This window comes from Poecilia reticulata, chromosome 3 (genome assembly GCF_904066995.2).
Source record: "Poecilia reticulata chromosome 3, P_reticulata-male-v2, whole genome shotgun sequence".
Lineage (NCBI taxonomy): Eukaryota > Metazoa > Chordata > Actinopteri > Cyprinodontiformes > Poeciliidae > Poecilia > Poecilia reticulata.
Window position 1 is genome coordinate 6,977,984 of NC_088832.1, and position 53,702 is coordinate 7,031,685.

The following is a 53,702-nucleotide window of genomic DNA, read 5'->3' on the forward strand; positions in this document are numbered from 1 at the left end:
AACTCGGTGGAAACGACTTAATTGTAAGAAGTCTTGACCATTAATTTTTCCCCCCATATTCGAGCCTTCAAACGTTTCTTCAGAAATGTTTTTCCTACCTTGGAGGATTCCTGCGAACATGCTTTTGAGCCCCTTGTTTTGCTTCTTATTGACCAGCAGGTGGCAGTAATTGTCCCAAATTGGAACCCACGCTTTAGCTACTTCAGCCCAGAAAGAAGTAAAAAGTAAAAGTTACATCACACACACATCAAACAAGAAAATCCTCATACATTGTTTTATTCTTAATCTATCTACTGTTCAGATGATTAAAAATGAAAAGAAATGTATTATAATACATGTTTATTCTTTGGATTGCAGCATAAAATTATTACATAAAAATTAAATTAATCAAAACCCAAACTTGTGCTCAGATTTCTCTCCTTTATAAGTCTTACTATGCGCATATGTACACACACACACACACACACACACACACACACACACATCCAGAGAACAAACACAGAAATGACGCAGGCAGACATTCCTGCTCCACACAATCAACAGCAGCAGTGACTGATCATGATTTCTTACAATGATAATAGTAATAATACTGTTGACAGGGCCAAGGCCACATTAAAAACAAACAGCTGAGCATTACAGTTCATCCTCAGCTATGAGGGGAAAGTAACCTTCACACTCTTATGAACCTTCATCATTATGCAGCCCAGGTAAATATGGTTGGAGTAACATGGAGGAGAAAAAAACCCAAACAGGAGATGGAGCTGAAATTTATTGAAATGGTTGGACGCTGCACCTGGCAGCTCTGTATTGCTTGTTTTTGTGGTTCTTTTTGATGTTGGAGAACACACTGAAGCCGGTAGGAACACACTGGAGCAAGGACTGAGGTAGTTCAAAGGTTAAAATAAACTTCCAATTCTGTTATTGCCACAAAAAAAAAAAAAAAAAAGTAAAAAAAAAAATCCTGAAACTAGATCTTATCTGATATGATCCTGGGTAGTTGCGACTCCCAATTTATTTTTTCTGTAATTTTTTTTTTTTCTGATTGCAGTTAAAATTCCCAACATGGAAGACAAACCCCTCCATTTTCTGGCTGAGGTGTTCAAAGCAGCCACTAGGGGGCGAATCTAGGCAAACTCTTTCAGTGGGAAACAGGCAGTGATAAACCTGACAGCTCCTGAGACCAAAAGACTTTATTTTACGACAGGAAACCAAAGTGGGCTCTTATTATTTTGTAAACAGCCTGCAAAGATAGACAGTTTGCTGAAAGTTTAACGTAATAAACCGCACCTTTAGAGAGAGAGAAAGAGAGAGAGAGAGAGAGAGAAAGAGAGAGAGAGAGAGAGAAAAAACTGACTGCTCAGCTGGAAATTGCTCTGCATCCAGGCTGAAGGCCACATTAGAGGCAGGGGGCTACACTTGGAACAGCACGATGAACAAAAAAAGGAAACAGTGTGAAGGTCTGAAGGCTCAAAGACTCAAGATCCAAATGGGAATAAAAATAGAACAAAGTGCCTCTAATGGCTGATACGGATCCATAAATAACGCTGGCTTGGCACCAGTGTAAAAACAACCGTTTTATTGTGTTCAAACGTCTTTTTGTTGCTCTAAATCCACTCAGAGGTCAGAGTTCATCCATACTTTGGGATCCTACAAGCCTTGTTTATACAGAGGACTGCTTGCTGTAGCTGAGCTTAGCTCTGCTTTTAGGTAAAACAAGAACATGAAGTGTTAAGTGTTTCTTTTTTTTAAACTTAAATAGAAGAGCTCGTAGCTCGAGAACACTGAACAGAAAAACAAAAATCCCAAACAGGTGTTTTTGTCGATGGAAACGACTCTTGGAGGTCATTTCCATCCAAGAGTTGCACATTGTTTTCCCCTCTGTGCAAAGTGTAGTTGATATAACACGACATTTGAAAGAAACGTGGTTTCTGAGGCACAGCAACAAAAAGAAACAACCGGAAGTCTGAAGTGATCTCAGCCCCCCGCCCCCAAGCTCCTTCTCCGTCCCCACGGCAACCATCTCTGAGGCTGGACTGGAAAAGGAAGGTCCAGCAGCCTCGCAGGAAGCAGCTGGTGATCGTTTTCCATCAGAGCGGAGCTACACAACATTCCTTCACACACCACACACACACAAGCATCAGAAAACTTACTGCCTTTCCTTCAGAACCACCTGTTAGAACCAGAAAGTTACAAAACAGTCAAATCTCCCGACCAATCAGAGAACTCCAATACATCAGGCCAAATAACAGCTGCTTTAGTTATGGGCCTGTTGACAGTCTTGTTGTGTGATACAGTTAGAAATAAAGTGTGCCATATTGTGGTATTAACATTAAAAAAAACTTCAAAGCACTGGTTACAACAGTAGTACTGTTAGTTGTAACTTATTATTTTTGACAGAGTTAAAACTAGCTGGTAGTTTTTCAAATGCTTGTTGTGCATAATATTATTGCTTTTCTATCACTTTAGTCCCAAGTAATACTTGGAGTATACATAGTTCAGAAGTCTGAACTGGAAGGGATCTGCACCACTGAACCGCCATCTTGGCAGGCAAGCGCAGCACCAAGCACAGATGAACCATGGCTTTGAGGACAACAAAAAGAAAGTCTATGGAGAAAAAATTTATGGCTTAATAGTTGTAATGTACTTATAGTGTTTATAAGTTAGATAGGAATGAGGTGAGAGCTAGTTCTGGGCTTGTGGCTTGTTTATTGTTGTCATAGCAACACCATAGCACCTGTTATGACAGTTAGCTACGCATACCTACCAAGATGGCTGTCAGTTACAAAGTTCCCGAAAGCGTGATGTCACATGAGAACTATGTATTAGAAGCTAAAGGTAATATTAGCCTCTTTAGTTTAGCTATCTGCTAAGGTAACTGCTGTTAGCTTGCTAACTGTAGTCTTAAAAAAGTGTTTCATAAATAAAAGCGATAAGTATTACTTCTTCAGGCTCTACACGATTATCCATATTTGTTATAACCATCTTTCCAAACAGCTTAACGTTTGCATGAGGGATGAACAATATGTCGACATCAACATTGGTGTCGGCCAATCTTAGTCATTTTTTAACAGATAAAATAAGTAAAACTGGGTTGATATTAACAAGCGATGACTATTTTCATCTTGTTCCTGTTTGTGTACGATGTTCAGGGCTTCAATATTACTCATAAGTGATATAGGGAGAAAGTGGAGAAGCGTAGTTATGTTAGTCAAAAGCTCCAGTAGTTACTGCCCATTTATTTTCCAGTATCTCACTAGAAGGACATTAAACCAAACAGAAAAAAAACTTGATTCGCTTTCAAACCGCAAGTGTTCAAAACCTTTCTGTACCTCGTTAATTGTAACCGGCCCACGACTAAAATGCACACATAATACACTCAACTCTGGTGGCAAACAAGATTCCAACGTTATTGCAGATTCAACATTAAAAATGTCTCTTTCCTTATAAGGACACAGGTGTGCTCGTTCTCACCACCTTCACTTCCCTGCTCACAAGACAAAGTGCCTCAACATTACCTAAAGAATACGAACCACCCAAAGCACCAACCCTTAGCTTTTTCAAAACAATTAAAATCCATTTAAGCGCACAGCAAGAAATGCAGAAAAACAAAAATCAATTGATTCATTTACAAGTCTATTTACAACGCCCATAGCAGCAATTCTCATTAAATCATTGTGCAATAATCATTCCAATAAAACAACTTCATCAGCTCCCGTGCGATAAAAGCAAGTGTACAAGCAACCCCGATATAAATATGTATTGCTTACCTCTCAAGTAAAGAACATGCAATTATAAAACAAATTAAATCCCAATGGACTCCTGAGGGTCAGGGGTCTATACGCACACAGTATAACTGATAACTTACAAAACATCTTCACACTATCAATGTTAGAGATTCTTAGAGTCCTGAGTGTGCAGGGCAAGTCACAGATTTATATGCACTATTCATCAGCATGGAGATCATTTTAAACTGAGGGGTTTATTGATGCATTTACATGTTTTGCATCAATGATGCAAAACAGTTGGATGATGATGCTGGATGGTTGATACGTAGACTACGCAGAATATCAAACTTCTGGAATGGCCCCAAATGTCAATCCTACAGAAACTTCTTAACTGCATAATTGAAACAAATTAGTTCTATTATTTCTGATAAACAGCAGTGATGAAATATCCAGCTGGAATTAAATCAAATAATAGTTATGGTTTCACAAGCACAAGATTCCAAGAAAATCCTGCTCGACGACGATGGCTACCATTGGTTTTAGCTGTCAAGATCTCAACGTACCGCGCTAAATCTTAGATGTACAAATGACACATAAAAGAAAAATGGATGCAATGTTTTGATGCCAATTGTCAACAGTATGATAACTAGATAATGTATCACGTCTTAAAAGGTCAGAAAAAGGTTTTAATTGAAAGAAAAAAAACGCGTCAGAAGGAAGTAGGTCAGTTATGCTAGCTTGACTTTGACAACCTTTACATGTAGATGGGCTGCAGAACTTGGTGTGTTTCAGTTCAGTTGAAGAAAAAAGGGGGATGTGATGATCTCGGACAGAACATCACATCATTACAGCAGGTGTTTAAATTAGCTGGTCAACCATTGCTGTTTTCAGACGATTTCCTATTAATAATCACAAAATAAAGATCAAACTTGAAAACATAAAACTGTACTAACAGACTTAAGGTTCTTTTCTTTGTGTGGGAAATGTTTGCATGTTTTTTGGGGGTTGAATCCTCATAAATCAAAGAGCGAGAAAAAGGAATACAAGTGGTTTTGGGTTATAGTTCAACATTTTTTCTACATTATTTTTCCCTTAGTTGTGTCGCACTGCACCAAATTAATCATTGGTTTTATTTTGTACATAAAACTGCTCTACATCATAAAGAGCATCTTTATGATGATTCATCTTTATGAATCATCATAAAGATGAGTCTTTATGGATGCCATAGAGAATCATCTTTTTGCCCTCCAGCATCAGGCACATGCTCAAAATTTCTTGAGGTAAACGACACCAGGTAAGATGTTTGTCTACAAATGGGGCCAAATTCATTGAAGTTGTTCTACCATGGAAAAATAATTAAATGCTTCACTTCAAGTCCAGCAGAAAAATGAAATTTGCACTGATGAAGAGTGTATATAAAACTCTGACCGGCAGTGATCACCACAGGAACAGACAGTGAGAACATACTACACGTCCAGAATCATAACCCCAGCCGTCATCAGCAGAAACATAGCCGGCAGCTGTAGTAACGGAACGACAAAACGCCCCAGGACAGAAAAAACATTCCTCTTCCATCTTTTTATCAACTCATCCAATCAGCCCCCTCTTGGTGACACAACAATGCTCCAATGCTTTACGTGTTGCCCTCTGACCTCAGTAGAGAAGAAACGCTTGGTTTAAAGGTGGAGTTGCTCTTTATCTAGCTGCACAGCAAATGGATGCCATCTAGTAGAGTCCTAAAAAAAATATCTTGGAAACATCTCTACAGGTCAATGTTCAGGTTAAAATGCCTCTGGAATGTTTCATGAAATCATAAAAACTCATTTAAAACCTCCCAACATTGAGTTTTCTTCACCGGGTGTGTCTGGAATGTAAAAACACGCAGACGCTCTCCCAAATACACCCATTTTCCCATTTGTGTTAGATTCTTTTAAAAATCACATGCATAGAATAAAATCAGCTTTTTCTCAAGCAGAAACTCTCCCAACTCGTCCTAAACACATCCTCTTTCGTCTATCCGTCGACACTTGCATTAAAATGACAGTAGCCATCATCGGAAATCTCCATGCTCACGTACAGAAGCTTTTTCCTCTAACGTGTCCAGTGCAAAAGAAAATAAAAAATAAAAAATCAACCTCTAGTGGCTTTTTCCACACGGCTTCATCTTTTGACACAATATATTTTACGTACACTACGTTTCACAAACACACACACACACACACACACACACACACACACACACACACAGCCCCACCCCCTCTGCAGTCCCTGAGATCACCTCACACTTTGCACAAGGCTTTCTCGTCAACACATGACACGGCAAACGGAACACGAATAAGACAAAACACAGAAAGCAAACACAAACCAGACCATGGCGAAAGGCACGTTCTGGAGACTTTAAAGAAGAAAAAAAAAGTCCAGGAAGGGAGCGACAAGGCTCAGTTCAGGAGGGCGGCAGTCATTGTTGTTGTGGTGAGTTCGGGAACTCCGGGGGAAAGTCGATATGCAGGGATGCAAACATTTCTCGTCAAAAATCTTTCAGTCAAAGTGTTTTTTCCTCTCTTTCCTTATTTATAAATAAAACAAACCAAAATAATCCTATAAGTTCCATCTTTTTCAGCATGGATCTGATTATTTTTTAAATAGTGTTTTAAAAAGAAGTGACAAGTTTGCACTGCTGCGTATCGACTCAGAGAGAATCTCTGAATGGCTCCCACTGGCTCTCAGCGTACTAGCCACTAGCTTCCCACAGAAGGCATCATTTCCCCCGTGTGGTAACTTCATTGGACTGAATAGTCATTCTCCTACACAGGCTCTTCACTCTCTGCTCTGGTTTTTTCTTTGACTTGTAGTCGCATATGTGGAGCTTCCAGTAACATGTTACCAGGAAGTAGACAGAGCCTGATGTGTTTTTAGGAGTCAAGGAAGAGCAGATGCACCGTGGGGAGTTTGTCTCCCTCCCATCTCAGTTGCTCCAGGACTTGCGGTTCTCTCCTCTGCGAGCTACGATGGCTTCCCCTCGCAGGACGGGGACGTGGGCCGGCAGAGCGAAGTCCGTGGTTCGCCGAGTGGCTCGGTCGCGGCGTGACAGCCGGTCTGGGCGGACCAGTACCCCATAGCCTGGTTTGCAGAGGAAGTATCGGTGGCCTCCGACTGACCCGTCGTTCTTACCTGCAGGAAGGAAAACAATCCAGGTCATCAGGGTTCGTAGATTTACCCCCCCAGTGAAATTCAAGTGCGTTTCAAGGTAAGTTTTCAAACGTTTCCAGCGCCACAAGCTGGAGTTAAAATTTTGTTATCTATTACTACTATTAAGGTCTTGTTCTAGTAATCTACATTCTTTAGTAGGGACAAGGTAAATTAAAATATAACAAAATTGAAAGTTTTGAAATGTTTCTCACACACTTTATACACCTGACTGAGATCAAAACACTGACTTAACTAAATAATCCCCCAATTTTAATGACTTATCAATAAGTTGTTGAGCCATTAGGAATAATAAATATTCATTACACTGAAACAATTCAAACAAATAGTGTTAATATTCAAATTAAAAGCTTGAAAACAATATATGAGTGTTGCAAAAAAATCTGTAAAAAAAAAGTCCTCGCTTAGGTTTCTTGACATTTAGCAAATAGAAATAATTTTGGAAACTCTAATTAACCTAAAACAAGAAAATTTTGGACTGATTTAACTTCAGACAGCAAGAAAAGAATGGATGCATCTTTTCGTTAGATGTATGAAAATATCTGGTGTGAATTGTAAACAACGTTTTCCAAGTTTATGCTTTTAATCAAACGATAAATTGCACTTTATTACAAAACTGTGCAGTTTGAATGTCGGACACTTTCCAAACCTTAAAAACAGCTAATTGAAACTGAAGGATTTTCAAGGATTTCAAGAACCCGGACAAACCGTAGAAATCGTTGGCATTTTGAGCGATCCGGCCCTTTAAATCTCACACTTACCTACTGGGGTGTCCAGCTCCACGCCCACCCACACTCCGTCGGCGAACTGCGTTGTCCCCACGTAGCGCACAGTTCCGGCCTTGTTGTTTCCTACGGTGACGTACGCGCCCTCCATCAGCCAGTCGGGCGGCACGTCGTGATGACCGCGGCCGTCGTCCACAAAGATTTCCAGCCGCTCAAAGCCTTCAACTAGCTTCTGGTCGGAGAAGGAGAGCTCTGCAGGGACACTGTTGTGATTGGACGCTACAACAGCCATCTTGGTGCCGCACTGGGGGGGAGAGGTCACAACATCGTTCCTGTCAGCGCTCTGCTGCTGCTGCTGGGGGTTTGAGGGTGACGCCGCGTCGGCGCCCAGGAGGGACGAAGACGAGGAGGAGGGTTGGAGGACGTCGGACAGGGTAACCGTGGAAACGCTAGCGGAGAAATAGCCGCTCGACGACTGGCTGAGGGGGCTGAGGGGTGTGGTGTCATGCGGGTCATGCACAGGAAGAGGAGGGACGTCCGGAAACTCGGCCCTTCGGTCTTTGGCAGCGGGTCGTGGGGCAGCAGCCTGCAGGGGGCCCAACGTTTGCCACGGCAACAGAGGGACAGGCGACAGCATGCAGAGAACAATAAGTCAAAAAAACCCACCAAGGATAAAAATCAGCAATCTCAAAACTCTTCATTGTGAGCCAACAGGATGTAATATTTAGTTCATGAATCCAGACAAATGTTTAATCTAATAAAATACAGAATATGGTTGTCAGTGTTGTTGGTTCTGCAGAAACTCCCATTTCAGCAACCGTTGCTACAAATACAGCAAATGGTAGTTTGATAATGTCACCTTCCGAAAATAATGGCCTAAAAGTCATTGGTTGCCAAAAAAAAGAAAAAAAAAAATCTATATTATAATCAATATAATCAATAAATGACTTGTCTGTTATTTTAGGAAGGTGAGAATATAAAACTTTTAATTGAAAAAAATATGTTAGAAGTAAAATAAAACTAGCTCCTGAAGTTTACATTTTTCTTTCTCCTAATATCAACAACTGACACCTTCTCACATTATTAACTGATTAATTTTGTGTCTCTATAAATGATGCATTCAGATTATTTAATGAAAACACATTTCAATTTGAACAAGGAATTCTGCAAATGTAAACATGCAAAAGCTTTTGTATGTTTACTAACTAAAACTAATCAAAAATGTTTCTGGCAATCCCCAAAGAAATCTCACCCGATTAGATGAACTAAGAAAATCTGCTGGCCACTGGAATCGACTGATTTTACATTCGATCTGCATTTGGACAGTTAGAAATAAAGTTGGCGGGCGCGTAAAAGCTGCAAGAAGTTTTTAGAAAAGTGAATGATTTTCTGCAGACAGGCCAGCTGTTCCCTCTACAGCAGAGGGTTGGATGTCAATACATTTTGCAGTGCTGCTCCGATCGCCTTTTTCCTAACAGACCTCCCAATTCTCATTTTGGCTGATGCCAATATTTTTGTCTGAAAGGTTGCTAAGTTGTTAGATTACCACTTCATATGGATCTCTCACCGTGTCGGGCTTGCCTCTGCTGTCGTCCCCTCCCGTTGATGCAATGATGCGAGGCACATGCTGCTGAGTGACAGACAAAAGTTAGATCACACCTCTTAATTGCTCATTATGTAGTCTTTTTTTTTTTTCTTTTTTCGCTGCATCAGTCGTTTCTGATTCCGCTGACCTGCTGGCCATGCGGCGAAGGTCTGAGCTCCTTCTTGTCGTCCCGAGCAGGAAACAGAGACTTGAGCAGTTTGGGCATCTGAGGAACCAGGGCCTTAACTGAAAGATAAGATGCAGCAAGTCCTAAACGACCTGGGGGAGGGAGAAGAAGGGGAGAGGCAGCGAGGTGGAGGCAGAGAAGAGGAAGGAAACGAGAAAACAAGAGGAGGTCCGGGAGGTGGAGGAAGTGTGAAAGATTAAGACGAGAAGTTGAAAGCAAGTCCAGAAAATGGCAAAAAAAAAAAAAAAAAAAATCACCAACATAGTGACAGATTGACAGAGGAAGCGTCTAATAAAACACAGAGGTGATTTATTTATCAGCTAAGCTATGATGCTCTAAATTACTGCGACAGAAATTCATTGAGATCATTAATTCTGTTCATTTCTGAAACAAAATTAACTTGATGTCACACTGAAATGGGAAATAAATCACAGTTAAACCAGCTAACCGTCAGAAATATTCACAATGAAATCATCAAACATGGCACAGCACTGATCAGCGACGACGTTGACAGGGTTAGAAAAGCAGAATGGGTGTAAAAAGATGAAAATCAAATAAAGAAAATGAGTTCCCACATTTTATCAAAGCTGAGGGATGTTTAACAGTGGGAAACATGGAATAAAGTGATAAATGTCTTTGAATCATCACACAGGAGAGGAAAACGATAAAAACAAAGAAGAGGAAGAAACAAAGAGACGGAGGGAGTGGAGAATGGCTAGAAAAGTAAAGATGGTGGGGCAGAGAGGCCATAAAAGGCAGGATGTTTACCTTGCTCTGGTTCCTGGTTCTGTGGGGGGGTCATATTGAAGGGCAAGGAGGATGAAGAGGGGGAGGTAGAGTAGGTAGACGGGGATGAAGCCGGGCGAGGGAGGGTGCGGTGAGTGGGCATGAAGATATCCTGCTGACTCTCCCATCGACCCTGAGAAGCAAAGACAAGATTCAGAAGAAGGAAGTTTTCAGCAGCGGCGACTGCAAGTGGGGGGGCAAAGGGGCCATGGGACCCTCTTAAAAAATACTGACACTGAATCATGTTCAGGTTATTGAAAGGTATACAGAGCCATCTTCTTCGATCAAGACATGAATGCAGAACCCATTAAACAAATAAATACATTCATGAAGTTATATATATTAAAAGAACAATTAAAACTTATTTTCTTATAAAACTTGCCTTTGTTTTTATCTCATTTTATTAGCTTATTTATCAGTCAAATTTCTCATTTTCGCTCTGTTTGTAATTTTCCTTGTTTTATCAATACAGACCTGTCAGAAAACTAGAAGGCCAATTTAAATTACTTTTGTACAAAACTTGCTCTTGATTTTAGCTCAGATTTTTTTGATGTGATTGTAATTTTGCTATTTTAACAAAATAGGTCTGTCTTATAAACGAGGCAACGTGCATAAATAAAGGTCAAATAAAAACAAATAAGAATGGGTGGAATGCCTCATTATGACGCATCATCGGATCAGCTACTGCCATATACAATCATAAAAATTTAACAAATGTCTCCAGAGTTTAAAACCAAGCAGCAGGTCGGTAAAGGAATCTGTGCTACCTTATCATCCAACAGGCAAGACGTGGACAGGTCCTGCCTACTTCCAGACAGCTGAAACATGAAACAGACGGAAACATTAGGAAAATATTTCTCCGCTTCCGTAACACATGGAAGAAACTGATCATTTATTTTACCCTGTGAACAGACGGAGAGCTCAGACTCCTCCTGCTACTCCTCCCCTTGCCAGTCAGCTGCTCCTTCACTGCTACTTCCTTTAACAAGTTCAAACAAATCAGAAACGTTTAGCATTCCTGATGATCAGTCATTGTTTGCAGTGCTGGGAGGTTCTCCTTCTACCTGTCTGAGTCTGTCCAGGGTCAGGATGTTCTCCAGGCTCATCACGCTGCGGAGGTATTTCTCAATAGCGGCCTCGTCATCTCCCGATTGGCTGTTGTGTGCGCTCGCCGCCAACCGGGCTAGCATCTCCCTGTCCTCTGAACCTGGAGCATCCTGAAAAAAGGAAAAAAAAAGAAACGATGTCAGGAATACTTTTGTGAGGCATTTTCAGCCAAACTCCAGCATCCTCCTGTTCCTCGTCTTACCCCAGGAATGTTGGAAACCACCTCGAAGGTGACGCCACAGCCAGGTATGGTACTGCGGGTTGACATCCTCCTGAGGAAGTTGTGGGCGAAACCCTGGCGACCCGGGTTGACGTTGACGCAGATCCTCTTCCTCAGCACCAGCTGCATGTCGGCGGGGTGGCTGAGCTGGACCACCGCTCGCACCGTCAGGTAGACGCGCTGCTCCGGCCATGACCCGCCGCGACTCAGCTGGGGACACTCATGGACGGTGGAATCCCACGACGCCTCAGCTTTCACCTGGCGGTCATTGAGATTCATCACTGCAGTGTGAGCAGAAAGGCAGCCGGAAAAAGAAAGAGAGAGAGAGAGTAGATGCTCACCTCTCCGTCATAATGTTTGACAATCTGCAGGTCGAAGAAGTCGTCCTCGTCTTCTCCGGTCAACATGGCGTCCCAGCCTCCGGCTTCAGGCACTTCAAACTGCTCGTGGGAGCTGAGGTCGTCGGCTGGGGAAAACGAGAAAATGTATGTTTGATGAGAAACTGAGGTGACGTTAGGGCAACCTGCTCTAGTTAACAAAACTGATTACGTTTAAGGTCCAAGAAGAGGACTGGAATGTGCGTTTCCATCCCTGGTAGAGGCGCCCTGTGAACAGAAAAACAGTATTTTACAGGCACTATGGATGTGGGGTTTTTATGCTTGGGTGATAAATTGATTTTATTGACCAACTGAATTTGTGATTTGTTTTTAATTTTCCCCATGGATTTTCATAGTTCGGAGTGATGTCAGCCATCTTGCCTGACAAGAGTGATTTACAGGTTTTATTTATTTGGACTTTGAATTCAGGCCAACTATATGACAAAATATAAGTCAGGCTAAGATTTTTTTTTTGTGAGAATAAAGACATAATGTTATAAAAATACACTTGAAATAATATGAGAATTAAGTCTTATTACCAGAATAAAGTTGTAATATCACGAGAATGAAGTAGTAATTTTATGAAAACTAAAAAAAAATAAAAAAATTACTTATCCAGGTTTTTTTCCCCAATTAAAACGACTTTTTTCTTGTATTCTTCTAGAAAAGTTGCATCTTTATTCTGCTAATATTATGACTACATTCCTGTAGTTAAACAAAAAGTCTCAAGGCCTGGCCCTAATACTTTGTTGTACAACTCACAAAAAAGGGGAAGATTGAAAAATAAATCACTTTTTGAAAATATTTCCTATAATTTCTCATTTCTTTAACAGAAAAGAAAACGACAAAAAAAAAAAAAAAAATCAGAGATTTTATTTTTAACCCAAAGTACCCAGCCCTACAACAATCTGCTGAAGGTATCAGGCGACGTACCACTCTGCAGGAGCGCCAGGAATGCCGCTGCCAGCAGAGGGCACCATGACGGCGTTCCTCTCCTCAGTGAGAGTCAACCTCCACTCCAGCAGCTGCGCCTCCCTCTCCATGTCATCCTCTGTCTTTTCTGGAAACAAACATGGTAACATTTAAACATGACAGAGACAAAGTGAACATTTTCCGTTTTTTCAAATCTGTTCCTGGGGTTTAAATTAAACGGCATCAACCAATCATTTTACAACCGTTTCTCTCAAACGCCTGATAAAAAAAAAAAAAACATTGTGTAATTTCATGTGTGAACATCTGTAAATGTTACCTGCTTTGCTAACCAGGCTCTGCAGGTGTTGGTCCAGGTATTCCTGTCTCTTTGTGAGCGCAGCCAACCACTGCCGCCGCAAACGTTCCAGATCTCTGTCCTGTCCATCAAGGGCTCAGTTAATGCATGCTGTCCTTTTTAGACGCAACATCACCTGAAGCAGAAACGTGGAGCGTATCGTGTCCGTTTGACGTACCTGGTAGCTGTCCATCTCGTCCCCTTCCTGGTTAGCTGTGCTGGTCCTGATCTCCACGCAGCCCACCGACACGGCCAGCACAATCTCTGCTATCAGCGGCATCGTGCCCGAGTCCTGAACCGAGCGCACGTCCACCTGGACTCGTCTCGACTGGCCCTGGGGTCGACGTGAACCCAAACAGCAGTTTGAACATTATAAATAAGCTTTTCGTCGTCCTCTGAAGTCAGGCCGTCTGGGACTGCGTGGGTTTTACATCCCTACCTGTCGAAGCTGGAAGATTCCCCCCGTGCTCACATCTCTGGCTGGAACTACTTCCACCGGAACAAAGTCTCCGTTTTCGTTTATTTCCAGGATCTGAATCCACAGTTCCAGGCGACGTGTGACCTCGCTCCACCTACCATCCGTTTTTTTTAGTTATTTACAAATCAAAATCTTAAAAAGTGTGACATACATTTGTATTCAGTCCTCTTTTCTCTGATGCTCTGAAAGGTATGAAGAAATTCCAGAGTCTTTGAATTTTCCACAATGGTTCTTTATAACTCTAGCTAACATTATTAAAAAAAAAACAGAACTAGTGTTTCTAAATATGAATACAACCAAAACAAAATGCATTTGCTAAAGCATGGTATTTTTGTCATTAGGTTTTTTAAACACCACCTTTTTTTGCAAAACGTCTTCAGTTGTATTTTATTTTATTTTAAAACCTAAAAACAGAAATAAAAGGTGAGGTCTTAAAAAAAAGACACATTTCCTACAGTACATGTTCATCAAAAATGAATATGTCATGCAACAAACTACGCAAATTTGAACTCCATGCTAGAGCGTCTAGAAGACATTTTTGAAAGAAAGATGTTTAAAGTTGTCCTGAACACATGGAAGACACAGCAAAAACCAGAAAGAAGGAGCTCTGGTCAGATGAGAACAAAGCTGAACTTTTTAACCCACATGCAAAAAGTTCACATGGTGAAACATGGCGGTGGAGTAGCCAGACTTCAAGAAAAGATAAAGGTGCTGAACGCACAGCGATCCTGTCAGAGTCTGTCTGCAGGAAGATAAGCGAGTGTGTGAGGGTCTACCTGTCTCGTAGCGTCCGCGTTTTGGCCTGGATGATGCTGAGGTCCCACAAGGCCGGGTTTCTTCCTGCGTCAGACTGCTTGTGTCCAAACACCTCGATGGCAACTGCTCCTTCAGTCAGATACTCGATGAAATCTTCCGTTACCGACACCGCCACCTCCTACAGCGTCAACAGAGAATCACATCTGTTAATCGCCAAATAATAAATAGATTTATCAGCAATAAATAAATAGATGTGATTCTATTTACATGAAATGATTAATCAAATTAATGCCAACGAATCAATTACTGAAATAATGGTCAACCAATTTAGTAATAGATTGTTAACTCAAAAAAATATATATATATATGGCATTTGTTCATGCTTGAAAACAACAACATACAGAGAGCAGTAATTAAGCCAAAACTGTATAAAATATATACATTATGCATTGAAGGTAAGGAAAAAAAACTCTCTCTGTAAATAAGTTCTACTTAAAATTCTTAAAGTGCCACAATTTTGCTATCCACTGATGAATGTGTTAATCAAAAGAACAAAAAATAAACATGTTATTCCGACACAATATTGATGTTAAGTCAAACAGAACAGGCTGAGATTTTGAGAAGATTTTTAGCTGCAGATGCATCTTTTGCTACAAATGATCCAGCGTTTATTTTCTTATTTAATTAATACAATTTTATTTGCATCTTTTAATGTATTTACAATACTGCATTAAAAAATTTAAATAAGAATATCTGCAGAATGTGCTGATTGTTTTTATCCAATTAATTGTTAGAATAATCAACAGATTAAACGATGGCTAAAGCTATGGTCAGTTGCAGCCCTAAAATAATCGTGCATAAAAATACAAATATTGACGTTCACCTTGCAGCTGTCAAACACAACCATGCAGTGCGGGTCCTTTGAGTTGGGCGATGAGGAAGATGGGTCGACCTCAGGGGCCACGATGGTGGGCTCAGCCTCGTCCCAGAACGAATACTGACAGAAGACGAAGTTGGACAGGTGCTGTGGCAGACCGGTGGCTTGCAGTATCTTTATCTGCAGTTACACCCAAGTCAACGTCAGAGTCAGAATTTGAATAATAGTCCGCAGCGTCGAAAACGGCTCCAACGACAAAGCTTACCGAGCAGACGAGTTTGCGATCCTCAAATTCAGAGTCCTGGTTGTTGTCGGGTTCATCTCCTCCCGCCATATTGTCCTCCAAGCCCCCTCCCACTCTCATGACCTCCACATGCAAGCGTCCTGCGACCTTGCAAAGGAAAACACAGGGGAGGAAAAGGTTAAGTTTCTGTTATTGCACTTGAAAAGAAGCTGAGGAGCTCGGGTTGTACCTCTCCCTTTTGGTTGATGATGGGAACGGCGTACTGCAGCTTCACATCGTAGAACAGGCAGGAAAGGAAAACGTTGGCAACGCCGATCAGACTGTGATTCTCCTGCTCATCAAAGAACGGGTCGGCTCGGCGGAAGTATGAACGCATTACCTGGATGAGGAGGAGAGGATAAAGTAAGCTCTACAGGGGTTTCTGAAGTTAAATAACAGTCAAATCAAATTTACTTTTTCTCAGCATTTACAAATTCTACTTCAGTAATCTTGGTATCAAAAATAAGCTAATACTTGGGAGACTCAATCAGAAGTGTAAGTAGTGCAATCGCTGCTGTAGTTTAAGAGAAAATAAGGATGGAACATAAAATTATTTGGCTGTTTTTGTTCCTCACCAGAAATTTTTTTTGCATTATGCTGCATTTCAACCTTTTACAAATATCATAAATACAGCTACAAAATTTTGGAAACCATAGATCCACCTATACATGTGCAAAGATTGGTGCAGTTGAGGTAAGCAAACGGAAATTTACACAGGTTTTAGACCTTTTGATTTTGGCACCATCTGCAAAACTTACTGAACTTAATAAACTTATTTTTAAATGTCTAAAATTGCCTATTTTTCATCTTTTTAGAAACACACCTATTTATCTTTTATCAAATTATTATAAAACAACAAGTAATTGCTAAATTTTACTCCAATTGATGTGTATTTTTGGAAATCCAGTATAAAAGAAAAAAAGACAAATTTAGGCAAGCTACCAAAATATATATATATACTCAATGTTTTTTGGCACTACCAGAGCTCCATACAATGTCTTTGATGAATGTTCTCGTGACCCTATCATGGTTTATAGCAGACTGTAGGGAGAACTCACTGGGTCGTCTTGGTGATGGACATGATAGTCCTGCCACTCCTGGTAGAGTTCCCTCATGTCCACCAGACGGTTCTCCATCTTCTCCAAACTCCAGATCTGTTTGCCTCGGCACCGCCGTCGCACCTGAATGGCTGGTTCGCTGAGCACCGCGTCGCGCTGCAACGCAAACACGCTGAGGTTAACGAGCTGCAAGCGGGCGCATGTCGGCGCGGTCCTGTCAGAGGTTCATTGTGAGGCACGAGACCTTGCGGTTTGCGTTGAGGTTGTCTGACGGAATTTGCAGGGTGACTCTGTACTCGGTATGGCGCTCCAGCTCGTCAGAGATGAAACACGCTTCCTGCACCAGGAGGTTTGCTCTCACTATCTGCTCCCTGAGCCTCCGGAGACTCCTCACCAAAACCACCTCCCTGGAAGACGATGGGAGAAGGACGTCGAGTCAAAAAACAGTCAGGAGGAATTAGGGATGAGAATTGGTTGATATTAACCGATATTAATACCAATGATAATTAATATATAATTCCTAAAAGCACTAAAACAACAAAAACAAATGGAGTTTTTTTTCCGGCTCAACAATAATCTAGGAATATCATAAAATAGAAAGTGTTATACTTAACATTTTCTATTGATATAAGATTTTAAATTCTTAGTAATAATTTCACTCTAATAAAAGATAAAAGTCTTAACCTGCATCAACCACCTGAGCTGGCAGGACACAGAAACAATCCATGAGCCATAAATGGAACCCCCATCTGCACTTTGGACAACCCTGGTCTAAGTGGATGAATTTAACTAAAGAACAGAAACTAATTTTAATCTAATAAACCATTAATAAACAATTAATGGTAGGTTGATTCTATTTTTTTTTAAGTGTACAGACCGTGAACACACACACACACACCTGTCCTCACTCCACTGCCTCAGTCTGCTCTGAGCGCTGGTAGAGTGGCTCATCCCTCCCACACTAAGCCGCTCCAGGCTGCGATAGTGAGACTGCTGTCCCTGCCCTGGCTGGACAGACGTCTGTCCTCCGGGCTGGCCAGTGGACAGGCGGTCTGGGTTGAGCTTCTTGCGGAGCTGCTGGAGTTCCTGCTCGTACATCTGCCTCTGTCGCTCCAGAGCCGATCGCTTCTCTTCCTCGTGTTGCCTCTCCAGAGACTGGAGGACCGCCTGCATGGGATCTGAGCACAGGCAGGACCGATGAGCAGAAGAAGAGGAGGAGGAGACGGGCTAACGGTCTGCCTGGCAGGGAGTCAGTGCAGCGTTCTGATAGGTCCTCTCACCGTTGCTGCCCAGGGCCTTCATCATGACCTCGGTCTGAGCGAACTCGTAGGAGAAGCTGACCTCGCTGGAGACCTCGCTGGCCGTGTCGCCGTCGGCGTCCAGCTGCTCGCTGCTGCCGCTGTTCTTCAACACACCGCCTTCGCCCTCCTCTTCGTCTGCTGGCCGCAAACGCCGCTTCGCCAGATTGATTCTTCAAGTGAAATAAATATGCGTCAGTGACTGTAATTGTTTAAATCAGGGGTCCCCAAACTTTTTCCTTTGAGGGCCACATAACTTTTCCCTTCTCTGCTGGGGGCCGGAGTCAGTTTGTAAGAGAAAAAGGAGTGCCTATATGTAAAAATTTATTGTTTTCCTATTGTTTTCCAGAAAACACAATCAATTAAAATTCTCTGGGATCTTCACAGAACAAAAGTCAGGAAATAAATAACACTATTAATAAAATAAATAACCAGATAACATTCTCTGGGTTCTTCACAGAACAAGTCAGGAAATACTTGACTTGTTCTGTTATGTCAAGTCAAGTACTTGACTTCACAGTCAAGTCAATATTTCATTATTTATAATGAAATATTTCATTATAATTATTTCATTATTGTAATGAAATAATAATTATTTCATTATTATTTATTAATGAAATAAATAATAACCAAATAACCCTCTCTGGATTATTCACAGAAAAAATCCAGGAAGGATTGCAGTCCGTATTTTCCGAACTATGAGCTGCACCGGACTATAAGCCACAACCCCAAAGTTAGTTTTTTTTAAACCAGTAAACATACACATATAAGCCGCAGATATCTCTGCCGCTCCAGGTTTTCCACAATGATGCAGCAGCAGCAGCAGAGGGGGGCGGACACCCAAAATTTTAGTCATAACAGGTCAATTGAATATCACATTTATTAGGGTTGAAAAAGAAAAAGTTGCCAAGATTAGATTTAACAGAACTAATTACGGTAGTTTCCGAAAGGTAACTAACAGTAAAAGTGCTGATCCTTCATGTCTGCTACTAGCATGTGCTAAATCAGTGGTCCCCTACCTTTTTATTACCACGGACCGGTCGAGACTTGGAAATTTTGTTGTGGCCCGGGGGGGAGAGGAGGAGGGAGGATGAACAGTCAGATAAGGCTGTTGGTGTTTCCACTAAATCCTGAATATGCCCTATTTGGGTTGTCTTGGCCCTTTTATTGCAGCCTGTGGGGTTTACCCTGACTGGGAACAAGAACACAACCTGTTGAATGCGACAGCCAATCAAAAAGCGTGGTGACGTAAGAACAGAGGGGAATCCCAAACAGCTGACATATCGCGCAACTGAGAGTCCGGTGGATATCGGAGATGATATGTGGAAATGTTTATCATTATATGTAAAGGTCTATTGCTTCTACATCGTCATCCGTGTTTGGTTATTCTAAATTTCCGCTATGTTGTGGGGTTTTACTGAATTATCCTCTGGAATCGGGATGTTCGTGACTGGAATCGGTTCGTGTTGCTCCTGCCTTGGACACACGAACCAATAGAACCTGTTGGACTTTTATCAGCTCTGTGGTCACAGAGGTTTGGAGAATTGGCAGGCAATTCTTAAATCTTTCTGTCTAAACCAGACTTAAGACTCACAAGTTCTACTCATTTCCTCTCGACCACTGCCCAAACGCTCGGACTCTGGTCGCTATGGCAACGCTTATATATCCCTTCAAAATAACAGAAGCGTCACAAAAACTAACATTTTACTTTCGTGAAAATTTTAACTCACGATAATGACTAACGGGAGCCCTGAACTTATTTCTCTGCAACGAGACGGTCCAATCTGGGAGTGACGAGAGACATTGACATCAGAGGTGTGTTGTTGAGCACAGCCTGCTTGGTCTCTACGTGGCAAAGCAGCTTGAAGCTTCATTGCCTCATTAGCAGCCGGTTGCTGCATGTTACGCAGAGCGGGCTTGTAATGTGGGACTCACCTACCGGTCCAGGATAAATCCATTCTCCTGTCTCTTTTCTCTGGGCCTTTTCCCCTTTGCAAAGAAACTTTCCAAAGACATCTGATCTGTTTCTTACTCATTTTGCGGCTTGTGGGCTCAGTGTTGGCGCGAAAGTAACCGAGACTTCCTTCCTGCTAAAGAGCCCCCTGGTGGCTGAAGAAACAGCTTATAGTCCGGAAAATACGGTAAATGAAAAAAAGTCTGAATGCTCTCTGGTATTGTTCAGGGGGCCGGACCAAATGTGGAGGCAGGCCGGATCCAACCCGCAGGCCATAGTTTGGGGACCACTGGTTTAAATGTTTTATTGTAGCTTTAAAAAAATAAATAGGTACAGGTACATAGATTTAAATTCTAGAAGATGACAATTTTTTAAATTTAGTTTTTAAGGGAAAGAATGTTGAAAATTACCTGAAGAAGTGGTTGTTTCCCCAGAGGATTCGGTCACCGTGGTGAAGTTGCAGAGCACTGGTTACTGGAGAACCATTAACACACGTCCTGCAACACCAATGATTGCATAAGACCTTTAGTAATCAGGTTTATCTCTACCCCATAACATTATTTAATAAATATCAGATGTGGCAATATGTAGCTACAGTTCTTTATTGATTCTTTATATTGATTTTCACTGAAAATAAAAAGGAGTTATTTGTATCACAGCAAGTTAGCTACAAATCTGATACCAATTGGTCAGTGGTTAGTTGGGAAAGAACAAAAACAAGCATTTATTTACAAAGAGTAAACACATACCAACACTTCCCGGTCACACTGACTGAAGACTCAGCTAGCTAGTTTTAGTTTTTAGCTACCTATTTATATTTTAAAAAATTAATTATTTAATAAAAAAAAGACATAGGAGGAAGCACAAAATGGGTAGTAAGTTATTTAAAACAGCAGAGATATGTCCAGCAATTAACTTGGAGAACCCAAAACTAATGGTAATTTTTTTTACATATGCAGTATTTATAATCGCACAGTTTTTAGAAAAAAAAAATTCAATTTATGTCTGCAGATGATAAAATGTCCCAGTAATTGTTGCTATCAATGATAATATTGTTGTTTTGAAACATTCTCAAGCAATATGTTTATAACAGCAAAAGAATGCCAGTTTTCCATCTCAAAGACCAATACCGTATTTTCCACATTATAAGGCACATAGAATAGACGCTTCAGTTTGGGTTGTCAATTTGTTCCGTACCCTATTACACATCTACATTTGTAAATAAGCGGTCCCCGAGTGCTTTATATAGTAGGCTGCCCCAGTCGTTGTTTCACTCACGGTGTTGGTGTTCTGATATTGTGCCCAACTGCTTTCTGGGTAACACAGACCAACCGACACGCTGCCGCCACAGTCTCTGTCTCCCCCCCCATCCCCCCCATCCCCTAAATGTTTTTTTTTTTTATTACATCTGATTGCAAAACCTGACGGTGTTGATCTGACTCTGTTTATTGGCATGGCATTGAAGCAAATCCGTACAGACCTGTTCTCCAACTCTAACGTGGGAATCTTGGTTGTGCCTACAACACAGGTTTGTGTTGTAGGCACAACTCCAAATAACCTCCAGGCTATTTGAAGTTGAGTTCAGCTCATTTGCCTAAGAAGTGTTACTGTGCAGATCCTCACCGAGCGTTGGGGTGGGGGGTGAGGATGACGGCGGTCTCTGCTGTAATGTCGATGACACAGTGCTCTGCCTGGATTCCCATCCCACACAGCTGGATGTCCTGGGAGTCTGCTGAGCCCACCCGCGTGTGTTCCTGCACAGCATTCACAATGTTAGAATGTTGTAAATAGCTGATACAAGGAAACCTCCTGCAGAATACACGCATTCCACCATGACGAGGATTACATTCAGGCGTCTGTACCTTCAGGTAGTACACCAGCAGTTCATTGAGGGCGGGATCTGCGTTCAGGTTGACAAGAAAACTTTTATCATCTCCAACTTTGATCCCTGAAGACTGAAGGGAAATCCCCAGACTCTCCAACTGCTTCTGACGTTCCTGAAAGCACAAAAAAGTAAAAATAAATAAAATACTGAGCCTAATTTCAGACACCGGCTGAACACAGCTGAGTTGCCGACCACTTACTTGTGCGATCTCCTCGGTTTTTCGGAGCTTCTCCTCCCAGGTGTAGGTCATCTCTTGGATCAACTTTTCAGACTCTTCCAGGCGCTCTTTCAACTCCGGAGCTTTCATCGACTGCGGAACAGGAAGCCGATGACAATGGACAGAAAGCAGAAACGACTTAATGTCTTAGATTGCTGAAGAAGTCTCACCTCGGCCTGAGTGAGCTGCACTCGCAGTTTCTCCACTTCTTCCCGCAGCTCCCTGATGATGCGTGCGTTGGGGTCTTCGTTGACGACGGCGTGGTTAACAATGTTCTTGGCTCGGTCGGCGTAGCGCAGCGTCGATAGGGTTTCCTCATAGTTGTCCGCCGCCGGGCTCACCGTTGCCACCATGGCTGTGCGACTGTTGCCCCCCAGGCAGTCCTGGAAAAGCAGTACAAACAGACGAAGTGTCGAAACAGTGGAAAATTCAAACACGTGCTCGAAAAGTTCAATCAAAAGCGTTGTTTACCTTCAGCAGCCAAGTCAGAACAGAGTCTCTGTAGGGAACAAACTTGGTCTTGTTCTTGGCCGTTCCCTGTTCAGCTAGAGCAGAAATGACCAGGCCAAGTGTAGTAAGGGACCTGCAACAAACAATACACACATACTAGGGTTAGCGACCGTTAGCTTCTCATTACGCACCTGCTGCTGGCTGGATATCAATATAGATTATCTATGCAGTATAGGGTTTCTGCAGGTTGCACCAACTCCAACTTAAGACTTTTCAAGATCCTTTTGAATGGACCTGATGACCTGCATCTGAACATAAATGTATGAACTTCGTCCAGCTAGTTGGCAATTAATTTGCATTTATCCACTATAAACACAAAAAAGCTAGCTAGCTAACAAGCAAGGGTATGCTAGCAGTGAGCTACCGGTAGCCTCAAAAGCCCAATGAAAAAAAAAATAAATAAAAAAGAATATATTAGATTAAAAAGCCCTGCCAAGACAAAATTTAAGACCTGTGATCAACGTATTTAATGCCAACTTACTTTTTAAATTAATTTAAGCCATTTTAAGCCCTTAAATTTAGATACATGAATTTAAGACTTTTTAACGATGCTTTGATACCTTGAAGTGGGTAATCTGATCATTACACGTCCATTGCCATTGCTATTTTATCTTATGGCTTTCAGCTCCAGAAGTAAATGTGGCTCATGTGAAAACATGTTGCATGTTTCTGCTAAGAGCTTTGCCTACTTGTTGATGTTGCTTCCCTCCTTCAGTCGCTCTCCTGCTGCTCCAGTTTTTGCTGCACGTTCACTTCCAGCCAGGTCAACCAGACTTAAACGACTCACCTTCTCCCCACTCGTCTACAGAATAAACAAAGACATAGACATCTTTAATTTTTTTTCCACTCATTCACCTTTGTTTATTAGGCTAAGTTCACAGCAGGTCATGAGGCTCAATTCCAACGTTTGGCTGAAATCCATTTTATTTTCTCTTTTTTTTTGCGTGCTGAATGATGTTACTACAATCAGACTTCTGTCCCCTCAACGACCCGAATGTGCAGAATTAAGAACATAAAAGTCACACAGCAGCGCACTCTTTAAGAAAGTAATAACAGACAACAGTTTCCTAATTATGATTTTTTTTTTTGGCCATTGTTTACATGTGGTGCAGAATTATGATGCATTCCTCACGCCAATGACGTGTAAGTCAGATTACATGGGACATGACTGTTCAGACTGCAGGCACTTTGAAAACAATCAGATACACATATGCAAGTGGCGCAAATCAGATGTTTTGGGGGGTGAAAAGATCAGAATTGAGCCATTTAGTCTGCCGTGAAAAAACAAAAAACAAATCGGATATGGGTCACATATGGGCAAAAGAGGAAAAAAAAGAAAGAAAAGAAAAACAGATTTGGGTCGCATTTGCCTCCTGCATTAACGTAGCCTTAGTACCGCTTCAGTACCAGACAGTAAACGTTTACTGTGGAATGCAAACAAGCTGTGTTCTTCTCAGACACCATATGTAGAGAAAGAACTGTCAGAAACTCTTGCTGAAAAGGCTTTTTTTCCCTCCGTTTTCCTCCCACTTGTAACTCTAGCAGGCAGGTACAAGTACCGTCCTCATCTCTCGGCCGCTGGTATAAAGCTTCCCTCTGCATTTTTCTGAGGACCGTCAAAGAAGAGGATATCAGGTCTCCATCTGTGACTGCTCAGCAGCTGACGAGGTTGAATCCAACACCTCACCAACACCTGATGTCAGCCCATCGCCACGGATGTGGCTCTGACCAGCCGCTTTACTTTATCCAAGGAAGCTCAGGGCGTTAAAGCACACCGTCTTACGCCAAGTCATGTCGACGCAAAAAAATATATGTCCGCCACTGCTTTGTGAGGTTTGTGTGAGAGATCTCCAAGGTTATGTGTTCCTTTTATCTTAAACATTGTAGTTCGCTTTTCATCTAGCGTCACACTGAAATGTTTTACACACAACACGACTCCTGAAAGGACACAACGAAAAAGATAGGAGATAAAGAGCCGGTAGCCCAGGGTGCTGTGATACAGATCAGCCGCAAACGGGTACGGCTTCGCATTCCCAGAGAAAAACTCACTGTTGAACAAGAAAGATTTTATCATCTGGATAAATGAGGGAAAAAAAGGATACAAAAGGAACTGAAGTTGTGAAAACTTAAGAGGGAACATATTGGAGCAGCTGCTTACTGCAACCAACAGAAAACACAGTCTTTTGGTTCAGATCTAGACACATGATCAAGCAAGTGATATAATGATGAGGTGGCGAGAATCTTTAGTGTGGTGTTTTGTTTGCATGATTAGAAACTCTGTAACCAGGCTGGGTGATAACCAGATCAGGAGGTAGGATGTGTAGCGATAATGTGTCAAACTACTTGGCTGCAGTTTTAAAAAGGAGCCAAAACAGATCAACAGTCAAGATAAAAGTAACTAAACACACATTGCATTCATCAACAATCTGAACGGCAAACAACCAAATAAGTTGTAAGTAAGTTCAAGGTGCAAACAAGAGTACAGAGTGTTTTCCTGAATGAAACTAATGTTTCTTGGAATGACTCACTCAGCAGTTGTGGGTCTTTACTACCTCTTAACCGTTACGGCTTTAAATGTGCAACTTCAACGACAGCCTTCTGCAGTGCTGTGCACATGAGCACTGATGACCTGTTAGATTAAAAGGAAGTGAGGTGTCATGTTGTCAAGCGACAACATGATACCTTTGTTTCTGCTGCATTACTCTAAGCTAAAAATGATTTTTTTTCCACTAGCCTCAAAAGAAGCAAATATGGTTTTAATGAGATTTATGAGCTAGCAAAGTGACTCACTCGCTTGATGAGTGACCAACTTGGTGAATGACTGCGTGTGTGTGTGCGCTGAAAACAAAGCAGACTGTATCAGCTGACAAACTCGCAGTCATGACTGTGAATTATTAACAGGGTTTGGTGGGAGCCAGAAATAAGAGCGAGGAGTAAAGTGGGTCAGTGAGGAAAGGAGGAATGAGTCACTGAGGTCTTTCCTCTGAGAGACTCACCGTTGGGGCTGACGCCACCGCGTTCGGTAACTACCTTCACCCTCATCCCAGAGGGCGGCAGTTTGGATTATTTGAATTCCTAATCCTACTTTCAGTAATGGCTGCTGCATCCTAGGGCTTTCTGAAGAAAAAGTTTTCATACCACTTGAACTCCTCCACGTTTTGTAATTTTACAAAAAACCTCGGTGTGTTTTCATTTTGAAAGAAATTGCTGTCAAATGTTTTTTTTTTTTGGCTTGTGCCGCTGTCGTTTTGAAGATATTATGTTTCTAGAGGTCATCAAAGGTCAACTTGTCAGTCCACAATTACTAAATAAAACAAAATGTGGCATCAGTCATTTAAGCAGAAAAAATGTGTGTTTTGTTGTTATAATTTTTTATAATTAAAAAGGAGAAATGTTTCCAGGGGTCACCAGAGAGCAACCTGCACCCCCCGGAAACATTTATTGTTATCTTTAAAATGATTGTGGCACAAACAAAATGTTTTGCTGCACAAACACTTACCATTTATTTAGTTTGATTTAAAGGAGGTGGGGCGGGGGGTCAACTTCACTCAGATATAAGCATTTATATTTAGCACCTCTGACTCGATACTTCACACAGCTGATACTCCCTTAAAGTACATTTCTCAGGATACGCATCTACCAGTTTGGACATTAAAACTGACTTTTTATCAACCCATCTTTACGAAGCAGGTTGAGCTCAGTCAGACTGGATGGAGAAACTCTGCAAAGTGTTTTTTTCTTGTTGCAGATTCTTAATTTCGTGAAACCAGGAACTGAGAGGACACCGTCTGAATAAAAAGGTGACAAGCACATGATGCAGGGTAGCATCGGCTGATCACGGTTGAAGTTAAGAGCCTCTTAAGATCCGTTACATCTACAGTTTGTGACTCCTGATCATAGCTTCACACTCTGATTTAAATCCTATGTTTTCTTATCCAAAACTAAAATTTTTAGAATTCATCCATTAATGGGGTTTTTTCCTCAGCTCTATGTGTGTGTGATTTTATCTTACCCCAGACCGCAGGTCCTTGAGTGTGTGTGTGAGGATGATGTTGAAGACGGCGTGCGATCGACTGCTCTCCTCGTTCATGTTTGTGGCAGCGACCGTCCGAGATTTATTCCCCTCCGACATCAGAGACTCGATGTCCTGATGACACAAATAAATTCATTAAAGATGTCAGCAAAGAATTATACAAACTTTACGCTTACATCTGCAAAGCTAATTACATTTTCTGTGTGCGTGTGTGTGTGTTAGCTCTTGATCACAGAAGCTGGCACACAGGTTCTGGTTTATTCTGTCACTCATTCTACAGACTAAGGCAAAGTTGTCAGGGGCCACTTTTGCTGTCAAACTAAGTTTCAAGAGTGACAGTCTGCCTGAAGTCTCATTCATCACTGCAGAGTAGAGCAGGGGTCTCTACTCTGTAGATCTGACCTGCTTTCCTAACATCACTAGCAGTCTTTTTATGAAATGATTTTAATTACAATTTTCTGATAATTGTTGAGTCATATTTCATTAAATTGAGGTAAGGGGTAGGAATAAATAAGTTTTGCTTCTTCCTACTCCCTTTCAAATAGAAAAGTAGTGGGAAGATAATTACTTTGTTCCTAGTTATGTATGGACATGTTTTCTCTTATCCTACTGGTTAAAACCTGCTGTTAATTAAATAAAAAAAACTGCCTCTTTTCATGTGCATCCCCTGCAAAACTGTTTTTAAAAGCTGCCCATGTTATTTATCTGATTAATTTAGATTCTCTTCCCCTCCCCCCCCCCCACACTCGAGATCCACTTCTTCATATCCTTGTGTGCCCATGTCATGTGACATAATCTGCACATAGAACTTGGATCATATGGCTTGGGTTTCCTCAGCTGTCCCAGAAAAGTTGCGCAGAAAGCAACCGAAACACTGATCATTAAATTGACCTTTAAAGGAAAGTGCAAAGCAGAAGAACAAGTTTCGCTGGAAGTTTTGACCTCACATGGTTAATATGTACTGAAGAGGATTTGGGTCACTGAAAAGAAAGGAAAAAATTCTGGGTTTAAAGACAAAATTCAGTCAAAAAGTGGCAAAGGAAAGCAAACAGCACAATAAAAGGCACTGCTAGCTTGATGAGATTTCCTCCTTCGGTATTAGTTCAGCTCTTATGCGTGGGTTGAGAAATTACCTTAGTAATTATCTTGGGAAGTTGTGATTAGTGTGGCTCATTAGAACATGGAGGATTCAGTGTAATACTCTCCCCCTTAAGGATGTCAAAGATTTATCTTTGTGTTTTGCAGTGTCAGCCCTCTAAAAAGAATCTTACAAAGTATTTTTGGTCTAGTTTCTAGTGCAAATATCTTGGTGCACTTGAAATAAGATAAAATTAACTTACAGCAAGATACGAGCTTGTTTAAGTCCACTATTCCTTAATATTGATGAAAACTTGCTAGTTCCACTGGCAGATTTTTTCACTCATAACAAGACATGATTCCCATGTAATAAGTGAAATAATCTGTCAGTGGAACTAGCACTTTTTCATCAAGATCAAGGAATTATTGACTTAAATATACTCTTATTTCTGTCTTAACAGTTACTTGTGAGTTAGTTTTGTCTGATTTCAAGTGTTCTAAGATATTTGCACTAGAAACTAGACCAAAAATACTTTGTAAGATTTTGAGTTGGGTTGGAGCACTTGGGGTTTTGAAGGTAAATCAGCAGAACTAGGAACAGGAAAGCAATTAACCGACTCCAGTTGGATGAGAAAACCAGTTTAAACATGCTGCACTTGACTTAAATGCAAATCAAAGCAGCAGAGGAATTGCAAAAGTGAAAATGCAGCCAAGCATCTTTGGGAATCTGAAACCTCAAGAAGGAAATGTGATCACCGACAGTAAATGTAAAAGATAAAAGTCAATAAGCCTGGCGGAGAAGAATGAACGACCCACAGCTTTACCTTGTAGCTAGCTACGGCTAGGCGTGACAGGCCGTCGACGTAAGGACCCAAAACTTTGTGCTCCCTCACCCTCAGCGTCTGTCGGCCCCTGAACGCAAAACAAAACAGAACAGGGTGAGGAGACAGACGGACAACATGGCCGCTGCTGGCGTTCGCTCTTGGTGCTTTGTGTTAGCAGAGGGGTGACGGCGCCAGCCCGGCTCTTCCTGATGGTCACTGAACTCGGCTCGCAGGTTTCACCGGCACATGGCTCTCTGACCCCAATTCTGCCACGCTCCCGACAACTTCATCATTTGTGGATCTGCGGCCGAGGCGCATATGGCTGTCAGATGGCGAGCTTCATTCTGGGTCACTTTACCAAGGTTAAAGGTCTTGTACAGAGGGAGGGTCAGAGGTTATGGTGTCTGGGGCAGCAGATGGTGGCCTGAAGCCCTGATTTACTGCTGACCTGCTGGACATAAACTGGCCTCTATTGGTGGCTGCAGAGTAGGCTGCTAATCTTTTTATCTGCTGACCACTGCAGCCGTCACACTGCAACCTCCTCTGATTTATCAGCTCGACGGGTTTGAAATAATTACAACTTTACTACAGGTTAGCCGATAAACTTTAAGTGTTTTTGGCCACCGCTTCAATAAGTTTGGTAAAGATGACTGAATATTAATCAACTGCAAGAAAATAAATGAAGACAGGAGTTTTAAAGCAACGCAATGGAAAGAAAAAAAAAGTTATTTAATCCCTGCAGGATGTTGCGGTGTGCTTTGTGATTGTTATGGTCTTAAATTTCTTAAATTTCTTTTTCAAAAAGTTGCACCATTTTTTCAACTTCATTTTTGACTCTGCTTTTTCTATTGTTTCAATAAAGATTTATTTAAAATATATGAAAAAGAATCATGACCACAACTTCTATACAGAAACTAAAGAGAACTGAGTTTATTCCTAGCATTTACTAGCTAGCAGAGAATGTAAAATAGATAACATTAGTACTTTTATCAACAAGCTTAATATGGTATATTGGCATGGATTAACTAATTATTTAGCTGACATTATGTGAATGCAGCAGCACTACTTAACTTGCTCGGTTTGTTTGGAAGAAAAAAAATGGAAAAGTTTTATTTGGCTTCTGACTCTGGCTAGTTGCTAAACATAACGCAGACCGAACAGCTCCGCTAAGCAGCGGGTCTCCCCTCAATGATCAGATTCGAAGATGTAACAGGGGCGACAGCATGTGTACGCTCGCAGTGCATTAAAGATGGCTCGGGAAGAAATAATCACGTTACTACATTTTAACGAATCAACAGTTGGGGGACAGAAGCCACAGATATGATAAGCACGGGTGAAATGTCCCACAAATATAGACCGCGTCAGACTGTGTTAGTAAATCCTACAGAAGATCTCAAAATGGTTTTAGCAAAAAAAAGGGCAAACATTACTGCATAGCATCACACATGCTTTCATCTTGCAGGTGCAGCTTTCAAGAAACGTCGTGAAGTAGGAAGTTGAACAATATGCAGTGATTGGACAAAAAAGAAGGAAATACAGGACTACACAGCTGCACAAAACGTACAAAAAATTTGTGAATTTTCAGTGGTGATCGCAATTCCATGGATGGACTGATTAGCACTGGGTTACAAACAAATATTTTTTATAAGTTGTTTATGTTTTTTCAACTGAATTAGGATTATTTTGCACTACTGAATCAAAAAATGACAAACTTTTCTCAATCAGGTTTTTATTCTAATTTGATCTTCTGACTAAATTGATGACATATTTGTGACATTATCAGTTCACTTCCGTTAATAATTCTCATCCAAAAAAGGTTTTAGGAGAAAAAAAATGTTTTTTAATAGTGTATTAATTAAATGCTACAAACTTGGATTTCTGCAAATTGAATAATAAACACTGGTAAGGGTAAATACGTGTAAATTGAACATTACGCCTTCATTGTGTAAAATTCTCCGTCTCTTTCCTGTCCTGATGGAGTCTCTACTGCTGCTCGTCACTCATTGATCAGATTCTCAGGAAACCGATCCAGATGTGAGAACAAGTCCTGCATTTTGATGCTCATGTTGCTCCATAGTTCAGAGAGTTAACTTGATTGAGCAAAACCAATGTGATTTTTGGATTCAGCTCATAAACATGACCCTGAAACAATTGAAAACCACAGATGATCTTTTTTGGCTGTTGACCGGTGTTCTTGTATAAAACAAGCATTTGACTGAGCAGTAGATGAGAGCTTTAACAAAGAGATTCTACACTACAGATAGGACACAAACTCTGATACTGAGTTTGTGCTGGACGTTCAGCAGGCCTTCCTACCCTTTTGGGTCGAGCAGATCTCGGACCTTCTCGTTGTAGATCTCCATGTAGGACACCTCTACGGTAAAACTCTCCTCCTCCCGTTGCTCCTCCTTGGTTCGCTCAAACAAAGCGCTGCAGAGTCGAGGAATCAGCCCGGGCTGGTCACCTGAGCCCATCATGGTGTACGACTTCCCTGACCCTGAAACAAACGTTACAGGCATGCAAAGGTGTCACTGGCGCCATTTTTTTCCACTGATTTATCAACGAGAAAACAGAAATTAAGCCATCGGTCAAGAGAACATCACATACACCGTTTATACAACACGCAAAACAAGATGTGAAATAATGTTTACAGATATATGTGTACATATATGTAGAAGCCAGAGTTGGTGAATTACCAGTTTGTCCATAGGCAAATATACAGGCATTGTAGCCCTGGAAGGCGTTGTGGAGAAGACTTTCCCCAAGGCACTGGAAAACCACCTCCTGACCTGCAAGGAGGTCAGGCCCAAACTTCACTTCATACGTTTAGGTGTTTAAATTAAAGTGTGTGAATTCCTGTGATGAAATCTTAAAGACGGTAACGAACTGACCTGCAAATTTTTCCGTATCCGTTTCATCCATGGACCAGAAGCAATAATCATAGGCAAAAACCTGAAGGAAACAGAGGAAACGGCAGAGGTATTAGTCATTAAGAAACCTGGCAGCTGCCCAGAGGACTTCAAAAGTCAAAGACCGGCTATCAGACAAGTCAATCTGAATTGTAGGGTAAGCATGTCGTGTAGCTAGAATTGTGTGGCTGGGAGTGATGCTATCAGAGAACCAGGTTTGTGCTTTGAAATTGCAAAACTTTTTGTGGTAAAGCTTTTTACCTCCAATCTGAATCACTTTCAAAATTCTGTAAAAACCTCTGAGGTGGACTTTACAGTAAATGTAAATAAACTACAGGAGTGTTGATCATCAGGTGGTATCTGTGTCAGCTTTTAAAACAGACTTTTTTTCATTTCTGTCCTTTGCAGATTTTTTTTGACTCAGCAAAGACTTCAACATGTTCAGAAAAGAAAGGCTGTTCTGGGAGTCCATTTCTACACATATGTAAGGGGCAGTATTACAGCATAAGTAACCGGTACCTTCAATTAAAAAGTTGCTGTCTATATCAAATATGACTTAAAAGAAATTTGACTTCCTGACTCTTTAAAAGCTCCTGCTATTTCTGAAACTCCACCTTCAGGAAGTTATCACAGCATCACACCTCTTGACTCTAACAATATTTTAACTAGCGTTGCACTGAGAAGTAGCTACTATAATGAGCTACGCCAATGGCCAGTTCCACCAGCTGTTTGCTAATTGCTGCTGGCTAGTCTGAAGGAGCTGAGTGGGGGGAGTCAAGAGGGAATGACTACTCTGTGAGACGGAAGCTTGGAAACTGCGCCTTGAAGGCGGAGGTAGGTCCAACCAGGTGTTTTGCACGGCTGAACTGAGATTAAAGGACTCAAACACGTACAAACAAAAACAACCCTCCAGTTATGTTTTGATGAGGGAATAGCATTAAAACATGATGTAAAGCTCAAAAACATTTTTGTATAATACTGCCCCCTTTATATATAGATTCTTAGCAACATAATTTAGATGCAACTTAGTTCTACTTGTGTTTCACCAATAATGATATTTGCTTCAGTTCAACTTAAACTGATATTAAAAAAAACTGCTATGACTTTCATTTCATTTCAGGAAATCTTTCAGTAGTATGATCCGGGTGTGCTTCATGCATCATGCTGCAAAGCAGTGCACTAATATTTCTGCTGAATGAGGGGGGAAAAAAAACATAAATCCTGGAAACACTGACATGCTGTGATGTGAAGCAGCCAGCAACGCTCAACGTTTCAAAGCAAAAAAAAAAAAAAAAAAAAGCAAACAAAAAAAAAACAGCCACTTTAAAACTGCTTCTTTTTTCTTTCCCTTTCTTTTTTGTTTCATTGCTTGTATGGCTCCACACAGTTCTTGAACCTAGCAGAAGCCGAACAGCGGTGCCTTTGTTAGACACAGAGATGATTCACAACACTGGAATCGGGTGAGAAACGCCTGTGTGTTGGTGTGCACGGTTACCTTGGACTGATTCCTGGTGATGTTGGGAATGTCGAGGTCCACGGGAGGAGCATGTGGAAAGACGGATGAAGTTTAGAGCACATTAATAAAAGGTATTCAGCATCTGGCCATCCTGAACTCATAAAAAACTATTTTTAGATGTGCCTTTAGTAGAAATGAGCGTTGGACTGGAAATGTTGATGTAATCAGACACCAAGAGCAACATTTGATACAAACTCTTCAAACTTTCCCCATTTTCAGTCAAGTAACCGAATGCAACACTCTTGGACATACGTAGGTTTCTCAAAAATATTACAGATAAGCTCATCATAACAAGCAATAAATCAATCAGTTGCATGATAAAGTAAAATGAGAGCAATTGTTTTCATTCAGGCAAGCATTTTGAGAAATGCTGCAAACTTTTGACACCCGGTACAAAGTAGTTGGTTTGCATCACCTGACATTTTGCCTCTTTTCCCCATCTAAGCCAAAGGATTCTTATTTTTTGAGATTTTATAGCCTATTTTATTTATTGTTTCAGTTGTTTTATTTATTTTAGATATTTAAAATGATTTCCAGTTCCAGTGTTAAATGTTTTTTTAGAAATCAAAGTAATTTTTATCTTTGAGTGTGTATACTTGCATTAATAAACCTTTATTATTATTATTACTATATTAGTTGAATATGGACTCAAAATAATATTATAATTTATTGCAATAATCTCTGGGACAATTTATGGCCCAACAAAATTTGTTATCGTGACAGGCCTAATTATAGCGGATCTGAAAAGGATTCCTGTGTGGGTTTTAGATCTCAGACAGAGATTGGTGAGACCTTCTAGAGAAGTCTGTGTCTCTATGAATTTATGTCTGTGGGACAGGGTGGAGATGGAGGGTGGGGGGGAGCTGTTGCATACTGAAAAAAAGATGATGGCATCCAAAGGTTACTGGGTCACAGTCACACAAAAAAATGGACACATCTGGCGTAGAATGTCTCTGACAAAAGTAAAAACACTCAAATATAAAACAGAAAGATGTGGCAATATTTTCAAAGGGAAAAGAAAGAACTATAACACAGAAATAAATCGGCAGGGGCTAAAACACATTTATCATTGGAAAATGGTCATAGTGGCCTGATTGGAGTATTTTTTTAAGTAAAGGACAAATAAAACAGAAACATTTGGCTTTGAGAACTTCTGCAACCTCACAGGAAATGATCTCATCAACAAATGAGACTGATAACTTCTTAAAGAGATTTGCTAATATGATGACTACAAATGTCTTTGGAGTGCACCTGTGATATTACGAAAATAGTTATAGCTCAAATTCATCTTGGAGTCAAACACAGACTAAAAAGCCCACTTTCTTTACTAACACCTGCATAAATATGAGAAGGAAAATGATGAAACCAGTCTTTATGATCTTCAACAGACCAATAATTAAACTTATCTAACAGGAACTGGATGAGTCTCAGATGAGTTCACCAGATTTAAAGTTTGTTGGAATGTCCATCCTCTTAGCTGCCTCTTTTCTCTTCCTCCTCCTCATTAGGATAAGGAACAGCAGAGCTTTCATCTGACATCTTGACAGACACATCCTGCAATTATGTCAGCAGCTGGAAAAACGACCCGTTTCCTGGATATGTGTTCAGTTTTCCACCAATGGGAAAGCTCTCTGCACTCAAACGTCCCCCTGTTCCTTTGTAAAAGCACCATAAACTACTGTTAACGTCCGAACCAAGTCTGAGTTGGAGTGTTACCTTTTTCATCCTTTTTTTTAATGCCTCCATTTCAAGAAATATGTTTTAATGTATTTTACTTGAATCCAGTTGTAGGATGAGGCTGAAGAAAAGACAGTTGGTGATTTACAGTCAGTTAAAAAAAATTATTCAAAGTTCAGGAGAATCCCTCAAACATTCTCAAACACACCACCACCCACGTTGGGCTAAATTCTTGGCCAGCTTAAGTAGGTCAGTCACCTCAACTTCGTTTTGTTTTTGACCGCTTATTTTCCTGAAACAACCGGGATTTTTGTCAGTTACAGAAAGTCTCTCCATAAAGCCTTCTACATCAGACCGCAACGACAAATATCTTGAGCAAACGTCACATTTGAATGGTTTATTACGCATCACTTAAACATAAAATGCTTCTCTGCCAGAGCTGAGCTAAAAAGCCCAAACACCTGTTTCCTTTTACCCATGCACATTCTTCATGAGCCACCAGGGCTGTAGCTCTTCCACAAACTCGCCAGCGATCTGCAACACTTCATATTTCAGATGCTCGGCTGCTGACAAGCAGACGCTCACAGAGCACAAACAGGCTCAGTTCCTCCTATCAGCACTTTAATTGAATCCAGTGGCTTCTTATGACGCAATTAACGCCTTCACTCCTCTGCTTTGTTTTCTCTTTGGCTCCCACCAGCCGTGTTTTATTTTAAAACATGCTCGAGTCGCATTTTCCCCTCCATAGGGAGGATACAGTGGAGATTAAATGGTTCTCTTGGAACAGACTTTTTGATTCACCCCATTCTGAAGATATTTTCTGTTTGCCTGAAGCGCTTCTCCGATCTGGACGGACGACGATGAACGCACTCTGGCAGGTTTTGACGTGCTTAATGATGACAGCTGTCATGGTTGCTTCGGAAACCAAAGGAGAGAGGGGTCACCCATTAGCAGAGTTAGGGGCTCCCCCCAACCAATGGCTGAGGAGAGCAATGCAGTCAGGAGAGTGGCGAACCCGCCTCTCCTCCGTCCTGAAACAATTCTATTTGCTCCTCCTCCCTTCAGCCTGTCGCCGTCATTTAAAAAATAACTTAATGCATGAATGCTCCCTCTCCCCCTCTTACTCCTTTCCCTACTGTTATCACATTCTTCTCCCTCCCCCCCTCCCCCCTTCCACACCGTAGCATCCACGGCTGTGTGGAAAAGAAACAAGGAGTGGAGGATGGAAAGAAGGCTAAAGGTAGCCAGGAGATTTGAGGGAAAGTGAGGCTGGGTCTGGGACAGGAATTTTAAGCTCAAACACAAAGGTCAGCGTTACACAGTACATACTAAAGGTCTGAGTACAGTGCATACAGACTGCAGGACAACGGATTCTCATAGTGTGCAATGATTTCTCTCGCTGCTTTAAGCTAAAGGCTAAAAGAGAAGCCATTTCTTTCTCCACGGGCAACCAAAACCAAAGCAAAGGTAACTTCCTGAGATAAAGAAGAAAAAAAAGTCATAATTTGTTGCTAGAAGCAAAAAAATAAATAAATTTGAGAAATATGATAAAACGTTTGAGCATATTTAAAATTTTTCGGCTTCCAATTAAGATTAATTTAACATGCAACTAGGACAACAAATAATTATCATTTCAGCTTATTTTATAAAACATTAGAAATACATTAAAAGAGGCAAATAAGCAATTCGATTTCTATTTTAAATGAACATTTTACTGCCCATTGCTTTACTGTATGCTTGCTTGTTTGTAGCAAAGGATGCATCTGTGGCTAATGATACTTCTAACATCATGTCAAAAGCTCAGGGCTTTCTGTTGGACTGAACGTTAATAAAATGTAGAGATAATCTGTTAATTTTTTTTAGATTAACATAATAATTGGATAACAAAAAGTGCTTAAAATATATATATATATATATATATATATTTTTTTTTTTCAAAATTTGAACAAGATGAAGCAAAAACTGTTCCTTGAGAAGTTCTGAGTAGAAACTACTTATAAAGAAGTTGCTTTTTTTTTTACCTTTAATGCAAAATGTATTTATTTTTCAGACAGTTTTGAATTGATTGCCGCTCTGAACGAGTTGTCCTTTAAGCAAATGGCTTTATATGCGGCAACTCGTAATTAATCGTTTACTAAATTAGTTGACAATTATTTTTATCGTCTTTTCATCACGATTAATCCAATTCATCATTTTCCAATTCATCATTTCAGCCCTACACACAACATGGATTTTAGTCACTCGGGGACAAACACCCTCCCTTTCTCCATCGTCTTGGAAACCAAGTCGCTTGTTATTACATCACCGACAAGAAGCTGATCTTTGTCAGCAGACCACGTCAACATCCAGCTTCACTGGTGCAGAACAAACAGCCCTCAGGTCACTATGCAAACCACGGCGTCTGAACATGCAGCCGCGCCGCGGTTAGTCATCTGCTTATCGGGAAGAGTGGCACAAAGTGACCTGAGCCAGTTGTTTTAGGGCATCTCACCCGCAAAGGGTTTGCTAAGAACAGAGGATGCAAATAAAGAACTCAAATGTTAAAGAACAACAATAAAAATGCTGTAATTTACAGCCATATTTCTTTAACAAGCGTCCATGGGGGAAACAAACATCTCAGTGGACTCAAAGTTGGGAATCTGAATATACAGATGGCTATAAAAACTAATGATTTAATAGTTTCTTGTGTTGGAGTCAGGGTCATGTAATACATGAGCTCTGTAAGAGGATATCCTTTCTGGAGCTCATTTGTATGAGATGCAAATGAGCACCAAAGGTTCCAGGCTAGCCATTGTTCAACACCGGGTTTAGAAACGCGTCGGAGTGTTGAGGTTTGGCGCTCACAGGAACCTCACGTCACTGTGAAAGCTCATATTTTAGAAGCAAATGATCCAGGATCAAATCTAAAAGAAGCTAGAATGCACAGAGGTTAAGGCATGGAGCCTCTTTTTTTTTTTTCTTGGTAAATGATTAATAATTCAAGGTTGGATCAGAATGGGCTCAACTAACAATTCAGTGTTTTGCAAATGTATTCGTAAATTTTGACCTTTTGAAAAGTTTCGTCACATCACAACCACAAACTAATTTATTAAGTAGGATTTAGTGTTGTGGACAGCTCTATGTGAACCATGTGCACTACACTTCCAAAAGAATTAGTTTGTATGACTTCAAAAGAGTATAAACATCTAATTTTTAACCTACAGGGATTAATATGATGTTGCTCGTTGCAACTAGAACTGTTCTGGTTGTCCATCCAGAATCTGACAAGATATACGTGTGCAAGGAAATAGCTTTTGCCTAACATCACATGTGCTTGCTGATCATGAAAAGTGATGATGTGGGGGGAAAAAAGATCAGAATTATTCATTGTATAACAGTTTTTCAAACTTCAAACTGAAGAATTTAAGTGAAGTGTAATATAAAAGGCTGTGTTTGCAAATGCCTCAGTTAAAGTTTGCTTTTTAATTTTTAGGGATTGATGTGAAATGTTTCATTTCTCATCTGTTTGCACTTCAAAAAGAAGTTCAAACTTGAGACTAAAAGTGTCGTCTGAATTGCATTTATATTTCTTTTACTAGCTTAAGTAGCTACTGCAGAACCAGAGATGCACTGATCTTATAATATCTGTGAATATCGGTCCCGATATTGAAAAAAACTCTAGATCGGGTATCGTGACAATGTGTCCGACATGGCAGATCTATTCAGTCTAATTCTATATTTTGTGCTTCGAGCGGCTTCATGCATTATGATTTATTGTCAATGGCTTTTCTGTATCAGATTGATATTGGCCAATAATGAACCTCGCATATCTGTATTGGAAGTGAAAAAAGTGGATAGGCTCATTCCTGAACAGAACGAGAGATTTTTATTCAATGAATCATCAGAATAACAGAGATTACTAAAGCAATCGTTTACAACAGTCCTATAAGAATAGCAATGATTGTGCTATGCCAAGAAGCAACCCTGTTATCTATTCCCATAATTAAACAGAGGGGGATCCTGGAGGCTCTGTTATCTCGAGCAAACAACATGCACCTGCAACGCGCCAACTTAACTGCCTACTTCCTCAATGAAGTCAACCCCGTCTATCTCAACGAACATATAAAGCACTATGTCAATGTAAACTGGCCTCAAACAAACAAAATTAAAACAGCATCTGCACACTGAGCGCAGCAGTCAGTCGGCCCATCCGGCTGTTGCCTCTTTGCCCCTTTGTCGCAGGGCGACGGAGAGAGAAGCTACAGCTCCGCTCTTGTTCCGAGCTCCATAAACGTCACCAAGGGAAGTTTATGGTCGACAGATGCTCAAGTAAATGAAGCTTCTCCCCCCCACCGCTCCCCCCCTTGCCATCTTCTTCTCACTCAAGGAAGGAGGCTCCCCTGGTCATCAGCAGCGACCCGGACTTAACCTCCCACTGAGCTCCCATGGAAACGGAAGAGATGAGAAAAAAAAAAAAAAAGGAGGAAGCTAGGGCAGTGGGAAGTTACGAGGGAAGAAGAGAGCCGAGCGGAATCGGGCGATTTTATGCACAATTGTCTGTGTGTCAAAGCTGCCGTCTATATTTTCAGGCTCCTCTGACACACACAACCACCTGCCGCCACCGCCGTCGTCGTCCTCCGCCTAAAGCCAGCCTTCTTACTGATTCTAATTAGACAGACAGCAGTCACAAGGGCTTCTTTCTTCCAACACAGCTGACCTTCCTCCTCGATAGCCAGTCAGTTTTGGAGCGGATTTCAAACCCTTAATAAAACTAAAGAAAAGGCAGCTTCTGCATTGCAGTTCCGACTGTGACCTACATAATCCGTCCTTCCAGAGGCATTCCAACATTCCTGCTCTGCTCTGTAACCTAATCTAATAGATCTCTAACCATCTCCCCGGGCTGAAGCTGAGAGACTCAAGCGTGTTCAGCCTAACCAAATAAAGACAGCTGGTTATGGTGATGAAACAGCCAAAACAGAGACAGAAGTTCAAATCCACCTGTTGCGATGGGTCCAATTTCTTGCCAAAAGCACATAATGAGGAAGAAGGAATGTCAAACAAATTTAGGAGTTTTGGAGAAGTAGGAAAGGATTAAAGACACGTGCATAATTTTCCTCAAGGGCAGCATCTCTCTCCAAGAGTACAGAAATTACAACAAAAATGTAAATCTGTCATAAAGAAATTTTGCATGGTGAAAGCAGCTCCTAAAAAAAGCTGTGGCTGTACCGTCTGCAAAAATGAAAGTCAAGTTTGCTATTGCAGTGACGGCTACATGGAAATCCTGCTTCACATTTGGTGCAATCCATGTTGGGGAAACAACCGAGCAAACATGTGGAACACGTTGCTCTTGTGAGATGGGACTAAAACTGCCGTACGTTGTGCTGTGGGGATGCTGTCCTTCAGCAGAGACAGGGAAACTGTTCATAGCTGATGTGAATTTGAGTGGATTTTACCACAAGACACAGGAAGAAGATCTGTTAAGATGGGAAGGAAGGGAAGGCTCACCTTCTAAGATTTTCTCCAGTCCAGGCTAAGCATTGTTTCTTTATTAGGTTTCTTTAATGTTTGTCTTTTCCAAGACATCATAGTTGCTGTTTATGTTTATATGATAATGTCTACCAATAACACATAATTGCCTAGTGATATTTTCAAATTTCCTGTCAACCTGAAACATTTTTTAACTCAAAAACACAGCAGGCCACTGGATGACAGCCCTAGCGCCCCAACCACCGGGTTTAGCATGTTTTCTGGGGGAAATCCTGATGTTTCCCCCAGATACACACAGCCAAAATGACAATATTCATCTATTAAATGAATAAAACTTCAGACATAAATCCAATAGAGGAGATCCACCATGCCCCCGCATTAGTAATGATTCATACTGTGATAAAGATGTCATTTGTAACGAGTCCACATCCTTTCTCGTTAGGGGAAGACAAGGGATGATTGCAGTTTATTTCTGTAAACGGTCTTTAAAAAGCCTGACCTTCCAGTTCTGGCAACAAAGTTTCTAAGTTGGAAACGGTGGAGTGACTTTTGTCAACCGCACACTTGCGGACGTGACCTAGTGGGCGTCAGTCAGCCCTCTCTCACTATAGAGCATAAGACTGATTTTCAGACTTCTGCAAAGAAAGATATGATCAGTGATAAAATTGGTAATTTCAGCCTGAACTCCTAAAATGAAGAAAATGGGGGCCGATTCATCGGCTGATCAGTGCATTCCTCTTCCTTAGAAGCATTCATAATGTATTCTGCATTTGCATCTGACACTCTTTGGTGGTGGGGTAATTTACTGAGTCTAGATCCAACTGCTTATTGACATGCAAAGAGGAAACTAATGACAAAATATTAGTCAACAAATACTGCATTCTAAACAGCAATTTGCGATATTTTGTGCATACCCATCTGATAGTCTATTTGGGATACATTGTTCAGTTCTAATGAAAGCCACATGTTTGATTTGAACTTTGAAAGAACTTTTGAAAACACTTACCTCCCACTTTACAATTATTTATTACTTTGAGTTGGTCTATCACATAAAATATTATCAAAATACATTGAAGTTTAGGACTGTAATGGGAGAAAATGTGAAAAGTTGAAGGCAGTGGATATTTTGAAGACATATTCCTGTAAGGAATATTTTTGCACTACGTATGCCATTTGCTGTGCCTACTAAGCAATCTTGGACTACATTAGTGAATTGTGTTTAAATCAAAACTTCCACTGTAAAGGCTATGAGTGAAAGTCTTCCCTTAGTTTGATTATTTATGTTAAACACAGAATACAACTTTCCTTCGTTGCTTAGCAGAGCAAACATGCCCTCAGCTACACATGCGCTCACTCCCTCAAATGCTGTTTGACGAGGCAGAACTGATGTAGAAAAACTTTACTCCATCCGTATCTTATTTACATATACAAAATGCGGGAACAAACACCGAGGCAAAACTTTTCACTACAAAGTATTGCATTTTAAAGATAAAAATCATATGGAAGGAAAAGTTGACTGTTTAGTTCAAAGTCTGCTTCCTTTGTTGTGATTTTTAACCGACTAAAGGGAAATACTGCATTACTTTTCTGTTACTATAAAAGGGATTCTGTTGAGGATGGCTGTGCTTTAATAATTTCACTGCCTAGGAATGATTTATTTTTCCTTAACTGCGGCATTTAATGCTGTACGGGATGTTTGTCTCAGAGAAATGGCACGATGTTTTGGCCAAGTCAAGTGCACATGAGATAAATAAATCTGTGATGTGGAAATAAGAGCTTAGTCATGCAAATAACATGCTTACCGAGAGTCTGCTTTTCCTAAGTTGGCTCCAGCAGGATGGAGGATTGTCTGGTTCTTCGCCATTTCCACGACACATTTTGTGTTTAGCTCCTTTTCTGTTTAACAGAAAACAACAATTGTCTTACTACAACAACTCGAAGCACTTAATTATGTTCAGCAACAAACAAACCTGCCGATTTGTTTGGCAGGTTTAGATGATTTAAAACTATCATCTAAACTACCTTTTAGTTGATAGTTCTGTGATAAACAAGACAAACTGAACCATACTTAATTACCTCTAAAGTGATCTATTTTAACTCAACACATCAGTTGCTACTGACCAAAAGCACCTTCTCGGAGTCGGTGCTTTTTATTCCAGGTTGAATTATTAGCTCTGTCTTTTCAAACATCAATCGGATATTTTAAGGTACGCAGCACGAGTTCAACAGCATCGTAATGGTTTTTCTCTTGAGCATCACGTTTAAACAAAGGAGCAGGCAGGGAAATGGAATCTTAAAGTGACCTTTTACCTTGGACCAGGCAATGTGGCTAATCAATAAAACAGGACACGTCGAGTCATGATGCAACACTTGACGTTCTGAGGGCCAATTAAACTCTCCCCAGTCACCGTTGGGACTGGTCCTTGAACTTCAGGTCCAAACAAAACAATGTTCAATGTAAAAAAATTAAACATTCATATTGACATTTTGGCAGCAAATCCCATATGTGTCATATAGCTCCTACTTTAGAAATAAGTTTAGATAAATCCAACACAGAGGGAAAGTTTACCAGGAGAGTTTATTTCTGTTAAAAAGTCTATTCATTTTTCTCAAACACTTCGCTATTTATTTTTAAGATTATGAACCAGGACATTTTCCTGAAAAAAAGGTATAGATTGAAATTTTTTTTATTTTTATGGGAAGTTTTGCCAGGATTTAAAGGGAATGAGAGCCCTTTCCCACAGTCGTTTCTGAGTATAGCTGAAAAATATCAATACTCTCCCTCACGGATACTAATAGTCTTTATGACTGCATTACATTAAATTTACATTACATTTAATTTATAAAAATTGGAATTTCTAAATTTCCTTCATTAAATTTGTCAGTATTCCACACAAACCTCTCAAGGGATGTAGCACCACCGGGTTCTGTGCTTGGATCACTGTAGATCAATGAACCAAAAAAGACAACTACAACTCAATTTTTATATTTGTTACTTGTGAGTTTTAGCCCCTTTGAGATTATAGTTATGTGATAAACAAGACAAACTGAACCATATTTAATTACCTCTAAAGTGATCTATTTTAACTCATCAGTTGCTACTGACCAAAAAAAAAACTACAAAAGGGGCACTACCACCATCAGAAAACATTTTTAAAAGACTAATGAAACAAAATGGTAAATGTTAGAACTTGAGTTAACAAAGACAGGTTATGTGTGGCTTCCCCTCTTTTCTCTGGGTGAGGATATCCTCCTCCTGCACCCGCCCACAAAGAGTTAAGAGGTCAGCGGGAAACCTGCTTCCCAACAGCAAACAAGTGTTTTGCTGGGACAATCAGAAATGTTATCCTACAACAGGAGACAACGTTCATTGTCCCCAGGTTATCATGTTGATGCAGTAACCAAGATGCACTAAACCTTCCTTACAAATGAAATTAACTTAGTACTAAATATATCAAACCAGGCTATTCAAAATGTCACAATTTCTGCTGTGCAACCAATTAAATTAAATCTCAGTGTGACACAGGTTTTTTTTTTCTATTTGCTAACATGTTGAAATAACACCATCTCCATTTTGCCAAGAGCTTAAACATAGAACTGGTAGATTATTTTAAGAATGTAATGAATGTTAATGGATTGGAACAATTTTATTCACTATAGTGGAGTTGTAATGTGCGAGCATGCAAGGACGGCAAACATCAGCAAACGAGTTAGTACAGGAAACTGTCAGTGGTTTCAATTCCTTTCTTCAACAAGTACTGCTTATATTGTTACACAAGTGTAGTATACTAATACAATGGCTCCTGTTGCTTTTATGACAGAGCCGTGACGACTTTATAGAGTGTGGATTTATATTTGCGGTATAATGGAATAGTCACTGAAGATGGCAGCTGCTCCCCACATGTTAAAAAAGTAAAATGTCTGAAAAAGTAACACACTCCAGGATGGGAGCATTTTAAAAACACTTCTTGTTCTTTAGTTTCAATACCTAAGCTATCACATGTAAATAACTACAGCAAATACATCTTGCAGTAGTTGCTGCTCAAGTTGACAAGTGATGTTTGTAGCCCACATTTTACCAAAATAATGTCATTATGCTCCAAGACACCGATCTGCTATTAGACACTGCACGAGATTACCTAGAAATCTAGGGGGAAAAGTTATACAAAAGAAAAGTTATGGAATTGATGTTTGTCCTTCTATATAAGGTGATGATGTAGTAGCCTTATGTAGGTTCACAAAATATTAGCTAGCAGTGAAAAGCGATGAGTGTTGGACAGGGAAACCACCAGTTACTCTGGTTTAGAAAAACAAAACACTATATTTGGACTTTTGAAATCTTAATTTCTGAAAGCTCTGTAGAACTTGTAACAACTAATCAGAACAAAATAAAACAAGACAGAAAAACAGATGTTTTCATTCAGTTTTGAGCCTCTGTCTTCTCTGCCTACATTACCCATGTCATAGCTGCTGTACTGACAGCTCTTCCCGCTCAGCCAAGGGGAAAGTGTGATACAGTATGGTTCAGAGGATAAATGCACTCATTGCTTGCTGCCTTTGGCTGCTCCATAACCCATCCCCATTTTCCATTTAGCCCTTCCATGGGCTACCTAGCAAGCTGAGGTTTGGCACAACAACCCTAACTCCAGCCAGGACGTCCGCTGGCTGCGGTGCCGCCGTTGCTACGCCCGAGGTGCACTGTTCTTCGAAGGCCAACGCCATGGGAACGTGGAGCATTACACAACATTAGCAAATACACATTTGGACTCACTCCCTTCCTGCCTTTGTCCGGCTGGGCAGCTAAGCCCATGTCTCCTCCTCAACCTGGGATTACACAGGGACAGTGGCCTCCAGGTTGTGGTTGCATGCTCACAGGTCTGAACTAGGGGAAAATGCAAATACAGAAAATGCCATCCTCCTCCCTCCCGACTACTTTGAATGCATCTGGAAAGATTGTGTCTGAGATGTGGGATCCTGAATAAACATAGCTTGTACAACGCGAAGAGAAGGAACTTTTCTCAAGTTTTATTATTCTGCTGCTGAGAAATGTGCAACAATACGTCTATTCTACAACAGTAACACGCAGACAGAAGCGCTATTCACAAAGAAACCACCAGGAAGGCACTACTGGAAACATGGCAGTGCCTTGCCTGCCTTCAGCCTTTCCATGCCTACTTCCTATTAAAACCCATACTGGTGCATTTTTCCCCCTATACAGGAAGAAGTGATGAGTAATGGATGACTTTGCCTTGCCAGCTTGAAGTCTGCTACCTAGTTCTACTTGAAGAAGAAAACAAAAGAATTTGTTTTGACTGATGAATGGAAACAAGCAGCCAGTTTGCACTGGTGTCTTTCAGGTCAGTGAGCAGGCTGAAGAGGCAGAAGTGAGCGAGGCCATAACCAGGACCTGGTTAGACAGAACTACTCAAGAGATACGAGGTTCTGACAGGAAATACCCACGGCCATCCATCCAAATGTACCTGAAGTGAAGAAAGTCTGCCAGAGGTGACACACAGTGCATAATCTTGCAGAGATTTCCACTAAGGGTGTGCCAAAAAACACAAATATACTGCGGTTCAGAACAGCTTTAAAATGTCCCAAAATTGATTTGGAAAAAATTAAATAAAACCAGTCCGCTGTCTATAGCCCTCCATTTTGTAACTACGCTAGATGTTCTGACGTTGCCACGCAGACTGTAATGGAACACAGAAAGCACCAAAACAAGAAGGAAACTTGTTTTGGCCCAATATTTGTTGAAGGCAAAAATATGGACTCATCTAGTTTTTTTTAACTAGATCTGTCCGAGAAAACAGATTTCGACATGAACTTCAACCAGGTGCAAGGTTCACAAAATGAAGATTGAGCCTTTAGGAACGCTACAGCTGAGCCAAGGTATCCCATACCGTCCTGTAGAGAGCTGTATGATTGGATAGAAGTTTTGACTAGGCTGTCTCAATAAATCAATTAATCTCATGATAAAAGGAGCTCAATAATTTACATTTGAATCATTTACTGTTTCTCCCTCTTTCTACCAAGACCTGGATGACAAAACTCTTCAGTCTGGTCCATTTGTCTCAACTAAGCCATGTTTTGAAGGACAATTTTGTTAAAGACTTCCGTAGCCCTTTTATTTGTTGTTTTATTTATTTATTTTGTACATTTAAAATGTCTTCCACTTCTAGATGTTCGTTAGAAATTAAAGTTTATTGATCTTTGAGGAACTGTTTTTGCATCATTATGCCATTACCATTATACTACTTGAAAACAGTCTCAAAACAACATTATTATTTATCACAATAACTTAACGTGACAGGCCTATTTGCTGTGTTTTATGCAGAAAATGCAGCAACATTGATAGTTCTCTTCAACTAGTCCGCTTTTTATATCCGCAGGTGACATAAATACGGAATATTTATCCAACAGGGTGAAATTTTTTTTTTTTTAAATTCCGATTTTTTAAGATTGTGAAATGGCTCAAAACTCCTGGATGGAGACGGCAATCCTCCTGGATGCATGCAACGACCTGCAGAAGAGGCCGGCTGCAGAAAGTGCAGCGCCGTCTCCGCGATTGCCTTATAAAAACAAAACGAAGGATGTAGGGAAGGAGTAATTCCGCCCAAGCATGGATTAATTTAATGTCTATTTGTCATTCTGCTGCACCAAGCAGACTGGAACAGAACCTGGGGATCATTTGCACAACAACAGATTAAAGCAGAAATCATTATAAATAATTATTTTGATTTGAAAAATTTATTTTGAATTGAATCTCGAGTAAAACAGTAAACTCTCAATTTCTGTTCTAGTATCCAAACATTGGTGCAGATGGTGAACGAGAACAGAGTGGTAGCTCCACTGTCTTGGTCTTGTGACTGACGGCTCCAGCTCCAAGTAGGGGAACACACTGGGGAGATACATGCGATTCAAGCTGCCAGTTATCGGTCAACTTCTCTGCCTTCCCACCTCCTCTTTTCACTGGACACATGGTATCCCACGGCACAAACCCCGACTTGGCAAGCAACCAGGAAATGTCATCTGTGCCTTCCTTTTCTGCTTTGGAAATCTGCTATGTAATTGCGTGAACTGGCGGAGCGTGAACGAAGACTTGCGCGACACTGTGCCTTTGTTATCTGGGCTTTTCTGAAATTAGACACAAGGATGTAACAACATGTAGCAGCTCTGGGAAGCTCAGTGGCGTTTGTGAGTGTAAACGAAAGCCGTCTGTTAAGCGGACATCGCAGTGTAACTCCAGAGATGCTCTCCGACCAATCTGGAGGTAGGAAGCTTGTCAGATTGAGTGAACGTTAAGCCGGAATACCTCCTATTAAAAACTACTGACTCTGCTGTTGCCTTCGGCAGAAGATAAATTAAATTCAGACGCTATTGGCATCTCGATCAAGCAGCAAAACAGACAAAGCGTTCAGTCTCCTCAGCGGCGGATCTCACACAGCCGCTTGGCTTTAAATCTAGACGGGTGGCAGGCTTCCATAAGAGAAGCCCTGTGGCAGCGCTGTATAAACATATGCCATCCAGACCAGCCAGGTTACAGCCCTTCTTTTTTTTATACATCTACAGAAGCTCATTTCACTAATGGCTAGTGATTTCTGACCTCTATCTCATTTCCAGGAAATTAAAAACAGGGAGACACGCCGGTCTTCTGTGGACAAAGTATCAGGAAGGAAGATGCCGTCTTATAGTGGTGAAGCTGAGTCAGGGCCTTTATGAACCTGACAGGCAAAGGAACTTAAAAAGCCAGAGGCAGAGAAAAGCCTGGAATTCAACATGGACAAAACGAAGGAGGTGATTATCAACCTCCTTCTGGGGTCAAAATAACAACATCCGCAAGATGGAACAGAGAAACAGGATCATATTTAATACCTCAGAGTTCAAACCGCTGATGAACTAGGGGTGCACCTATGACAGATTCCTGGCCAATTACCGATCTTTTAAAATGCCTAACCTGCCGATTCCGATTTTGGCCAATACCTATTTTTTGTTTGTTTGTTTTTTTTGTCTGAAATGTTACTAAATATAGCAAGAAAGTCGCTGAGCTGGCAACAGTGGGGTGACTATTGTTAACTGCAAACGTCCATGACCTGGTGGGCCAGTCTGTCAGTCAACCCTCTCTCACGGGAGAGCAAAAGAGGACAGCAGCTGATTTTAAGACCTTTGCACAGGTGGATGAGATCTGTTTCACATTCAAGTATCAGACAATCACCAATCTCTCCATAATAAGGAAAATGGGGAATGTTTATCGGTGCACCCCTAACAAGAACAAAACCACTTTTTGCTCACATTCTCACAACTTTCTACAGAGTTGTGTTTTACTTTTGTTTGTGGACAAACTGGGTCTCAAATGGTAGTACAGCTACCCTGGAGAGGAGAGTGATGGGAGAAGAGAAGGTAATTTTAGTGTCCCTACATTTTGTCAAGGATCTACTTCAGAAACATTTTCTGACTCCTTTTGCGTGCCATGAACTTTCTGACCCGTCAGGCAAACGGTACCGAAGCATTAAAACCAGAACCACCAGATGGTACAAGTCCATGTTATTACTTTTTAGCTGTCTTGATCAGTGTTTTATTTTTTTTTAAAGTAATGATAATGCTGAATCTTTTAGTTAGCAATTAGAATACATTAACGTGACACTAAATCGATTTGATATGCAAACCTGCATTAGGATCGCTGCAATGCATGAGCAATTTGATGATTTACAAAGGGAATACTGATCAACCTAAACACAATAAAACCCTCTCACCTCTCCTGTTCATGGGCCGGACCCGCACAGCCACCTTGACATTGGAGTTATCCAGACTGGGCTCACCCATGCTGACTTTTTTTTTTTTTTTTTTACTCCAAGTATGTCCAAAATAAATTAACTCCTCAGCTGGACAATCATCTGAAAAGGCTGAAAATGTTGCGCTAGCCGGGGTGTCGACCAGCTAGCCCCTCACTGTTTTGCTCCATAGAGTAGACATGTCCTCGGGTTAAAAAAAAAAAAAAAGGCTGAGTAGATTCCCACAGGAAATCAGCCTCCTCTCCTTATTTTCTTCTTCTGATCATATTTCAGGTTGACTTAAATCCACACGCGCATGGGAGCTGGAAGAAAAAAATGACACACGGGTTAGGGAAGGAGTCAATGCAGCCGATGTTTGTGAATGAGAGGGAAATATATTAGCTATTTGTGAGGGGGGAAAACGGGGCTAGCCAGCTAATTTGCCCAGGCAAACACTGGAGAAGCAGCGGAAGGAAGGGAACAAGTTCCTGGCCTATTCTCTCATCTGACAACATAACACCGCTGAACAGCAGCCAGCCACCGAGCTACATACCCGAGCGGAAATATCCCGGAGTTGACAGGGCCAAACTGCGAAGACAGTGAGAGATCAGCAGAGAAGAGCCCAGCCGATGATCTACAGCTTCCCCAGCGGACCCGCTCCCTCTCTGTCGAGCTCCAAACTCCCAGCAGCATCCGCCCTTCGTGCTGACAGCCTGCCCTTCAAAATAAAAGCTCAATCACGTCTGTCAAAACGACAAGAATTGCGTTTAGGAGCCACACAACTACATACAGGCAACTTTTCAAAAGCAGAACAACTATTAACCTACCCCTGTCTGTATAGTTTTATAGCTTATACAACATGTTTGCACTTAAAAAGAAAAGAGGCAACTTTCACTCGGGTTGGCTAAATTACTGGATTAAGTTAAACTAATGACAAGTTTTGGACTAGTTTTGGTTAGTGACCTATGAAAGACGATTAACTTTAGGTTTTTAACCTTCCTAGTGCAAAGTTTTGATTTTGTTACGCTTTTCACTAGCCGTTTCCACCCGGAACATTTGCCTACAAGCCCCCCCCTGCCTGGAACCGTTACTTACAAATGAGTGAATGACAACAGGAACACTCTTACCAACGAAGAATAATGAAAAGTAAAATATTTTTTCTTAAATTGTTTTAGGTAAAAAGACAGGAGAAGACATAACTCTTTACCAAATGTGCTCGCGAGGCCGGCTGGTCAGTCACGCGACACTTCCGTTGTCCAAACACGAAACACTTTGCTGCTAACGCTTCCCCAAAACTTTCAAAATAAAACTCAGTAAAGCAACATCTGTTAAATTGGAGGGTATCAAAGTTCCCAACCAGTTTTCAAAGTCTCCAAATATTTTTAGTATCCAGATGTTTAGTAGCACACCAGGCTTTGGACAATTATAACAAAGTCTAGCTGTGTTTTGTTTAAAAATAAAAAAAAACGTAAAAATTGCCAGTTGTGGAGGCCCTAACCTCCAAATCCAATATTGCTTTCTGGTAAATAAAACAGCAAAGACATTCATCTTAAAAAAAAAATAAATAAATCTTGAACTCTACACCAAACTCCAGTAGAATCAGATAATTTTTTTATTGTGTTATACGTCGTTTTATTATCACAGCTGAGATAAACTGCTTTGGTTTCATTCGTAATCAACTTAAGAGTTGGTGTTAAAAGGTCGCTTGCACCACCCAGCACCTACAGCTACTCCTATAAGAACATTTAAATTCCAATTCACCATGTTTAAATATGATAACCTTCCTGACGTTTGAAGGGATTCATAGACCAATGACACTCTCACTATGTCTTTATTTTGAACAAGAATAATAAATATGCTCATCAATGAAAAGGGTAGTCAACTTCTAATTTTTTGAAGACCTCAAGAGTGAGCAGTTTGCGACACCTGCTGGGCAAAAACTGAACTGGCATTGCAAAGCAGTCAAGAGTTCCGCCTTTTAAATAATTATGTGGTTTCAAGAAGCGGTTATAAATAGCTGCTGATTTATTCACAATGCAGTACATTTCAAAAACGAGGAACCCAAATGTTCTGATAATTACCTTAGATTTGCCACGAGGGGAAAAAAACATCTTCCACCCCGAGAATTAAAAATATCTCAATAAGCATCAGATATTAAAGGCTAAATGAAAATCTCAAAATATGTTTAATGTCCAGACGTGTTTCATAAATCCTAATTTAATGATATGTTAGGGATTTTAAGCGTAGTTTTCAAAGCACATTTTGAAATAGGCCGAGGGCCGCAAGAGGGCGCTCTTCGTTAAGTAGAAGCAAAACGACAGTGGAGGTTGTACTTGAACACACACAAGTACTGAAGCTGTTACATTTTTGTGAATGAAGTTGAATAATGAAACATTTCTACTGACATGCTAAGATACTGCATACATGTTTACACTGCAGAAGAAAAAATAAAAATAAGACATACAAATAAGCAAAACTTTTGCAAAACCCAGCATGGCATCCTTAGGTGGTTCCTACAAAAAGTGTACATCTTCTCTCCAAGGACCTCTTGATAACTTGGGATCGGCTCAAAATGCAGGTAAGGTTTTAAGAACAAATTCTTACTTACAATAATAACCTGGCTCAATAGACCAGCCAGTTGGTCGTGTGTTGAGGTACGCTTCAGCAGCAGCAGGCCAGGCTCCCCTACAGAACCCAACGAATTAGATTAACGTTCGGTCTAATTTGCTCAGCTATAAAATCTCTTGGCGATATCACGGTGCAAAAACATTTAAGAAAACATACAATTTCTGAGGCTCTTGCTTCTGCGTCTAATCTGATTTGTGAGAAACAACTAGTCCAGACAGGCCTGATGCACAGCAGAGAAAGAAGGGGGGCAAACCTGCACATTATATTTTAAAAATGACATAAATACACATGTATATTAGAATATTAAACTTTTCTTCTGTGTGTACTTATTCTTTAGTAAGAGATAATAAAAAAATTTAATATGTTCTATTCTTTATTTTAGTCATAATGAAATTTATTAATCTACATATACTTTTTTCACCTTGTCATTTCCTGTTCTAATGATTTGGACCTGTCAGGCATCTGTAAATGTCTTTTTTTCTCTCTCTCTCTCTCTAAAACGCCCTTGTTGTATAAGCTGACTCCATAATTTATCACCTGCTTCAGACTTTTGTTTCTCTGAGGAAATTTTAGCTGAGGAACATGATTTCTTTTTAATCCAAATTTTCAAACATTGCGAATCTTAAAGGCTTGACTTGTTCCAATTAACTTTGCCCTCACCGTCTTTCAGTCGTCCATGCAGAAATTGCGTGACATACAAGAACAGTTGATGAGTTGAAGACTAATCTTTACACCAAGTTATATATAGAATCCCATTTGCTATTTCGAGTCAGCGTTTGTTTTTCTCAATGATATTTCTGCGTGTGGCCTAATGAGTTTCCTTTTCAACTCTCTGCGTCCAATGCTCGTCTTTTCACTCTGCAGAGGCCACTCTTCATGACGTGTGTAGATACGTAGGAGCCGAGCGCAAGGGGATGTCAAATGATTACTGGAACATGCCGCTGCTGTCGTGAGTTGGGGGAATCTGGAAAAAGCCAATAGAAACTGGAAAAGTGAGGCTGGGCAGCTTCAAGAGAGAGACAAGAGATGTTAAATGTGAGGAGAAGTTATAACAATATACGTTTATATATTAGAGGCCCGTTGATTCTGATTCAAGTTGGTTATTTGAAGCAAAGAGGCACAAAAGATGCTGTAGTTAAGTTTTCCCAAGAGGATTTCCAGTAAAAAGGGGACAGAGGTTTTAAGATTGCAAACAACTCCCAAACTGTTTGACATTGTTCACTTTGAATCAGAATCGTTCAGTCAGGTAGATGACAAATTAGCCGCTTGTTGTCTGATTCACACAGATCCAGAAAGTGGAAATACGTCAAATAAGAGGTCAGAAAAATATAAGAAAAGACATTGGCCAAAATCCTGTTTTTAGTTGCTATAAATACAAAAATAATAATTTTCTAGGCCAAGAAGCTACACTACAAAATCACAAAACCTTAAGTTTTTTTTTGGTCTAATTTCTAGTGCAAATATCGTAGACAAAACCATCTTACAAGGAGCTTTTCAGCAAGATATTAGACCTTGTATTAAGTAGATAATTTATTAAAATTGATTAGAAAGACAGCAGTATTTCTATTGGCTGAGTATTTGACTTATAACATGGGAAAATGTCTTGCTGTAAGTGAAATAATCAGTTAGTGGAACTAGAACATTTGTTTGGTTTCAAGTGTACTAAGATATTTGCACTGGAAACTAGGCTAAAAATATTTGGCACAATTTTGTGTTTTTGCAGTGCATAAAAACCGTCAACCTCCAAAATTTCTTTTTATTGGAGATTTTTTTAACAAGGCAAAAGTGCAAAGCCATAAATGTGTCTTGATCCACAATAATTTACATATTGATATCCTGCAAATCTCTGTTTTATTATTTTAAGTATTGCACATTATGTTTTGAGCACTTAAAAAAACACAACATTTGCTCTATTATTTTTTTAATTTTCTAAAATTTTTCATATTGTTTTGGACTCTGATCACTTTTGGCTTGTAACACAAAGAGTTTGGGCACCACTGCCCTATGGTAAAAGGCACACCAACAGGAGCCCCAGAACTGCTTCAGATATAAATTTAAAAGAGGTTCTGTTGCATGACCTTTAAGAGGTCATTCATCCTGGAAAATTCCCCAGTGACGCTGAATTAAAACAATTCCACATATAAAAGTGGGCTCAATTTCCTCCACAAGGATGTAAAAGACTCATAATCAGTTATCTCAAATGTCATGTGGCAGTTGTTGCCTCCAAGGCTGACACAACCAGTTATTAGGTTAAGAATGCAACTGCCTTTTTTTTTTTTTTTTTAATTTGAAGTACTTC

The 53,702-nt window shown here is 40.6% G+C and overlaps 1 protein-coding gene and 1 long non-coding RNA gene across 7 annotated transcripts; one reads left to right on the top strand and one right to left on the bottom strand.

The window, feature by feature from the left end:
- Positions 1 to 260: 260 nt before the first annotated feature.
- kif13ba (kinesin family member 13Ba) lies at positions 261 to 50,289 on the bottom strand. Of its 6 annotated transcripts, none has more exons than XM_017304030.2 (40): positions 49,983 to 50,289; positions 49,329 to 49,493; positions 48,758 to 49,098; positions 41,807 to 41,900; positions 32,841 to 32,853; positions 31,328 to 31,388; positions 31,133 to 31,225; positions 30,753 to 30,933; positions 28,437 to 28,524; positions 26,515 to 26,649; positions 23,192 to 23,304; positions 22,464 to 22,575; positions 22,163 to 22,375; positions 21,975 to 22,085; positions 21,753 to 21,887; positions 21,514 to 21,644; positions 20,301 to 20,387; positions 17,919 to 18,109; positions 17,537 to 17,816; positions 16,883 to 17,045; positions 16,639 to 16,794; positions 15,771 to 15,920; positions 15,563 to 15,688; positions 15,304 to 15,477; positions 14,441 to 14,598; positions 13,626 to 13,758; positions 13,365 to 13,520; positions 13,169 to 13,268; positions 12,853 to 12,979; positions 12,092 to 12,147; positions 11,884 to 12,008; positions 11,525 to 11,800; positions 11,280 to 11,432; positions 11,117 to 11,194; positions 10,983 to 11,033; positions 10,198 to 10,348; positions 9,391 to 9,521; positions 9,225 to 9,287; positions 7,694 to 8,243; positions 261 to 6,896 (listed from the first exon to the last, which is right to left on the bottom strand). In XM_017304030.2, exons 3-40 carry the CDS (start codon positions 48,825 to 48,827, stop codon positions 6,691 to 6,693), a joined length of 5,391 nt encoding a protein of 1,796 aa, XP_017159519.2. In that variant the 5' UTR covers positions 48,828 to 49,098; positions 49,329 to 49,493; positions 49,983 to 50,289; the 3' UTR covers positions 261 to 6,690. The 6 variants fall into 6 exon arrangements, with proteins under 6 accessions (XP_017159519.2, XP_008403057.2, XP_081461123.1 ...); XM_008404835.3 differs by having other exon boundaries at positions 49,329 to 49,518; XM_081604997.1 differs by having other exon boundaries at positions 49,329 to 49,518; positions 49,976 to 50,289.
- LOC103462193 (uncharacterized) lies at positions 47,172 to 47,732 on the top strand. Its single transcript, XR_014086840.1, has 3 exons — positions 47,172 to 47,277; positions 47,361 to 47,543; positions 47,628 to 47,732. It is a non-coding gene; the product is annotated as an uncharacterized LOC103462193 (long non-coding RNA).
- Positions 50,290 to 53,702: the final 3,413 nt, after the last annotated feature.

Excerpts from the sequence above, each read along its gene's own strand:
- kif13ba (XM_017304030.2), bottom strand. The coding sequence starts at position 48,827 with ATGGGTGAGCCCAGTCTGGATAACTCCAATGTCAAGGTGGCTGTGCGG. Across the intron at positions 17,046-17,536 it reads AGGCAGTGGAGTGAGGACAG|GGAGGTGGTTTTGGTGAGGA; the intron begins GTGTGTGTGTGT and ends ATCGTCTTCCAG. Across the intron at positions 12,009-12,091 it reads CCTCTTCTTGGACCTTAAAC|CCGACGACCTCAGCTCCCAC; the intron begins GTAATCAGTTTT and ends CGTTTTCCCCAG.